Genomic DNA, 67,385 nt, shown 5'->3' with positions numbered 1-67,385 from the left:
ATATCCAAAATGACAATAAAATATTTTTAAAGTGTACATAGTGAATGATATGATCATAAAGAACCTAGCACTTTCAAAAGCAGGAAGACTTTGTACTCTTAAATAATCAAGGACATGATAAAGTCAACATAAAGCACAGGAAATAATTCTGATAAGACAGAATCCTTGTTATGTAGGCAAATTATTCAGAAGGTAAAGAAAAATCTCTTACAACTCTTACTAAGTAAAGTAGACAAGTAATCCAAGAATAGAGAGAAAACTAAAGCCTAGGTTTTCATCAATATATTTGTTACTAAAAGACTTTTTGACAATCTCGTAAATAAATCCATTACATGTTAGCCAACTTGGACCACCAAAATTAAAATTTACTTTCTAAGAAACTGCTACAACTTTATATCCACTCTAATTTTTTCTTACACCTTCCTCCTTCTCATTCTAGAACAGTTGTGTACTTTAGCAGAAAACTACTCTTTTGCCTAACAAAAACACATTCTGCATACCTTGTATACAAAGTTCCTCCCTCCCACTATTGCTCTGAGTAAAGACTCATTTACAGATATTGATTATAACTTTTAACCACAGTCACTTCTATTTCACAGAGAAAAGTGAGGTTAAACAATTACGACTGTCTGTAATACATTAGAATTTGTAGCAGATCAGCAGAGCTCATGAATATACATCTCATAACTTTTTACAGCCATACACTTTCCAAAGCTGCAAAAATGAACACATTCATTAACAGATCCAAACATATAGCCTCTGTGTATCAATAAAAATGAGAGGAAAAAGTATATAAAAATTATATAAACTATAAATTATACTTTGCAATTAATATTTCAGTATCCTACTTAGAAATGAGCTAGGTATCTATGAATATCCATTAACTCAGTTTAACATTTGTCTAAGAGTTTAAGTCACCTAGAGACCTTGGAAGTTATTTCTAAAAGGACATAATACAAAACACAATTACTATTGAAATAAAATTTGCCAGAATAACAATTCAATTTTGATTAAACACAAATTTACTTTTTTCACCATCTTAAAGTGGCACTAAAATGCCTCTTGATGAAAGTGAAAGAGGAGAGTGAAAAAGTTGGCTTAAAGCTCAACATTCAGAAAATGAAGATCATGGCATCCGGTCCCATCCCTTCATGGGAAATAGATGGGGAAATAGTGGAAACAGTGTCAGACTTTATTTTTGGGGGCTCCAAAATCACTACAGATGGTGACTGCAGCCATGAAATTAAAAGACGCTTACTCCTTGGAAGGAAAGTTATGACCAACCTAGATAGCATATTGAAAAGCAGAGACATTACTTTGCCAACAAAGATCCGTCTAGTCAAGGCTATGGTTTTCCTGTGGTCATGTATGGATGTGAGAGTTGGACTGTGAAGAAGGCTGAGCACCAAAGAATTGATGCTTTTGAACTGTGGTGTTGAAGAAGACTCTTGAGAGTCCCTTGGACTGCAAGGAGATCCAACCAGTCCATTCTGAAGGAGATCAGCCCTGGGATTTCTTTGGAAGGAATGATGCTAAAGCTGAAACTCCAGTACTTTGGCCACCTCATGCGAAGAGTTGACTCATTGGAAAAGACTCTGATGCTGGGAGGGGTTGGGGGCAGGAGGAGAAGGGGACGACAGAGGATGAGATGGCTGGATGGCATCACTGACTCGATGGACGTGAGTCTGGGTGAACTCCGGGAGTTGGTGATGGACAGGGAGGCCTGGCGTGCTGCGATTCATGGGGTCGCAAAGAGTCGGACACGTCTGAGCGACTGAACTGAACTGAAACATTTAGTTGATACATGCTAGCTTATTTGATCAGGAAATGTAAAACTTTAGGTAAAAATATACCCAACTAGAATAAATACAAATCAAGCATATGAGTCTTATGCTTAATGCTAACACTCAGAAAATATAGCTAGTCTCATTTGCCAAGTGAAAGTCACTCAGTCGTATCCGACTCTTTGTGACCCCATGGACTCTATAGTCCATGGAATTCTCTAGGCAAGAATACTGGAGTGGGTAGCTTTTCCCTTCTCCAGGGCATCTTCCCAACCCAGGAATTGAACTGGGGTCTCCTGCATTGCAGGCAGATTCTTTACCAACTGAGCTAAAGGTTTACCTCAATAGTGTGAACTCAAACTCCTAAGTCATTTGCATTAACATATATATATATATATATATAATAATAAAATTATTAGAATACTAATGTCCTTAATTTCTGGGAATTTTAGAATTAGATAAGTCTTATTTATCTCTAAATCACTCCAAATTGCACTCTTTTAAGAGATTTTATAACCCTGTAATACCATGAAGGAAAGAAAATGTTACATACAGATGCATAAACATGTTAATACAGACAGACGCAAACAGAGCTAATAGCCTCAATTTTTAAATCTCAGTCAATTTTTTATTTCTGCCATGTAGGAAATAAGGGGATTGTTCTCATTAGGTACAAACTTTTAACTGACTTTGAGTTTCAAACAAAGAGTAATAAACCAAATTCTCTACTATCCTTCACCTATAGAGGCAAGATTTCTATAAACCATTTAAGACATTTACAGAGGTCATTAAAAGTTCAGCCCATACAAAGAATAAAAATAAAGTCCTTACTGTGCCACTGATGAACAGGAGTCTAGAACACAGCATCAAAAGTTGGATTTGCTGTTAAATCTCTGGATTCCCAGTTGAGGGGAGCACAAAGGGCTTAAGGAGTTCTCCTTGCCTGATTCATGACATCACACTGTCAAAGACAAAGACCAGACAAGTCAGGATACTGATTTTATTCAGGCTGTTAGGAAAAGCAGACTAGAGTATCTCAGCATGTGGTTTTGCCTTACAGTTTCATAGAGAAATGCTATGGTCTGAATGTTTGTGTCCCCGAAAATTTATGCTGAAATTTTAATGTCCAATATGATGGCTTTGAGGTGGGGCCATTGGAGGTGCCTAAGTCATGATTATGGAGCCCTCATGAATGAGGTTAGTGCTCTTGTAGAAGAGACTCCACAGAGCTCCTTAGCCCCTTCTGCCATGTGAGGATAGAGCTAGAAGGTTCTGTCTATGAATCAAAAAGCAGCCTCTCACCAAACACCTAATCTGCCAGCACCTTGATCTTAGACCTCCCAGCCTCCAGAACTGTGAGAAATACATTTCTGTTGTTTATCAGCCACCCAGTCTGATATTTTGTCATAGCAATATGAACTAAAAAGAGAAGGATCAGCAAGTTACAGATGGAGTGGTTTACGATTGGAATTGTTTTGTAAGCAGGGCAAGTCTCAGTTAGCTGAATAGGAAATGTTTTTCCTTGTGAATAGCTAGTTTGGGGTGGACCAAACAGTTCTAAACTCAGCTAATTGATCATGGACATTTTGAGTCTCCCCACATCAGAAGTTTCATGTAAACTGAACTTGTCAGGTAAACTGTGGAGTCAGCTGTGAGTCTTATGGGAACTATGAGAAAGTTGGATAGCAAATCTTACTTAAGTTTTATTGGGAGAAGTGGTACTTTACAGTAAGCTATTTCTCAACACAAGAAAGGGTGGAGTAATTTTGGCAAACAAAGGGTTGACGGGGATTTCTTAAACAGCACCAGGCTTAAGTGAAGCTTAACATGGACACTATATACGACAATCTAATCATGGGTGTGACACCGGGGATGGAGATCATGAGAGCCATTTTAGAATTCTGCTTACCACCAGGCTAGTTCAAGAAACTGAGAAAGTGGTCAAGAAATTTGCCTAATAACATCAGTTTTCTCTTTGAGGTATGTGTGAGGGTTGACATAATGATGAGGCTGTCTGGAGATTTGTGAAGGTTTGAAATGACTATTGTGAAACAGAGTGACTCAGTTGAAAATACTGAAGATCAACATGAGTAGACATGTTTGTTAACATTAAAGTCTAAAATCTGTAATGGTGCTAATCCATTAAGTTATGTGGTTGTGTAGTTTTCTCCCGAATCTCTAGCAGATTTGACAGCCAAGTGTATGAATAGAAAAGGAGGTCTATGGACTGATCCAAGTTCAGCAATTCTGGGGGAATGGAATAGAAGTACAAAAGGACATGGCCAGACTTCCTTGGTGGCCCAGTGGTGAGGACTCCATCCTTCCACTGCAGGGAGTATGGGTTCGATCCCTGGTTGGGGAAGTTTTGTATGCTGCCGTGGTAAGGCCAAAAATAAAAAAAAAAAGAACATGGCAATGGATGGTAACAGGAAGAGGTTATGGACACTGAGAGTCAAAGCTCAGAGAAAGACAGAAAGTGGGAACAGATAGAATAAGGCAAATGAGGGAAGCAAAGTGACTAAAATTCCCAAACAGTTCAAATAAGTAGGTATAGTGGGTGTGAAGAAGTGACACAGCTGAAATGAAAGGAAGTTCTGGATAAGTACTGGACTACTGGGGTTTATTATTTCAGAGATAGAGAGTCATGGTAATAAAGTCCAATATGTAGCCATGGCATAGGTGGCTAAAGTATAGTAAATAAATAGACTATAAATCATGTGGTAATCCTCCTAAGTTTGTGGCTAGCAGATGTCAGGGACAAAGAAGGACACAAGACGGGACAGCAAAAATGACAAGGAGAATCCTTTTCCTTTGTCAGTGAGGGAATAATGTTTTTTTATTAATGAATTTATTTTAATTGGAGGCTAAGTACTTTACAATATTGTAGTGCTTTTGCCATACACTGACATGAATCAGCCATGGGTGTACATGTGTTCCCCATCCTGAACCCCGCTGCCAGCTCCCTCCCCATCCCATCCCTTAGGGTCATCCCAGTGCACCAGCCCTGAGCACCCTGTCTCATGCATTGAACCTGGACTGGTGATCTATTTCACATATGGTGATATACATGTTTCAATGCTAAATGTAGTAGTGAGGAGCTAGAAAAATGACAGTAGAATCTTTTAGATCTGGAGGAGCTGTGTAATTGAGTGAGCAGCCTTCCTAGCATAAGATTTAAAGGGGAAGAATGTTGATACCTTGTTGACTTGCATATTTCCCAACTACCTGCTACTGCTAAGTCACTTCAGTTGTGTCCGACTCTGTGCAACCCTGTAGACGGCAGCCCACCAGGCTCCCTCGTCCCTGGGATTCTCCAGGCAAGAACACTGGAGTGGGTTGCCATTTCCTTCTCCAATGCAGGAAAGGGAAAAGCCAAAGTGAAGTCGTTCAGTCATGTCCGACCCTCAGTGACCCCATGGACTGCAGCCTTCCAGGCTCCTCCATTCTTGGAATTTTCCAGGCAAGAGTACTGGAGTGGGGTGCCTCCCTACCTGGTATCTCCCTAATTAAAAAAAAGGTAGCAGTGTACTTATATTCTGTCGAATGCTGAAAATACCATCAAAACAACCTACTGCCAAGACAAAGTTGAATTTTTAACATACTGCTGTATGTTGGTAAAGATACCTACATATATGTATACATATATATAGAGAGAGAAAGAGATTATAATTTACTTTTTTTAAAAAAAAGTTTCCAGTTCTATTAGATTTAACACATGTATAGATTTATGCAACCACCACTGAAATCAGAACACAGAACAGCTCCATCACCCCCCAAATTTCCTTATGCTGTTTGTCTGTAGTCAAAAATTCTCCCCACCTCAAGTCCCTGATAACTACCAATCCCTCCTCATAGGTCCCTATAATGCCTGGATGTCATGTAATAGAATTGTACACTGTATTGAGTTACCCATTCAAAAACATCTGGGGCATTTGCATGTTTGGGAAACTATCAGTAATGTTGCTATAGACATTCATGTATAGGATTTTGTGTGAATATAGGTTTTTAATTCTCTTGATTAAATAAACACATAGGAGCAGGATTGCTGAGTCATATAAGTTTATATCTAACTTTATAAGTAACTGCAAAACTGTTTTCTAGGATAGTTACATGACATCTTGTTCCCACCAAAAATGTATTATAGTTTCTTGCTTCACATCCTTGTCAGCCTTGTCAACTTTTTGTTTGCTTCCTTAGCCATTCTAATAGGTATACAATAGTATCTTACTGTGATTTTAATTTGCATTTCCAGGATGAGATGGTTAGATAGCACCACCAACTCAATGGACATGAAACTGGCCAAACCCTGATAGTGGAGGACAGAGGAGTCTGGCAGGCTACAGTCTATGGGGTCACAAAGAGTCAGACACAACTTAGGGACTCAACAACAACGATGGCTAATGATGATGACCATCTATTCCTATGCTTACTTGTCATCTATGTATCTTCTCTGAGAAACTGTCCTTTCAGATCTTTTGTCCATTTTTAAAATTGGGCTTTTTCTTATTGTTAAATTTTAAGAATTCTTTATAAATTCTACATACAAGTCCTTTGTCAGGAGATTTTAAATATTGTCTAACAGTCCCTAGAATTTAATTCTCTTAACAGTGTCTTTTGCAAAAAAAAAATTTTTTTGAAGTTTTGATGAAGTCCAATTTATAATTTTTTCTTTTAAAATAGATTGTACTTTCAGTATCATAACTAAAAACAATTTGTCTAACTCAAGATCACAGAAATGTCCTTCTGTGTCTGTGTGTGCTCATTCTTCTCCAACTCTTTGTGGCCTAATGGACTGTAGCCCACCAGGCTCCTCTGTCCGTGGAATTTTCCAGGCAAGAATACTGGAGTGGGTTGCCATTTCCACCTCCTGGGGATCTTCCCCACCCAGGGATCAAACGGAGTCTCTTATATCTCCTGCGTTGGCAGGCAGGTTCTTTACCACTAGCCCCACCTGGAAAGTCCTACATTTTTTTCTACATATTTCATAGTTTTGGGGTTTAGGAGAGTAAATGCAGAGATTTTTTTTTGTTTTTGTTTTTGTTTTTGCATTTGTGTATGCAATTGTTTTTACCTACCATTTGCTAAAAAGAGCATCATTTATCCATTAAATTGACTTTGTACTTTTGTCAAAAAGCAGTTGGCTATATTCGTGTCTATCTCTGGACTCTGGTCTGTTGAATTGATCATACGTGTACATGTTTACCAATATTACACTGTGTCGATTACCATAGCATTAAAATTGGGTAGTAGGCATCCTCTAACTTTGTTCTTCAAGTATTTTTTGCTGCACTAATTTCATTCTTCTTTCCTCTTGCCTGTCAAACGTGTGTTAAAAACTATTTGGTATCATCCTATAGTTTCCTGAGGCTTTGTTCAATTTTTTTTTTTTTCAGTATTTTCTCTTTGTGGTTCAGATTGGATAATTTCTATTGATCTTCAAGTCCACAATTTCCTCTTTTCCCTTCTGCTATTGAGCTATTGAGTCTTGTTCGGGTAATTCTGAGAGCTGAGTCATCTTAAACTGGGATTTGTGTTTTCTCTTGTGCACTGCTACAGTTTTCTTGGTTCTGCTTCTGTTTTATTTTTTAACATTGAGTAATTTGGTATTATATCCTGGATGTTTTAATTTCTATGAGACTTCAAGATCTGTTAAAATCCTCTGTAGAATGTTGGGTTTTTCTTTGTTTTGTTTTAGCAGCTAGTTGTCTCAGTTAGAACTTCACGGGAGGCTCAGATGGTAAGGAGCCTGCCTGCAGTGTGGGAGACCTGGGTTCAATCTCTGGGTTGGGAAGATCCCCTGAAGAAGGAAATGGCAACCCACTCCAGTATTCTTGCCTGGAAAATCCCATGGATGGAGGAGCCTGGCGGGCTACAGTCCATACAGTTCGTGCAAAGAGTTGGACGCAACTGAACAACTAACACTACACTAGTGTCCCAGTTAGGTTCAGGCCAAATGTCTTAGCCTGCTTTATGCTGTTTCTTTGAAGTCAAAAGTTCTACCCGGCTCGAATCCCTGACAACTACCAATCCCTCCTCATCGGTCCCTATAATCCCTGGATGTCATATAATAGAATTGTACATTGTATTGAAGTACCCATTCAAAAACATCTGGGGCATTTGCAGGTTTAGGCAACTATCAATAATGTTGCTATAGACATTTATACACTGTGTGTGTAATTTCAGTTTTCAAACATTTGCAGTATTATATGAATCTATTCTATGTGGGTCTCCCCCAGCAGCAAAGTGGACCTGAGTAGTGACCTATGCTGTAGACCAGTGTTCAAAGCAAAGCCTTTAGTCTTCTGTATCAGATTAGTTTCACACATGAGCTCCTAGGGGTGATCCTAAAACTTTAAAATGTATCTCTATAGGATTCCCTTTTTGAGCTCTCTCCTTTCAAAACTCTTCAAACATTCTCTGGCTCTCAGTTTCTTCCCCTGGTCCTCTGGCCAGAATGCCTGGCTTTCTGTCTCTTGGGCTGTCAGGCAAACACCTCCCACAACTGGATCTACCTTCAAAGCAGATCAGCAAGCTCATCTGCTGATGCACTTGCTGCCTTCAGCCACTGCCCAGGGAGAACTCCAGAGCCAATAGAGGAGAAAAACAAAACCAGGATATTTCCCCATTCTTTCCATTCTTCAGGGGCCCCTTTTCCCATTCCTCTTACCTGAGAGACTGATTTTCTCTTGTCTTGTGCCCATTGCAGTGTTCCAGGATTTGGGTTGCATTGAGACTAAACCAGGAAATAATAGAGGGTAAAAGCTGAGAATTCACAATTTGTTGGTCTTGAGTTTTGATTTCCTCCCTAATTTGTCTGCTATTATTTACTTTTCAGCGTCTTTAGCTTCTTTATGTATTCTGTTCAGGATTTGTGTTATAGTCATTGGGAGAAATAGAATAGAGTATGTTTATACGATTTAACTAGAGCTGGAACCTATACTTCTAATAATAATTCAAGAAACTTTGCTATGTGGGTTTGACCTATTGAAATATACTTTCACAAGTTTTATGTTAGGTAGGCTGTGTTGCTTCCCAGGTGGCTCAGCAGTGAAGAATCTACCTGTAATGCAGGACTCACAGGAGACAATGGTTTGATCCCTGGGTCAGGAAGATTTCCTGGAGGAGGGCATGGCAACCTACTCCAATATTCTTGCCTGGAAAATTCCATGGACAGAAGAGCCTGGCGGGCTATACTCCATGGAGTCCCAAAGATCTGGACGTGACTGAGCAACTGAGCAGGCACGCACACACAACAAAGATAGGCTTGACTTGATCCTTGCCTAATTACCTAGTTCTAATAGCCTTTTTTTTTTTGGTTTTAAAAATCTGCCCAGTTTTATAGTTTACCAATTGAGGACAAAAAGCGTATGCAATTTTGTAAGTTACCAACTGAGGTGAAAAGCATCTGCCACTCCCAACTTGAAAAGCTCTTGGACTTCCCTGTTCTCTTCATTCCTTTCCATTTTTGCTAACAAAAAAGTCAATTATTTTTGGAGTGCTTCTCTTTCATGAAGCATATTGTTAAACGTAGCTAACACTAACCAACATGTACAGTTAACATTTGTTTCCTAGCTTCTTCTGCCAGAGCTACAAGTATATAAGGCTTATTATTTACCTTTTGGTTTATTGTAGATGACTTTTTATCAAATATTCCAGTGCATTACATAATCATTCTTTTAGCTTATAAATCAGGTTACATGAAAAGACCCTGATGCTGGGAAAGATTGAAGGCAGGAGGAGAAGGGGACGACAGAGGATGAGATGGTTGGATGGCATCACCGACTCAACGGACATGAGTTTGAGTAAACTCCAGGAGTTGGTGATGGACAGGGAGGCCTGGCATGCTACAGTCCATGGGGTCACAGAGTCGGACACAACTGAGCAACTGAACTGAACTGAAGCCAATTCTGCAAAAGAAAGATTTTTATTAAAACACACCCTATTTCTGAATCAATATATGCCAAGTGTAGTAAAAATTTTAATGATATATAATAACAAAGATTTATTTCTTTTTCATACGAAATGTCTATTGCTGGTTGCTAAAGACTTCACTTTAGAGCTCCTCACTCTAGGTAGGCTCATGAGTCTACCTAGTCATGATCACGAACATTACCAGACTCAAAACGGAGAGTTCCAGATGATCACAAAACAGCAATTCAACACTATGGCCCTTATGTGATTATGACACACATAATCTGCTTATCTGCTTACAACTGATTTGGCCACGTCAGGGAGGGAGAAATTTTCCTGTACTCTTCCAGTTCTTCTGTCTGGTCTAAGAATTAAAACTGACATGAGACAGATTAAAAGAAGAAAATCAAACAAAATTTAATAACATGTATACATGGGAGAAAACCAGGAAAACTAAATAACTCACCAAAATGGCTGAAATTCTCACATTAAATATCATCTTCATTTAAAAACAAAAGAGGGTCTTAGGAGTAGTGGTCTGGGGCTTCAAACAGGAGGAAAGTTAACTGCCAGGAAGATAGAGAAGCAAATGTTTGGAAAGCAATTGTTGCTGCAACATGCAGAGACGATGGGACACAGACAGGAATTTTAACAAACAAACTTTGCTAGGTTCCTCCTTGTCTGCAAACCTAGTTCATACTCCAGTTATCTTTGGAGACGGCGCCTGTCTTGAAAAAGCCTCTTATCTACATTCCTTTAGGCTGATAGTGGATAGGTCAAAGTTTCTTCCTGAGTCTGTTGGGCTGTGATTGTTGTCAACTCGAAATAATCCACATACCAAAGAAAAATTTGGGGGTGGTTAATTTTGTTTCCCTACAGTTAGAACCTTCCCTACAGTCAGAAGCTACTGCACAACTGCATTTATCTCACATGCTAGCAAAGTAATGCTCAAAATTCTCCAAGACAGGCTCCAACAGTACGTGAACAGTGAACTTCCAGATGTTCAAGCTGGATTTAGAAAAGGCAGAGGAACCAGAGATCAAACTGCCAACATCCGCTGAATCATGGAAAAAGCAAGAGAGTTCCAGAAAAACATCTATTTCTGCTTTATTGACTATGCCAAAGCCTTTGACTGTGTGGATCACAATAAACTGTGGGAAATTCTTAAAGAGATGGGAATACCAGACCACCTGACCTGCCTCCTGAGAAATCTGTATGCAGGTCAGGAAGCAACAGTTAGAACTGGACATAGAACAACAAACTGGTTCCAAATAGGAAAAGGAGTACATCAAGGCTGTATATTGTCACCCTGCTTATTTAACTTGTATGCAGAGTACATCATGAGAAACACTGGGCTGGATGAAGCACAAGCTAGAATCAAGATTGCCGGGAGAAATATCAATAACATCAGGTATGCAGATGACACCACCCTTATGGTAGAAAGTGAAGAACTAAAGAGCCTCTTGATGAAAATGAAAGAGGAGAGTGAAAAAGTTTGCTTAAAGCTCAACATACAGAAAACTAAGATCATGGCATCTGGTCCCAACACTTCCTGGCAAATAGATGGGGAAACAATGAAAACAGTGACAGACTTTGTTTTGGGGGGCTCCAAAATCACTGCAGATGGTGATTGCAGCCATGAAATTAAAAGACACTTACTCCTTGGAAGGAAAGTTATGACCAACCTAGACAGTATATTAAAAAGCAGAGATATTACTTTGCCAACAAAAGTCCATCTAATCAGGGCTATGGTTTTTCCAATAGTCAAGTATGGATGTGCGAGTTGGACTATAAAGAAAGCTGAGTGCCGAAGAATTGATGCTTTTGAACTGTGGTGTTGGATAAGACTCTTGAGAGTCCCTTGGACTGCAAGGAGACCCAATCAGTCCATCCTACAGGAAATCAGTCCTGAATATTCATTGGAAAGACTGATGCTGAAGCTGAAACCCCAATACTTTGGCCACCTGATAAGGAGAGCTGACTCATTTGAAAAGACTCTGATGCTGGGAGGGATTGAGGACAGGAGGAGAAGGGGACGACAGAGGATGAGATGGTTGGATGGCAACACCAACTCAATGGACATGAGTGAGTAAACTCCAGAAGTTGGTGATGGACAGGGAGGCCTGGCATGCTGCAGTCCATGGGGTTGCAAAGAGTCGGACACAACTGAGCGACTGAACTGAACTGAACTGAGCTGAACAGTTAGAACTAGTCATGTGGTCCCATTCAGCTACAAGAGTCAGAAATTACAAGCTACCAGGTGTCCTGAAGGTAGAGAACAAGAAGTATTCTGAATAGCATAATCCAACTACATGTGAACTATATAATCAAGTGAACTCTGGGACTGTATAGATGACCAACTTCACTAAATTGCAACCCCTCATCCATTCTCAGACTTAAGGGGCCCCTGACTGGCTTTAACAGCACAATTTCATCTATGTACCTTTTTCCTAGGTCTCCACAAAAGATTTGTGGTGATTTTGTCAGGAAACTATGCCAGGTAAAAGGGAATCGCTTGACTCTGAGATAAAACCAATTCCTTAATATCCAGACCACCAAGTTCATCTACCAATCCGAGACTTAAAAGAATATCAAGTGATGACTGATTCTCTGACCAGAATCAACAAACTCCATGGGGCAGCAATCATCCAGGGTAATTTCCCCAGTTTCTGAGCACACAGAGCAAATGGCATCACTTCTGTTAAACAACCTCCCGCTGCTGCTGCTGTTGCTGCTAAGTCACTTCGGTCATGTCCCACTCTTTGCGACCAAATGGACTGCAGCCCACCAGGTTCCTCTGTCCATGGGATTCTCCAGGCAAGGATGCTGGAGTGGGGTTGCCATGCCCTCCTTCAGGAGATCTTCCCAACCCAGGGATCGAACCCACATCTCTTATGTCTTCTGCATTGGCAGGCGGGTTCTTTACCACTAGCACCACCTGGGAAGCCCAAAGAACTTCCTGCTGCTGCTGCTGCTAAGTCGCTTCAGTCGTGTCTGACTCTCGGTAACCCCATGGGCTGCAGCCTACCAGGCTCCTCAGTCCATGGGATTTTCCAGGCAAGAGTACTGGAGTGGGGTGCCATTGCCTTCTCTGAACAACCTCCTAATCCCCCCCGAAAGTAAGTCTGTTATAATACGAAAAGCCAGGCAGAACCTGGAAATAAAAAGTTATTTCCTTTCAAACCTGTCAAATAGCTGTTCTATAGAGTGTTAAAGAGATCTACGGATCTATCAGAAAGCAAAAGAGGCACATGACTACTGAGCTACTGATGATATGGAAGTAACCTCATTCAATTTCTCTTAGAGGTCAATGATGGTCAAGTAAATAAACTTTGGCTATTCTTTCTATGCAGATGCTTTGCCCTAAAGCATGCCAGATTCAGTAGCTTGCAAATCAAGGAAAGACTGGTTTTTCCTGTTGATGAGCTTCATCTTCAATTCCATAGTTTTAAGAACTATAATAGTATAAGAACAAAGTATAAGTAACACCTGGAAACCTGAGGTTTAATTGCCCAGGAAATTTTTTGTATTTTAACTGTTTTAGAAAGAAATTAAAAAAAATTAAATATATAAATCTCGATAGTCCCTGCTCACTTTCTTTCTTGTCTTTTTTTCCTATGAAGTCTTAAGCCATTAAAGTTCATAAAGTACCAGCCTTGACTGCCTGAAGATACTGATGGGGGGAAAGTCGCTTGTGTGCCTAAGGCTTGCAGTGGCATCTGCACCAAATATAATTTAATTGGTCTTAATTTCTCTGGGGCACCCTTGGAAACTGCAGTTATTGTGCAATATTATAATATTCATGCTTTCGATAGCATTGCCAAATTTAGAAAATAAAAATATAGGATATCACATTAAATTTGAATTTCTGATAAAACAAATTTTTTTTAAGCACTGTCAAATGAAGAAAAACATACAACCAAAAAGTTGCAAGTTAAGTTTTATTTGGAGATCTTATTGTGGTCTGTAGCCTGGAAAACATACTCTCAGATAGCTCTGGGGAACTGCAACCCACTCGAGTATTCTTGCCTGGGAAATTCCATGGACAGAAGAGCCTGGCGAGCTACAGTCCATGGGGCTATAGTCCATGATGTCCCAAAGAGTAAGTCAGATAGGACTGAGGTGCAACCGTGTGCTGTGTAGGTTGAATGGGTAGAGAGAATAAGGGCTAACATAATGGGGTGCCTAAACTAGTTTCCACTACATTAGTATCTAAGTACAAATTGTAAAGCTAGGAGAGGTCAATGAAAGCATTACTTTCTTTTGGTCATCAGTTTGGCAACCCATATCTTTACATCAGTTGTGGGTGTCATAAATATATTGAACCCTCTATTTTCATTGTTGTTTTTGTCTGTTTAGAGCTTTGGTCCTCTTCCAAGAGGCCAAAGCACCATGTTACTGTTTCCTAATGAATAATTGCCTCCACTTCTCTCCTTTTCATTTTAAAACTTTTTGAACAGACTAAAAAATCTTTTTCTCTTAAAAAAACAAACAAACATAAAATATACCTTATTTATGTCATAAGGTATATTTTTCCTGCCGAAGTATTTCTAAAATAGTTTAAATCTTTTCCCTCTTACAAAAGGAGGAAAAGATTCATTATATATTCTATCTTAATCTTAGAATAGTGCCTGGCTATTATTATTATTATGCATCAGGCACATTTTACTTCCCAAATATTTAGAACAAACATGAAAATCTAAGATATATTCCACCATCCTGGGAATTTCTCAAGATCATGAGTGTTAGTCGCTCAAGTCGTGTCTCTTTGCGAGCCCCATGCACTGGAGGCCCTCCAGGCTCTTCTGTCCGTGGGATTTCCCAGGCAAGAATACTGCCATTTCCTTCTCCATGGGATCTTCCCAACCCAGGGATCCAACCTGGGTCTCCTGCGTTGCAGGCAGATTCGTTTCCATCTGAGCCAAAATTTTAAAGCCAGTCATTCTACTCTAATACAGTTATTTAATTTTGTTTTTCTGCTCTCTTTCTCCGTTTGTCTTTCTCGGATGTAGTTTTAATCATTTGCAATATAAAGAGACACAGGCTTAATTCATAGCGGCGTGGTGTTAAGAGGAAAGGGATAATCCTACCCTACTAATTTGGTGGCGCTGCTCTAGGCTCTGTTCAGCCTCAGGGTCTAAACCAGAGTGGGAGAAGCGGTTATTTCCAACCGAACAAGCCTTCCAGAAAAATGAATGGCAGCCTGAGCCAGAACGAATCTCGTTAGTTTTCACTGTCACTGACATTTCTAGAACCCAGTGTGTTTGCTTCCTGGATCCACCTCCTCACTCCCTCTCAGGGTCCTTTGCCCCCAAAGGACTTTGACTTTACTTTCGCAGTCTCACACTCTGGCGACCTTCGCCACCAGGCAGTCCGGCAGAGGCACGCCGCTGGAGTCACTCCGTTCGCTACGTCCCTTTAGGAAACAACTAGCAGAAGGTACTGCCCCAGGCAAGGACACGACAGTGAAGCCGGCTCCGGGGGTCGCCCGCGGAGCCTCTTAAGTCCTCGTCTTGGGGACGGAGTTGGCAAATGCCAAGATGGGACCAGCAGAGCCGAGCCGGGAACGGCGTTCACCCGGGCCGAGGCGGCAGCCGGAGCGATTGGGAGACGGGACCGCGGGAACCCGGAAACGCCTGAGCCGCACTGGGCCGGCGGCACCGACGGCGGCGGTAGCGAGTGGTGCTGCGCTTCAAGGGAAGCGGAGGACCCGGCGGGCGCCGCAGCCTGGGGCGCCGGGCCGAGCTGAGCCGCCGCCCCCAGTACGCGCAGCCGGACGAGCTGCGCGGAAGGTGAGCCTGGTGCGCTCCTGGGTGGCGGCGGGCACGGGCAGGCCGGTGGCCTCTGCTTTGGCCGGGGCAGCTCCGGGAGGATGCAGCGGGCGCGCGGCTGATACGAAGTCTGTCTGAGTGAAGGGAACGGTATGGAATACCTTAAGTACTAGCTGAGTACGGGGTGGGAGTGGATGAAGTGACACGTTGTAAGTACGAGGGACGACGTGAGGAATGTGCTAGGTGTAGGAAGGAAAAGGGCTCCAGGAAAGGGGTGTGTCAACCAAATGAAAACGGCAGTGTGTGCTTTAGAGTCTCGGGCGTGCGGAACCGAGTGGCCGGAGGGCCAGGCTGGCGGTCACTCCATTTGCGAACTGCCCTGGAGCTTCCCGCTCGGTGTACGGCCCTGTGGCTGATGCCGAGCCAGGAGACCGGGACCCTGCGCTGAAGAAGCCTCAGGGACTTCAAGAAATGGAAAGGTTGTCCTTGGTAAGGCTAGTACGCAGGCAAAGGCTGTCTGAGGCCAGGTGGGATTCCTATCAGAAAAGGTGTGCTTGTTGGGTTCTGAGTGTTTAGGAAGGGAAGATTTTAATTAACTTTTATTTAAAGCAACTAAACTACAGGGGATGCTGGTTCAAATGAATTAAAGGGTAATATTAAATGTAGTATTGGGCCATGCTTGGTAAAACACTTTTCATTACTTTATGGTAGAAGGCTGAATCTTTTATTATGTTCTGTTACATGCAGCATTTGAAAATGGAACCGCAGTTTTTTGTTTTCGATCAGCGTTCAACTCTGGTAGTCAAAAATGAAATTTGGTAGTTTCTCACTTGGTGCCCTTACTCATTTTCGCTGGTAAACTCAGATTGTTTCCTTTAAGGGCATGACTTCTAAATTTACATTCCTGGCCCTAACTTTCCTCCCAAGTATTGATTCTACTTTTTCAGCATCCCAGTTTGCTTGTTCTCTTTTTCATTTCTATGCTAAACGTGACTTCTCTTTCCTCTTCTTACTTGTTCTGTGGCAGTGGCTGGATTTGCTGCCCTCAGCCTATCTCCCTTCCAGTAACTCCCCTTGAAACTGCTTTTCAAAACCAGAGGTCTTATGTATTCCTTGGTTTCTCTTTCCTCAGACATACTCCAGTGACTTTCTATTGAATCCAGATTAAATTTAAAATTATTTAGGTTACCAACCAAAGCTCTTCAAAAATGTGTAGCTCTCCTTGACTTCAATCAAATCAACATGTCCCTTTCATTCTTTTTTAAAAAATTATTTTATCCCACGAGTTCTGTTTTTTAGCTCAATCGTAATAGTTACTTTGAAGTTAATTTCTGAACATGTTCTATGCCTATGTGCCGCCTTCTTTGCTTACATCCTTTCTTCCTACAAGGAAGGCCTTTTTTTCCATCTTTGTAGAAATCATTCTGTCCATCTTTGCAAAAGGTATTCTTTAATGCCACCTCCTTTAATTTTTTAAAAAAATTGAGATGTAATTGACATATAACTCTGTATTAGTTTCCAGTGTACATCATAATGATTTGATATTTGTACGTATTGCAAAATTATCACCACAAATCTAGTTAACATTCATCACCACACATAGATACAAAATTTTTCTTTTTTTTTTTATATTTATTTATTTGGCTGCACCAGGTCTTAGTTGCAGCATGTGAGATCTTGTTCCCTGACCAGGGATTGAACTTGGGTCCCCTGCATTGGGAGCTCAGAGTCTTAGCCACTGGATCACGAGAGAAGTCCCCCAAATTTTTCTTGTAATGACAGCTTTTAAGATTTTAAGTTTACTCTTTTTGCAACTTTCAAATATACAATATGGTATTATTAACTATAGTTACCATGCTGTACAGTATTCCCAGGACTTCTTTTCCAACTGGAAGTTGCTACTTCCTTCTTATAAAGCTCTCTAAAGTCCGTCTTCAGTCCAAAACATTCTTCTCTTGTGTGCTGCACTTTATAAGTATTTTATAATATTTGGTAAATTAGCATTTTGCTATCATTTTTTGAGAAAGTTATCTATACTACCTCAAAGATTTATTACTTTGAGGATCAAATAAAGTACTAAAACATAGAATAGAAAAGCATTTTCAAATATAAGATTAATAAAAAGCTGAAATAAGATTATACTATAACACAAGAGTGATCATTCTAAACAGAAATAGAATCATAAACTCAGAGAACAAGCAGGTGGTTAGGGGAGAAATAGGTGGAAGAGATTAAAAGGTACAACTTCCAATAACAAACGGTCACAAGTAGGAAATGTACAGTGTGGGGAATATAGTCAGTACATGTGTAAATCTTAGGTGGCAGATGGTGACTGTATGTATCATGGTGATTACTTTAGAAATGTATAGAAGTAGCAAATCACTATGGTGCATACCAGGAACTAGCATAGTGTTGTATGTCAATTGTACTTCAAAAACAAACTCAGAAAAAGACATCATTTTTGTGGTTACCAGAGGGTGGCAGGGTGGAAGGTAGGGTAGAATTGGAAGAAGGTAGTCAAAAGGCAAAAACTTTCAGTTATAAGATGAATAAATACTAGGGCTATAATGTACAATGTGATAAATGTAGTATTACTTCTGTACTTTATATATTAAAGTTGTTGAGAGTAAATCGTAAACATTCTCATCATAAGGCAAAAAACATAAATATATATTTTCTATTTAATTTACATGAGAAGATTGATATTCACTAAATTTACTGTGGTAATCATTTCACGATGTATGTAAGTCAAATCATTATGCTGTGCAACATAAAATTATGCGGTGCTGTATGTCAATTATAACTCAATAAAACTGGAAAAATAATAAGTTATCCAAGTTGTCTAGCTTCAGCTTGCAGGGCTTTGGGAAAAGGACAGTGTTTAGTTTTTGTGATTCCAAGTCAGAGTAGAGAAAGTTGAAAATGTTAGTTTAGAGAGTCATAACTAGATATTGGAGGAAACTAGAATAATTCAGAGATCCAATCCAGTGTACAAGTAGATTATAAAACCTCAAAGGCAGTGGACTACAGTAGAATATGATATCCACAGAAGTGTGCTACTGAAACGTAAATGTTCTCTCTCTAGTCCTCTCTACTTCTACCAAAGATAGTTACAGTAAGACTAATTTGTTTGCACAATAAGTCTAGTCTCATTAAACTTGGCCTGATTATTTATGTAAATGCAGTAAGAATAGTAATTGACCATAAAGACTCTTAAAATCTGCTTTGCTGTAACTTTTCAGAAGGAATCTCAGACGTTTGAAAGTATCTCAAGCCCAGAAAGCCAAGCCAAGGACTGACCGTCAGATTTCTCCTGTAATACTTAGATTTGAGTGAATTTCTCTCTCCTTTTTCCTTGAGGTCCCTAAGAAATCCTTAAGTTCTTGGACCCATCAGAAAATGACCTTCCTTACTCAACTGATATGGCTTGGAACTATGAAAGCAAGATACCAGGGGTTTTGTGTGTGTGTGTGTGTGTGTTTCTGGAAGGGGCTTCATTGACCTTGTAAAGTGAAAGCTGGAATCGTGTCCGACTCTTTGCGACCCAGTGGACTATACAGTCCATGGAATTCTCCAGGCCAGAATACTGGAGTGGGAACCCTTTCCCTTCTCCAGGTGGTCTTCCCAACCCAGGTATTGAACCCAGGTCTCCCACATTGCAGGTGGATTCTTTACCAAAAGAATGGTGGACTTTACACAAAGTCCACCTTAATTCCTTAAAGTTGATATTATCCTCAAATATGACATCTCAGTCAAAACTTTGGCCGTATAGCCAGTGTTTCCCACTGTATCCTATTACAAGGAAAATAGATTCTTATTGAACATATGCAAGTAACTATATTGTCATGAAATTAAGAATACTCACTATTAGTTTCTGATTTTTTGAAGAATCACGTAGGGGGAAACAGATAAATAAATGTTTCCGTTCTGTTTGCAAAGATATAATTTACCAAATTGCTTTAAATTATAGAAAGTTTAAGAAAAAAGACTTCCTTCAATCTGTTAAAGTGTTAAAGAGCTAGCAATGTTTTTAACAAAAAGTCATAAAATTAAAAATCATTCTCATCATTTTCTCAGTCCCATGTAATTATTCCTGTTTTGCTTGATCTAAAGTTAGTAGTTTCATGAATCCATTAATTTTTTCCATTAGAGTTCTGGAATTTATTACCTAGTTCATTGGTATGATCTTAAAGTTATTACAAATCTGTAATGTAGAGTACTTATCAGTGTCATTTTCTTGAATCTTTTTGAAGACAAATGTTCTGGACAAACTTCAGGAAGGAAATGGCAACCCACTCCAGTGTTCTTGCCTGGAGAATCCCAGGGACGGGGGAGCCTGGTGGGCTGTCGTCTCTGGGATCACACAAAGTCGGACATGACTGAAGTGACTTAGGAGCAGCAGGAAAGCATAAGAGTAAAACAGTAACTATTTGTAAATGACAGAAGACTTAAAAATGGTCATAGTTAAGGATCAGTGAGAGTTCATTCTAATGCAGTGGACAAGGAAATTTGATTATTTCTGTGATACACAAAATTTTAAGATGGTAACATCCCACCCCCCACCCCAAGCTGGCAGTGGTCTGTAGGACAGTAGCTGCAGATGAGATGTAACCCACATTTCTGTCTCCTCATATTTTTTTGCCCCCAACCTTACAGTTGAGTTGCTTGAATACACAAGAATCATAACCTGCATGCCTGAGCAGGCAGAAAACCAACCCCAGTTTTTCAGGACACAAAATGAGACAAACTGGAAAGCAATAGCTGTCCCTGGGAAGGCAAGAATCAAACCAATGAGTGGGCTTCCATGGTGACTCAGTGGTAAAGAATCTGCCTGTCAGCAAATTTGGAAAACTCAGCAGTGTCCACAGGACTGGAAAAGGTCAGTTTTCATTCCAGTTCCTAAGAAGGGCAATGCCAGTGAATGTTCAGACTACCACACAGTTGCACTCATTTCACATGCTAGCAAGGTAATGCTCAAAATCCTTCAAGCTAGGCTTCAGCAGTTCATGAACTAGGCTTCAGCAGTACATGAATTGAGACTTTCCAGATGACAAGCTGGATTTAGAAAAGACAGAGGAACCAGAAATCAACTTGCTAACATCCTTTGGATTATGGAAGATGCAAGCAAATTCCAGAAAAACATCTTTATTGACTGTGCTAAAGCTTTTGGCTGTGTGGAACACAACAAACTATGGACAATTCTTAAAGAGATGGGAATACCAGACCACCTTACCTGTCTCCTGAGAAGCCTGTATGCAGGTCAGGAACCAACAGTTAGAACCAGATATGGAACAATGGACTGGTTCAAAACTGGGAAAGGAGTATATCAAGTCTGTATATTGTCACCCTGCTTATGTAACTTATATGCAGAGTACATCATGCAAAATGCCAGGCTGGATGAATCACAACCTAGAATCAAGATTGCAGGGAGAAAGAAGTATCAACAACCTCAGATATGCAGATGATACCACCCTAATGGCAGAAAGTGAAGAGGAACTAAAGAGCCTCTTGATGAAAGTAAGAGGAGAGTGAAAAAGCTGGCCTAAAACTCAACATTCAAAAACCTAAGGTCATGGCACCCAGTCCCATCACTTCATAGCAAACAGAAAGGGAAAAAGTAGAAACAGTGACAGATTTTATTTGCTTGGGCTCCAAAATCACTGTGGACAGTGACTGCAGTCATGAAATTAAAAGATGCTTGCTCCTTGGAAGAAAAGCTATGACCAACCTAGACAGCATGTTACAAAGCAGAGGCATCACTTTGCCATCAGAGGTCCATATAGTCAAAGCTGTGGTTTTTCCAGTAGTCGTGTGCAGATGTGAGAGTTGGGCCATAAAGAAGTCTGAGTGCCAAAAAGTTGATGCTTTTGAGTTGTGGTGCTGAAGAAAACTCTTGAGAGTCCCTTGGACAGCAAGGAGATCAAACCTGTCAATCCTGAATATTCATTGGAAGGACTGATGCTGAAGCTGAAGCTCCAATACTATGGCTACCATAGTACCGTAGAGCTGACTCATTGGAAAAGACCCTGATAAAGGGAAAGTCTGAGATAAGGAGAAGAGGGCATCACTGACTTCGTGGATACGAATTCGAGCAAACTCTGGGAGATGGTGAAGAACAGGGAAGCCTGGCATGCTGCAGTCTGTGGGATCATAAAGAGTCAGATGACTTAGCAACTGAACAGCAACAACAATGCAGGAGATTGGTTGGTCCCTGGACCTGGAGGATCACACACGCCGCAGAGCTAAACCCGTGGGCCACAGCTACTGAGCCTATGCTCTACAGCCCAGAAACTGCAACTCCTGAGCCCGTGTGCCCTAGAACCTGTGCTCCGCAGTAAGGAAGCTATGGCAATGAGAAACCCTTGCACCACAGCTAGAGAGTAGCCTCTGCTCACTGCAACCAGAGAAAAGCCCATGAAGCAACAAAGACCCAGCACAGCCAAAAATAAATAAAATAAAATAAAAAACGATGAATATACCAAAACCATTTTATATACAAAGTTGCAATTCAGAGAATGAATTTTTACAAATGTTCTCTCCTGCTAATCTGAATTTGTAAAGGACAACATCAGAATTTACCTTCCTCTCTTAGTCTCCTCTCCTGTGATTAATAGTCAGTCTCGGTTGATGAAGCTCCTTTGGGGAGTGGATTTATGACAGTTGACTTCCTTTTAGAGGATTTATGTTTAAGCAGATAAGGGAAATTCAGAGAAGGTTTCCCTGCGTTTTAATACCTACAACTCAAAATAATATGTCAAAGTAGCATATTTTGGGAATGACATATTTTGTTTCCCATCACCACCTTTTAAATGAGAATATTCAGGGTGAGACAGATCAAACCCTGTGTCCTACATACACGGTCTGGGCTGCCTCAGTTATATTTGAAATGGATATTAGTAGAAAGTATGTTGGATGAATGACTGGACAGATAATTGGAATCAACTGAAATATTCTCTCCCTTAAAGGCTAATCATCCTTCAGTAGCTATGAAGTATAACTTTTGAGTTTATTTCCCTTTATTAGAGAAGGAAGTTTCTATTTGATAACAGTCTGCTGTGGATTTGTGTGTGTGTGTGAAATTATAAAAAACTGAAGAGTAAATTGTAGACCTGTCTGGGTTACTGAGGTAGCTTGAACATCATCAAACTAGTAGTTAATAATAATGCGTGTATGAATTTATTAAAGTTCAGATCAATATGAATTGGTAGCTTAACATTAGATTTCACCTGTCTGAAAAACAGGTGTATCCTAAGTACATTAAACTTAATTGTTTCCTTTAATGAAGGAGTATAGTGCTGTGGTTATATATGGGTTTTGTTTTGTTTTGTTACTTTTTTTTTTTAATATGATTTTTTTATATGTATTTTAATGATTGGTTTTTGGATGTCTTCTGCTATATAAATTTGAGAGTGTTTGGTATATAAATATGAGTGTTTATTTTATAAGCTAAAGTGTAACTCAGCTGCTCAATCCAGATTGCCTACTCAAAACTCTTACTAGTTTATCATCCATGTCGGAGATACCATCCCAAATGGAACCAAAGAATCAGTTGCTGCCTGGAGATAAGCACTTTAATTGAAAAGCTTTGGTAAGTCAGGTAATATAGTAGAAAACAGAGTTAAAATGAAGCTGGAATTTTAGATCATGTCAGATAAGTGCTAAGAAAGAAAATTATTCCAGTAAGGAAATGTCCACACATGACTTTATACCTACTCTGCCTAGTTTTTCTGTTAAAGGTAGATAAGGTTTTTCTAAATTCATATGTGCTATAAAAAGCCAATTTTAAATGTTATTAGTGGCATTTTGTAACATGAGTAAGTCTTAGTTCAGTTCAGTTCAGTTGCTCAGGCATGTCCAACTCTTTGTGACCCCATGAACTGCACCACGCCAGGCCTCCCTGTCCATCACCAATTCCTGGAGTCCACCCAAACCCATGTCCATTGTGTCAGTGATGCCATCCAACCATCTCATCCTCTGTCATCCCCTTCTCCTCCTGCCCTCAATCTTTCCCAGCATCAGGGTCTTTACAAATGAGTCAGCTCTTCACATCAGGTGGCCAAAGTATTGGAGTTTCAGCTTTAACATCAGTCCCTCCAATGAACACCCAGGACTGATCTCCTTTAGGATGGACTGGTTAGATCTCCTTGCAGTCTAAGGGACTCTCAAGAGTCTTCTCTAACACCACAGTTCAAAAGCATCAATTCTTCAGCGCTCAGCTTTCTTTATAGTCCAACTCTCACATCTATACATGATTATTGGAAAAACCATAGCCTTGCCTTAACAGACCTTTGTTGGCAAAGTACTGTCTCTGCTTTTTAATATGCTGTCCAGGTTGGTCATAACTTTTCTTCCAAGGAACAAGCATCTTTTAATTTCATGGCTGCAGTCACCATCTGCAGTGATTTTGGAGCCCAGAAAAATAAAGTCAGCCAGTTTGCACTGTTTCCCCATCTGTTTGCCATGAAGTGATGGGACTGGATGCCATGAGCTTAGTTTTCTGAAAGTTGAGCTTTAAGCCAAATTTTTCACTCTCCACTTTCACTTTCATCAAGAGGCTTTTTAGTTCCTCTTCACTTTCTGTCATAAGGGTGGTGTCATCTGCATATCTGAGGTTATTGATATTTCTCCCAGCAATCTTGATTCCTGCTTGTGCTTCCTCCAGCCCAGTGTTTCTCATGATGCACTCTGCATATAAGTTAAATAAGCAGGGTGACAATATACAACCTTGACGTACTCCTTTTCCTATTTGGAACCAATCTGTTGTTTCCTGTCCAGTTCTAACTGTTGCTTCCTGACCTGTATACAGTTTTCTTAAGAGGCGGATTAGGTGGTCTGGTATTCCCATCTCTTTCAGAATTTTCCACAGTTTATTGTGATCCACACAGTCAAAGGCTTTGGCACAGTCAATAAAGCAGAAATAGATGTTTTTCTGGAACTCTCTTGCTTTTTCAATGATCCAGCAGATGTTGGCAATTTGATATCTGGTTCCTCTGCCTTTTCTAAAACCAGCTTGAACATCTGGAAGTTCATGGTTCACGTACTGCTGAAGCCTGGCTTGCAGAATTTTGAGCATTACTTTACTAGCATGTGAATGAGTGCAATTGTGCGGTAGTTTGAGCATTCTTTGGTATTACCTTTCTTTGGGATTGGAATGAAAACTGACCTTTTCCAGTCCTGTGACCACTGCTGAGTTTTCCAAATTTGCTGGCATATTGAGTGCAGCACTTTTACAGCATCATCTTTCAGGATTTGAAATAGCTCAACTGGAATTCCATCACCTCCACTAGCTTTGTTCGTAGTGATGCTTCCTAAGGCCTACCTGACTTCACATTCCAGGATGTCCGGCTCTAGGTGAGTGGGAGTGATCACACCTTCATGATTATCTGGGTCATGAAGATCTTTTTTGTACAGTTCTTCTGTGTATTCTTGCCACCTCTTCTTAATATCTTCTGCTTCTGTGAGATGCATACCATTTCTGTCCTTTATCGAGCCCATCTTTGCATGAAATGTTCCCTTGGTATCTCTAATTTTCTTGAAGAGATCTCTAGTCTTTCCCATTCTGTTGTTTTCCTCTATTTCTTTGCATTGATCTCTGAGGAAGGCTTTCTTATCTCTCCTTGCTATTCTTTGGAACTCTGCATTCAGATGGTTATATCTTTCCTTTTCTCCTTTGCTTTTGGCTTCTCTTCTTTTCACAGCTATTTGTAAAGCCTCCTCAGGCAGCCATTTTGCTTTTTTGCATTTCTTTTTCTTGGGGATGGTCTTGATCCCTGTCTCCTGTACAGTGTCACAGACCTCCGTCCATAGTTCATCAGGCATTCTGTCTATCAGATCTAGTGCCTTAAATCTGTTTCTCAACTTCCACTGTATAATTGTAAGGGATTTGATTTAGGTCATACCTGAATGGTCTAGTGGTTTTCTCCACTTTGTTCAATTTAAGTCTGAATTTGGCAATAAGGAGTTCATGATCTGAGCCACAGTCTGCTCCCGGTATTGTTTTTGCTGACTCTTTTATCCAGTGAATACTCAGATGAGGCAATGTAGAATTATAACCCCTGTTTTGTAATTTATATCCTTTAAACCGTCTTATGAAGTACATACTATTGTTTATTCCCATTTTATAGGTAAGAGAAAGGAGGGACAGAGGTTAAGTACTTTGCCCTGGTTATGGTTATGTGGAGACAGAATGTGAACTTATACAATCTGGTGGAGGCATACTCTAATATGTTATGGTGACTGACCCTCTAAAACTTAGACATGTTTCAACACTTAGGCATTATTGCAAAGACCATGCAATAGACTCCTTGCAAAAATTCATGGGCCATGAATTGTAGCTTTGACTGAGAGAAATCATGCTTCGTATCTGAATTCTGTCATATTATGCAAAGGAAGTTATAGACTTAATATCTCAGAACTTCAGTTTTTAATCTGTAAAATGAGTGGTATCTCCTTTACAGATTAAATGAGTTTTAAGTGAGATGATGCCTATAAAGCACCTAGCACAATGTCTGATTGGTTGCAGGTGCTCAGTAAATAATTATTTCATTAACTTCTCTTGTGAAGTTGCAACTATTAGAAAATATTTAATGAAAACCAGTTGCATTTGTTTAAAAGTGAAAGTGAAGTCGCTCAGTCGTGTCCAAGTCTTTGCAACCCCATGGACTGTAGCCTACCAGGCTCCTCTCTCCATGGGATTCTCCAGGCAAGAATACTGGAGTGGGTTGCCATTTCCTTCTCCATATGTATGTACAGAGAGACTTAATTCACAGGGTCATTTTTCCCTTCTGAGAATTTACATATTACAGAGTTTATTTGTTCTTTTATAAATCTAACAGAGTAAATGACTATTATGTGACAGGCCCTGTATTTCAGTTAAACTTTACAAATAGGAAAGGCGTGTGATTAGATCCACATTTTATTAAGACATTTGCTATATGGACGGTAGATTTAGAGCTGTGAAACCCTGAAGGCTGTCCCCATCAGAAATGAAGCAGGACATGAGATAGATTCATATTGTATTCAGAAATAGAAACAGAAACTCACAGACATAGAAAACAAACGTATGATTACCAAAGGGGAAAGGCAGGAGGAGGGGTAAATTAGGAGTTTGAGATTAGCAGATAAAAACTACTATGTATAAAATAGATAAGCAAGATCCTACCGTTTGGCACAGGCACCTATATTCAGTATCTTATAATGACCTATAATGAAAAATAATTATGCATGTATAACTGAATCACTTTGCTATATACCAGAAACTAATACAACATTGTAAATCAACTATACAGTACTTCAATAAAAATTTTTTACGTTTTGGAAACAAAAAAGCATAAAACAAAATATTTTTATATCCTATATGGTTAATACAACCATAGTGAATAGAAACTTCTAAGACTATTAAAGGTTTACTTGGGAGTGGTTGTGTTGTCAGATTTAGAATGGATTTGAATTTTAATATTGGAATTTTGTCCTTATGGTAGTGTGGTAATCTTTCATTAGTTACCCAAGCACAAATTAACAGGTTAAGATTTTTAAAAATTTTTAAATCTTTGATAGTTTGTCAGGCCATAAACTATAACAATTCATGTGAAGTTTCTGTTAAATTATTTTCACTGATAAACATATTTTTCTAAAACTTTTACCATTTGTGAAGGCTGCAAAGAAAAATATTTTAATGCCCCTTATCTTAAAGATTTATCCTCAGGCTGAATTAAATAAAGAACTAGACATTATTCTTGATTACCCTAGTACAGTTTAATACTTAAACATTTTTAAAATGTTAGGAAATACTAGAACCCTATTATTAATGTTAGTGCTTGAAAATCAAAGCTATTTTATAGGACTATGTTTGACTTTCTGCATATATATAGATATATTTCAGATGATATGTTTTGACAAATGTAGTATACCTGAAATTGGTCAATTTGAGGGTAATTGAATATCGACAGAAAACTTAAAATTGAAAAATTGTTTTCTAGCTTGTACATTTACCTCTGATTATCTACTATTAATATTTCAGGTTATAAAAACAGACTAATAAACATGTAATCTTCTTTGCCTTTTATTTTCTTAAAAAAATTTTTTTTGCCTTTATATTCTTTAAAATAGCAAAGAAATTGATGTTTTATAAAATTAGCTGTAGTAGAATTACTTTGTAATGTTTGTCAAGTCTTTACCTTCCCTGTAGAAGTGTTATTATTAGTCATTTAGTTTTATCAACCAAGTGGATAGGCTTCAGATTTTCCATGATGGATGATCTCTAGACTGATATCTCATTTTTTTGTATCCTTGATTTGTTACAGATTTTGGCATTTATTTTTAAAATATATTTATTGAGCACATACTGTGTGCCAGGAACTGTTCTATGCACTTTTCAGTATAACCCAGTTTTCTTGTTAACTTATTAATATGTCTTTTGAGTAGTGAAAGCTTAATTTTAACCAGTCTTTTTCCAGCACATAGTAAATGCATTCTTCCCGACTACACATGGACTGGAGAACAATTACATTTTTTCATTATAGACTCAGATGCTTGGTTTGGTTTGCTGGGGCTGCTGTAACAAATTACCACATGTTTGATTGCTTAAAATAAGAGTAATGTATTTTCCCACAGTTTTGCTGGCAAGAAATCCAAAATCAGTGTCATTGGGTTAATATCAAAGTGTCAGAGGCACTCTGTACCCTCCGGAGGCTTTAGGGGATAATCCACTCCAGTTTTTCTTCCAGCGTCTGGTGGGCGCCAGCATCACTTGGTTTGTGGCTACATCACTCCAGTCTGGAACATCACTCCAGATGCTCCAGGCCAGCATCTTCACATTCCTTTTTCCTCCATCTTTACAGTGCTGTTTTCTCTTTCGTGCATCCATGTTCAGTCATGTCCGACTCTCTGCAACCCTTTGGACTGTAGCCCTCCAGGGTGTTTTTAGGCAAGAATACCAGAGTGAGTTGCCATTTCCTCTTCCAGGATATCTTCCTAGCTTAGGGATCAAACCTGTGCCTTATTTTTCCTGACTGCAGGTGGATTCTTTACCCACTGAGCCATAGGAAAAGCCTTCTTGTAAGTACTTGTATTTTCCTCTTTTGTCTTTTATGAGGACCCTTGTGTTGGCATTTAGGATTTACTTAGCTAATTCAGAATAATTTTCCCATCTCAAGATCCTTAACTTCAGTTCATCTGCAAAATTCCCTTTTCCAAATAAGGTAACGTTTTCAGGTTCTAGGGATTAGGAACTGTTGCTCAGTAGGGTCAGCAGTTGGGAGGAGTTGAGTTAGAGCAGGGAAAAGAGGATGAATGGGACCTGCTAGCACCGTTGTTTCTGTTTCATCACATTTAACTCTTGAAAATCTTCTGGAGTAATGGCTCTTGCTTCGTTCACTCTGCCTTCCAAATCTTGTGCAGGTTTTGTGTTTCGTTGATTCTGACCCAGCACCATATAGAGAAGGGGATTTGGGGAAATGTGTTTCAGTTTAACCATTACTGTATACAGTAATAATACAAGGACTGTAATTTGCCTGTGATACTTGCCTATCATACACTGTGTCATAGCAGTTTACACCTTTATATTGTTGTTGTTTAGTCTCTTAATTCGTATCTGACTCTTTTGCGACCCAATGGCCTGTAGCCTGCCAGGCTTCTCTGTCCATGGGTTTTCCCAGGCAAGAATACTGGAGTGGGTTGCCATTTCCTTCTCTTGACCCAGGGATCAAACCTCTATCTCCTGCATTGGCAGGCAGATTCTTTACTACTGAGCCACCTTGGAAGCCCTTGCATCCTTATAGTATTTCTTAAATTATTTGAATAATTTGTGTCTTCCAAGCTAGAGGATAAGCCCTCCAAAGAAAAAGATTATATTTGTTTTGTTCATCATTGTATATCCAGTGCTCATTGTAGTGCCTGACCATGGTATGTATGTATTTAAACATGGATGGTGAATTGTGTAATACCTTTATTTTCTACTTCTGACCCCAATCTCCTGAGTCTTGAAACTATCCTAATGGTTAGTGCCTGTGACCCTGTCATGGAGGAGGAATTTTTCCTTTAATTTTTTTGGGTTCTTCTGACTGGTCTCAGAATTGAATTGACATAAGATAGATTGAGAAAAGAAAAAGCACACAAAAGTTTAATAACATATGTACATACAGAGACCGAGGAAAACTGAGTAACTTGTCAAAATGGCTGAAACCCTCATCTTAAATACCCTCTGCAGCTAAAGACAAAAGAGGATGTTGTAGGTAGTGGTTTGTTTCTTCAAAGAGAAGGAAAGCAATTGACGTGAAGATGGAAAAGTAAAAGTTTGCTAAGTAAATATTTGCTGGGCCATGCAGTGACAGTGGGACCCAGAGTGGACTGTGATCTCTAGGCTCTGCCTAGAGTTTCCACCACACACAGCCCATATTTCTTGCAGATATCTCTGGTGACATTCTGGGAACAGACCCTCTGTCTAAATTCCCTTTTTTCTTTTTTTTTTTTTTGGTCAGTTAAGGGAAAGGTCAAAGTTTCTTGCTGAGTCTTTAGGGCTTTCACTGTTTTCAGCTTGAAATAATCTGCATGTTGAAGACATACTTTGGGGTGGCAACTTCTGGCACCCTACAGACCCTACCTGGATTGTACACTAGCCTCTGTTCTTTGTAGAATGCCTTTTAACTTCAGCCTTTAGCTATCAATGGCAGGATGTGACCACAGCAGAAAGTGATAGAACAGAATAGCAAAGGGGTAGGGAAATGGATGAGTGAGAAAGGAGTACCTTTTACGTGGCACCTACCTCACAGTAGAAGGGAATCTTAGAGCTATATCTTTTAGGTCATTATGTTTCCCCAGTCATTAACGTGTGTAAAGAGTACGATAATACTGGACAATTTTTAATCTAAAAACTAGAATGCAAAGAGGTTTTATATTTGTGAAGTTGAAGAAATATTTGAATACTATTGATTTTATCTGAATGCAGAAGTGAAAAATCTGCCGTCTGTAAAGAAAAAAACAAGTTAAAAATTGACAGTACTCTAACTTACATACAGGTCATACTGTCTTATGTACACAGAAAACCTGGCACCTTGAAGAAGAAAAGGGAGGAGAAACAATGAAAGGTTGTTTAACTTAGAATGTAATAGGAACCACAGACTGTAGAGTCAGTTGGTAAGTGTTACTGAACAGGATTTTGCTTTTCTTAAGCACTCTAGAGTGAACTTAAGCTCACTAGTTTAGTGGAGGTTATTATTTCTACTGTAGAAACAAAATGGACTATATTGATAATATAAAGTACCTTTAACTCATGTTTCTTTTCACTTTTATAAAAAAATAAGACTTTTGGATTTTCCACAGGAGTTTTATGAACTTCAGGTACAACTTGAAAGTTGCTACTTTCAGGGGAATATTATGTCTACTGAGATAGTTTGGAAAGAAGACGTATAAATGCCAGTTGTGATGAATTTTATTCATCATCATTTAGCATACAGTTATAGGTCAGTTTGAAAGTTTTGGCATCATGGAAGATAATGGACAAAAAATTGCAGCTGAAGTCAGCATTTCTGTATGTATTTGCTTTTTCTGTTCATTTACTTAGAAAAAACTTGGAAGGTTTGTTTTTATACTAATAGCTGTTTCTGACTACTCTGAATTTATATTTGCATACCACTTTATAATGTGTTTTTATATGTTCTCTATTATGCATCAATAATGTGTGATATATAATACTTAGGAAGTGTATATCAGAACTAATGTTTAGAAAATGTACAAGTAGCTCACTGTAAGAAATCTTTAAGTTAGAAATTTAGCCTTTTGTTTTTATAATGGAAGGAAAATTAATTTTCAGAATTCCTTAGGTACTTAATAGTCTTTCAAAATCCACATAAATTGTACTACAATTTAAAAACATTAATTAAACATTTAGTTTTGCAGGACTTTTAGTGGCTGGAGACATAACAGCAAAATACAGATATTGTCTCCGTGGAATAATGGGCTTCATACAGAGACCTAAAGATTATACATATAAGTTATTGGAAATAACTTTGTAGCCAGGCTGATTTTCAGATTTATCTACAAGTAAAAAATAAATAGAAATTTTTAGTATATAGTGTTTTTCTTTTCTTTTTTTTCCAGTCTTGTTTATCTTACAAGGCCTCAAACAATTGAAGTAACACTCATGCTTCTCCCCCCCAACAAGGATCTTTAGTAAAAAGCAAAAGATTCAATTTGAAGAGAAACATGAGTATAGAGTTGAATGTTTCAGAATTTGGTTAGTGCCTATCTAGTGCAATGGACAAGGAAATGGCAACCTACTCCAGTGTTCTTGCCTGGAGAATCCCAGGGATGGGGGAGCCTGGTGGGCTGCCGTCTATGGGGTCGCGCAGAGTTGGACAATACTGAAGTGACTTAGTAGTAGTAGTAGTAGTAGTAGTGCAATAATAATGGTATAAACAAACAAATAATTTCTCACTAACCCTGATTAACATAAGGGTGAAAGTAGTAGTAGTGTGCATTAATGATAAATATACTTTATGTAATATATATATTTTTTTAAATGTTTAAAGGCTTTAAGTAACTCAGAATTGGTTGACAAAGCCTTATAAAGGCAAGGATCTTAGGGAGCTACTTTAATGAAAATAAGGGATATGTAATTAGCATATCAAATATGCTTAAATTATACCTTCTAGTATTTTTGAAAAACCTTTTTTCCCCCCGAAGATTGTTAATTACTGAGAATTTTTTGAACTCTTAATAAGTTCACTAATATTTTTTACACACAGTTCTAACCAAGTCATCATACAAACGCATCAAATCCGAATTAATGGAGGTTATTAGGTGAATGAAGTTTTTGTTGTACATTTTTCTTTCAAGAAGTGAGAGGGATTTAAAAATAATAAAACTCAACTTTGTAAATATCAAACTTCTCTGGCAATTCAAAAGAAAAATAGTGATCAGAAAGCAAATACAAGATCTTTTCTAGTGACTAAGCAAATCCTGAAATATTCCTGTGCAAAGGACTTTTAGAAGGACTTGCAGTGTGACTGTATCAAATTAGTATGATTATAGTATACACACACCAAGATTACAGCTATACATTATTATTATACACTAATAACTTTATAATAGTTAATGATAATATGTTATGTATCGCTATATGTATACTCACGGTATACAATGTAATTTTTTTTTCTGCACTGGGTCTTTGTTGCTTTTGTGCAGTCTGTCTTTAATTGCAGAGAGCGGAGTCTATTCTTCCTTGAAGTACTTTGGGCTTCTCGTTGCAGTGGCTTTTCTTGTTGCAGAGCACGGGGCTGTGTGGGCTTCAGTAGTTCAGCATGTGGGCTCAGAAGTTGTTGAACTACTACTTAGTTGCTCCACAGCATGTGGAATCTTCCCAGACCAGGGATTAAACCTGTGTCCCTGCGTTGGCAGGCAGATTCTTATCTACTGTGCCAACAGGGAAGTCCTCAAAGTTTACAATTTAAATATTGAGATAGTACTTCTGGATGAAAAAATTGAAATTATTGTGTATTGTTAGAACTAGAAGCGATGGCACCCCACTCCAGAACTCTTGCCTGGAAAATCCCATAGACAGAGGAGCCTGGTGTGCTGCAGTTCATGGGGTCGAGAAGAGTTGGACACGACTGAGCGACTTCACTTTCACTTTTCACTTTCATGCATTGGAGAAGGAAATGGCAACCCACTCCAGTGTTCTTGCCTGGAGAATCCCAGGGACGGGGGAGCCTCATGGGCTGCCATCAGTGGGGTCGCACAGAGTCGGACACGACTGAAGTGACTTAGCAGAACTAGAAGAGACCTGAGAAGTCATATAAAATATTAAATTTTAGAAAAATAGCTGGAAACAAATTAGCTTATATAATATTTAGGAGCTACTTGTTGAAAAATGTTAAGAAAATTTTTAAATTTAAATCTTTAAAAGGAGAAAAAAGGACCTTAAATGTTGATCAGTAGGAGAATGGGTAAATAGAAGGCCCGCTTATTTGATGGAGCATTATAGAGTTATTAAAAGCAATGAACTAGGTCTGTATGTCAACATAGAAAGCAAAACAATGCTGAATACAGTAAGGAAGATGCTAAATAATGTATACCATGTTTGTATAGGTATGTATATTAAATATAAAACATTAAATATATTTAATATAATTATATTAATATACTGTATATTATGTTATTACATGTTCTATACAGATATAGTTCTGTTAATGTTAAATAATATAAAATATTGGAATATTTTATGTTAAAAGTTTGATGCCATGTATTAAAATATTTAGGATTACACATATTTCTGTGTAGGTATATAAAATTTTAAAAGTGCACTGAAATACATACTCCAAATGCATGATAATAGGGGCACAGTGAGGAATAAGACTTAGAGTTGTGGCTTAGAGAGAATTTTGACTTTAACTATAATGTTTTATTCCTTTAAAAAAGGAAAGATAAGCAAATGTGACAAGATTGATAATTGTTAGTTCTAGGTGGTGGAATTGTGGACATTTGTTACCTTCTTGGTATTTTATTATATTTTTAAAATCCATTCTTTTCCCTCAAGAAAGATCTACTGTTTTTTAGGAGAATTTAGAACTTTTGATTACAAGACTTTATTTCCTATGTAACTAAGAATCTCCAAAAGTTGTTGAAGTCCTTTCAGTGGGAATATGAAATGGCCTAGGTACTTTTATCTTTGCTGCTAATGTCCTCAAGGTTTAGAGATTTCCCAAAAACTTAAGAAAAATTGACAGAATCTATATCAAAATATCTTCATATGTCTTTGAGTAGTGGGATTGGGTTCAATATAATTTTTGTTTCTACATTTTTCTCACTAACAGTAACTACTTTTTAAAGTAAATAAAATAAAATGCTTTTTTAGAAAAACCATAACAAACCAAACCAAAGAAAGTCATCAAAATGAAATAGTGCTGTTTATTGATCAGGAACAATACATTTTTCATGTCTTAGCTTTAAGGTGAAAGTGGAGCATCTAAGCATCCTGACCCTTCTAATACTGCTCTAAATCTGAGAGCCTCACTGAACTCCAGGTGGGTTCAGGGAGCTTAGTAATCGGGGTCTTTAAAGGAATATGGGTGTTAATTTGTTGACTGGTACATGAGGGTTTTGACTGTAAACTGAATATGGCTACATTTGGGAAAGAACAGTTTCTTGTTGATTATTGATATATAAGTTTCTTGGATAGGAAGTTTTTGTGAAACAAAGAATAATCTGGAAACTAGACGATTGGTATCACCTGAAAGGATAAAAGAAGGGGGATTAGACAATAAGAGAAAAAAATGTAGGAGAGACTGAAATTAAATATTAAACATGAAAATGTTAGAAGTTTGTTTTCAGTTATAATGGGAAAATACTATAGATATAATCAGATCAGATCAGATCAGATCAGTTCAGTCACTCAGTCGTGTCCGACTCTTTGTGACCCCATGAATCGCAGCACGCCAGGCCTCCCTGTCCATCACCAACTCCCGGAGTTCACTCAGACTCACGTCCATCGAGTCAGTGATGCCATCCAGCCATCTCATCCTCTGTCGTCCCCTTCTCCTCTTGCTCCCAATCCCTCCCAACATCAGAGTCTTTTCCAATGAGTCAACTCTTCGCATGAGATGGCCAAAGTACTAATACTCTATTATATATATATAAAATATATATAAGACTGTCTTATAGAGGTGGAACATAATCTTTGTTTTCATCTATTTTGTTTTTATATATTTGTTTTGCATATAGGGGTTTATTAAATGAAAGTACTTACTTCTACCTTATATTGTACTCTAAAATCAAACTAAGTGTATGTCTTAGAAATACACTTCTTGACAGAGGATGAGATGATTGGATGGCATCACCGACTCGGTGGACATGAGTTTGAGCAAACTCTGGGAAATAATGAAGAACAGGGGAGCCTGGTGTGCTGCAGTCCATGGGGTTGCAAAGAGTGATTGATGTTAATTTATTTGATAATCATTTAATAATACGTGAAAGTCATCTTGTACTGCTTAAACTGACACAGTACTAGATATCATATCTCAGTAAAACTGGAAGAAAAAGAAATAGGAAAAAAAAAAAAGGAAATACTTCATTTTTTTCATTTTGAGTTTTTTTTCTTCCTTTAGGCAGAATTGTAAATTCAACTGTAATTCTTTACAGGTGCTGTAGTGCAAATAATCATGTGTTTGCATATATTTTACTTCTTGACTACATATTAGAAAAACAACACCCTTCTTTGCTCCTGCATGTTTCCTCTACTCCTCATACAGAATATTTCACTTCTGACACTTCTGGTCATCAAATCTGTGTGGGGTTTTTCCCCACACCAAGGCAAATTCTCTGCAACACCAGCTGGATGTCCTTCTGCAGTTCTGATACTACCTATCTGGAGATGGTGTCGGATCCCATATGTTAAGGGCTCAGTCTCACAAGACTGCTCCCACCCTACTTCATATGCTGATCACAACCTGGGTCCCCAGTTACCAACTGACTTGGATTTAGCTACAAATCAGAGGTCCTCAGGCTTGATTAAATTGCTAGAGTGGCTCGTAGAACTCAGGGAAACATTTATGTTCACCAGTTTATTAAAGGATATGATGAAGAATACAGATGAACAATCAGATGAAGATTAGGGCAGAGTCTGGGAGGGTTCCCAGCACAGGAACTTCTGTACCCATGGACTTGGGGTGCTTCACCTTCCCTGTACACATGTGTTCACCAACCTGGAGGCCCTCCGCACCCTATACTGTTGGGATTTTATGGAGGCTTCATCATGTAGGCATGATATATCATTAACTCCATATTCAGCCCTTCTGCCTTCTTCAGACAATGGGGGAGTAGGGGAGCTCAGAGATAGGGCTGAAAATTCCAAGCTTCTAATCATGGCTTGTTTTTTCTGCTGAGCAGCTCTCCTTCAGGACTCATCCAGAAGCCCACCCAAATTTGCCTTATTAGAACAAAAGACACGTCTATCACCCAGAAAATTACAAGGATTTCAGGAGTAATGTGTCAGGAACTGGGGTCAAAGACCAAATATTAGAATAAAAGATGCTCCTAGCGCCCTTATCAGTTAGAGAACTACCAGGGTTTCAGGAGCCAGGGGCAGAAACCAGTGTATATTTTTTTCTATTCTCTCACAGACTTAGAAAAACAAAAAATAACATTGTGAGAGACTAAGAATATTAAGAACTGTTTTATCACAGTGAATGTTTATATTGATGTTGTATATACTTGGAAGTGGAAAAGCCACATTGTAGAAGTAATGTATCCTGGCTTAGAATCTGACCTTTATATTTTCATTTGAAAAGAAATCAAAGTATTGCCGTTATAATATGTACATTATGGTCTTCAGTTCAGTTCACTTGCTCAGTCGTGTCCAACTGTTTGCGACCCCATGGACCACAGCACGCCAGGCCTCCCTATCTGTCACCAACTCCTGGAGTTTACCCAAACTCATATCCATAGAGTCAGTGATGCCATCCAACCATCTCATCTTCTGTTGTCCCCTTCTCCTCCTGCCCTTAATCTTTCCCAGTATCAGGATCTTATCAAATGACTCAGCTCTCCTCATCAGGTGGCCAAAGTATTGGAGTTTCAGCTTCAACATCAGTCCTTCAAATGAACACTCAGGACTGATCTCCTTTAGGATGGACTGGTTGGACCACCTTGCAGTCCAAGGGACTCTCAAGAGTCTTCTCCAACACCACAGTTCAAAAGCATCAATTCTTCGGTGCTAAGCTTTCTTTATAGTCCAACTCTCACATCCATACATGACTACTGGAAAAACCATAGCCTTGACCAGACGGACCTTTGTTGGCAAAGTAATGTCTCTCCTTTTTAATATGCTGTCTAGGTTGGTCATAACTTTCCTTTTAAGGAGTGTGCATCTTTTAATTTCATGCCTGCAGTCACCATCTGCAGTGATTTTTGAGCCCCCCAAAACAAAGTCTGTCACTGTTTCCACTGTTTCCCCATCTATTTCCCATGAAGTGATGGGACCAGATGCCATGATCTTCGTTTTCTGAATGTTGAGCTTTACGCCAACTCTTTCACTCTCTTTGACTTTCATCAAGAGGCTTTTTAGTTCTTCACTTTCTGCCATAAGGGTGGTGTCATCTGCATATCTGAGGTTACTGATATTTCTCCCAGAAGTCTTGATTCCAGCTTGTGCTTCCTCTAGCCCAGCGTTTCTCATGATGTACTCTGCATATAAGTTAAATAAGCAGGGTGACAATATACAGCCTTGACGTACTCCTTTCCCTATTTGGAACCAGTCTGTTGTTCCATGTCCAGTTCTAACTGTTGCTTCCTCACCTGCATATAGGTTTCTCAAGAGGCAGGTCAGGTGGTCTCTTATTCCCATCTCTTTGAGAATTTTCCACAGTTTATTGTGATCCACACAGTCAAAGGCTTTGGCATAGTCAATAAGGCAGAAGTAGATGTTTTCTTGGAACTCGGTTTTTCGATAATCCAGCGGATGTTGGCAATTTGATCTCTGGTTCCTCTGCCTTTTCTAAAACTAGCTTGAACATCTGGAAGTTCACTGTTCACGTTCTGCTGAAGCCTGGCATGGAGAATTTTGAGCATTACATTACTAGCCTGTGCTGCTGCTGCTGCTAAGTCGCTTCAGTCGTGTCCAACTCTGTGCAACCCCATAGATGGCAGCCCACCAGGCTCCCCCGTCCCTGGGATTCTCCAGGCAAGAACACTGGAGTGGGTTGCCATTTCCTTCTCCAATGCATGAAAGTAAAAAGTGAAAGTGAAGTCACTCAGTCATGTCCGACTCTTAGCGACCCCATGGACTGCAGCCTACCAGGCTCCTCCATCCATGGGATTTTCCAGGCAAGAGTACTGGAGTGGGGTGCCATTGCCTTCTGCGTACTGGCGTGTGAGATGAGTGCAATTGTGCGTAATTTGAGCATTCTTTGGCATTGCTTTTCTTTAGGATTGGAATGAAAACTGACCCTTTCCAGTCCTGTGGCCCCTGCAGAGTTTTAGTTGTACAGAATAAACAAAAGAGTTTCTTAACCAGATTTGAAATAATTTTGTAACATTTTCCAGGAAAATCAAATGCCTTTGCCAAATGTAGATTGCTGGCAACTTATTCTCCTTTTATACAGAGATAAAAGGCCACCAGGAAGTCTTTTGAAATTTTACAGTAGCATGTAATGGGATCTAGAGAACTTGATATTTGACTTCATAACTGCTATTTCCAATTAGTAGTTATAAGGCCTTGAAGAAGTCATCTAACTTCTCTGTTCACTGTTTTCTTTATTGTAAGAGGAATATATTGTACTGGATGATTTCTAAAACATTTTCCACCTCTAAAATGCTACAGTTTTATTTCACATTAGGCTTCTTTTGCTCACACAGATCTATAAGAATGAGATAGATGGGTGATAAAGTGGTTGTACCACTTTACATTCCCACTAGCAAAATTGAGAGTTCTTTTCACTTTAAACCCTCTTCAACACTTGGTAGCATCAGTTTTTAAGATTTCATCTGTTCTCGTAGGTATATAATGTTATCTCATTGTGGATTTGATTTGTATTTCTCTAATGACTGTGATATTGAACATTTTTTCGTGGACATATTAGCCATTTTTTCTTTTGTTGGTGAAATGTTTATCAAATCTTTTGTCCATTTTCATTTGGGTAATTTTTTTCTACTCATTGTGTTATAAGAGTTCTATATACATTCTAGATACAAGGCCATGGTCAGATTTTTGTATTGAGAATATTTTCCCCCATGATGTGGTTTGCCTTTCATTATTTTTACAGTATCTTCAGAAGAGCAGATTTAAACTTTGACAATGTCCACTTTTTCCATATTTCTCTTTTGTGGTTTGTGCGTTTTGTAAGAGATGTGGATATGATTTTCTCCTATGTTTTTACCCTGAATATTTAAATTTTTAGCTTTTATAACAGCTCTATTTCTAGTTAATATTTGGCACGAGGCAGATAAATAGTGGTTCGTTTAAAAAATTACAGATAGCTCATTGTTTCAGAATTATTTGTTAAAAAGACTATGCTTTCTTTTTGGTACCTTTGTCAAAATTATTTGACCAAATATGTATGGGTCTTGTTCTGGAATTCATTCTGTTCCATTGATCTATTCTTCTGTCCTTATGTTAATAACAGTCTATTTCTAGAGCTTTATAGTGAGTCTGGAATTTCAGTAGTTTAACCCCTTCCAGTTTATTTTTCCTTTTCAAAATCCTTTTGGTTGTCCAGGTCCTTTGTATTTTCCTATAAATTTTCAAATCAGTTTGTTAGTTTCTACCAAAAAAAAAAACCCTTCAGGGATTCTTTTTTTTTTTTTTTTTTGAGATTGAATCTTTAGATGAATTTGAAGCAAAGATGTGGCTTGGGGCAGAGAGGCAGTTGACTGACCATGCATACTACATTAAGTCCTTTTTTGAAGGAGGATCTTAGTGGGTCATCTCCAAGTCTACAGGGTTTTAGTGACTGATGGTGTTATTCAGATCTTCTGTATTCTTACTGGGTTGTGTGTGTGTGTGTGTGTGTGTATTCTATCAATTACTGAGAAAGGTGGGTTAAAATCCCACATTCTGACTGTAGATTTACCTGTTCTTCCTTTTAGTTCTGTCAGCTTTATGTATTTAAAGCTATGTTAGCACATGTACATTTATAATATCTTCCTGATGTGTTGACTCTTTTATCATTATGAAGTATCCTTTAATTCTAAAAATAATTCTTATGTAATCTGTTTTGCCTGATACTAATCTAACTCCTCCAACTTTCTCATAGCTATTTTTATCATGGCTTATCTTTTTCCATTCCTTTTACTTTTTAACATGTTTGTATGTTCATATTTAAAGTGAGTCTCTTAGAGTTAATATTAAATTACTTTAGGAAAAATATTGGAGCTTTGCTTCTTTTATTTTTGGGGGACACTGGATGAAGTGTACATGAGAACTTCTGTACTATTTTTTTCAATGATGTAGATATAAAATTATTTCAAGAATGTTTAAAATTGCTTGTTGGTGGTACGTTTTTGTAGTGACGGCTTTAAAATTCTTGACTGATAATTCCAACATCTGTACTATGTGTTGTTGCCTGTTGATTGTCCTTATTTATCCTAGTTGAGATTTTTTTGTCTTTGAGTATGATGAGTACACTCATTTTGGATTGTATCCTGGGCATTTAGAGCGTTATGAGACTTTGGTTCCTACTTAAATAGACACTGGAGAGGGAGGGATGGGTCTGCACCTTCAATGCCATTCACCTTGTATAGGGCAGGAGTGGTTGGCAGAGCTCTGCCCCCATGATCTGTTTGGCTACAGTGTCTGGTGGGGGTGGGAGGGCCATCAACTCTGTTGTCATTTGTGCACGTTAGGGATGGTCATCAAAGCTCTGCTCACAGATTACACAGCACTCAGTTGGGGAGGTCGCATCCTGTAGGACCGCTGTCTTCCCAGTCCTCGGTTGGAGACGGTGGGCTTTTTCTTACGGCATTTTTCTTATTGACCTACATCTGTTGGTGGTTCCAGGTTGTGAACTGCTATAGCACCCAGGGTGAGATACATGAGTGGCAAAAATCTCCAGGGAATTCACTGCTACATTTCTCAAGATCTGCAGTCTCTAGCCAGTTTGTCTTATTTTTTCACCTTTTCAGAGTCTCCTTATAGTTGCTTTGTCTTTGGTCCAAGATTTATAGTTGTAACTAGCAGGAAAAATAGGGTGGAATGCACTTTTATCTTCTTTGGAATGAGACATCTCTTACTGGTTTTTAATGTTTCTAATTTCTATGTTTTCTAACTTTATTTGCCCTGTGTATTTTGTTTTTCAGGCAAATGAAGATAAAACAATGTCAGCCAACCTAAAATACCTTTCTTTAGGAATTTTGGTCTTTCAGACTACCAGTTTGGTTCTGACGATGCGTTATTCTAGGACATTAAAAGAAGAGGGGCCTCGTTATCTGTCATCTACAGCTGTGGTTGTTGCTGAACTTTTGAAGATAATGGCCTGCATTTTATTAGTCTACAAAGATAGCAGTAGGTATCTAGGGTTTTTTGGGGTTTTTTTTAAGTCACTGAAGTTTATTTAATTGTTTTGGAGTTATTCATATATATATATATGTGTATGTATACACACACACACACACACATACATACATACATACATACATAGACACACACACACACACATATATATAAGACTTCCCTATTGGCTCAGCAGTAAAGAATCCGCCTGCAACACAGGACCCACAAAACACTCGGGTTCGATCCTTGGGTCAGGAAGATCCCCTGGAGTAGGAAGTGGCAACCCACTCCAGTATTCTTGTCTGGAGAATCCCATGGACAGAAGAGCCTGGCGGGCTACGGTACACGGGGTCACAAAAAGTTGGACACGACTGAAGCGACTTAGCACACACAGTCCACACATACATACATACACATATATATATAGGTACGCATATGTATATGATATATATATATATATATAGGTGACTACACATTGGAACACTATTGCATTAAGAACATTTCAATTTTCATTTTATTAAGATAGTTTTAGTCTAGTAATAAAAGTATCTTATTCTAATCTATATTGTGATTTTATGTCCTGATTAATGCTATAAATATGAAGCATAGTTTCTTACATTTACAATAATTTTGAGAATAAGAATAATTTAAAGGAGTCATAATTTTTTACTAAAGTCTAAGCTTTTTTATTTTATTTGCTGCATGATTAGTCCAGCCATGACTAATTTTATATATATATATATACACACACACACACACACACATATTGTAACATGTCTTAGAATTTATTTCTTTTTATGGCTAAATAGTATTCCATTGTATGTATATGTGTGTATATATATATACATTGGAGGTCCCCAACTTAATGATGGTTCGACTTAATGATTTTTTTGACTTTGTGCTGTGCTCAGTCACTCACTGATGTCTGACTCTTGGCGACCCCATGAACTCTAGCCCACCAGGCTCCTCTGTCCATGGGATTTTCCAGGCATGAATACTGGAGTGGGTTGCCATTTCCTATGATGGCATTAAAGTGATATGCATTAAGCAGAAACCATACTTTGAATTTTGATCTTGTTGTGGGCCAGTGATACGATACTCTCAGGGTGCTGGGCAGCCACAGCAACCTGCAGCTCCCAGTCAGACACGCAATCTCAAGGATAAACAACCAGTTCACTTACAACCATTCTTACCCATACAACCAGTCTGTGTTTCCTTTCAGTACAGTATTCAATAAGTTACATGAGATATTCAACACTTACTATGAAATAGGCTTTGTGTTAGATGATTTTGCCCAATATTAGGATAACGTTTAAGTGTTCTGAGCACATTTAAGGTAGTCTAGGCTAAGCTATGATGTTTGGTAGGTTAAGTGTATTAAATGCATTTTTTACTTAAGATATTTTCAGCTTATAGTGGGTTTATTGGAATATAACCCATTGTAACTGAAAAAAGATCTGTGTAACATTTTATCCATTCTTGTATTGATGGACACTTGAGTTGTTCCACTCGTTGGCTATTGTAAATAATGCTGTGATAAACAATGAATAATCCTGCATTAGACACACAAGTCTCTGCTTTCATTTCTTTTGAATATATACTTCAGGATAGAATGGCTGAGTCATATGGTAATTCTGTTTAACATTTTGAGGAACAGTGAGACTTTTCCACAACAACTGCACCATTTTAGATCCCTACCAGCAATGTATAAGAATTCCAATTTCTCCATATCCTCACTAGCACTTATTATTTTCCATTTTTTAAAAATTACAGCCATTCTAGTAGGTGTGAAGTAGTATCCCATTGTTGTTTTGATTTGCATTTCCCTGATGACTCATAATGTTGAGCACCTTTTCATTTGCTTATTGGCCATTTGTGTATCTTTAGAGAAATGTCTGCTTAAGTCTGTTGCCCATTTTTGAATTGGGTTATTTGTAAATTTTGTATACTTTTGAAACTGTCATGTTGGCCATTGCACTGGAGTGTATCGATCTGGGAGAGACAAAAAGAGATTTCATTTGTATTCAGAAAATAATAAATGTTTAAAAAGATGCTCTACTTCTTTAGCAATGAGAAAAATCAAATTAAAGCCACAACACTCAATTTCACTACCCTCAGACTGCTAATAAGAAAAATGTGATAACATTAATTATTTAAAAATTTAATTTTAAGAATGAGCTAATATTTTAGATTTTTTTCTGCCAAAACTAAGAAAAAATCTTGGTAATTTTTAACTACTTACATACTTTTTTGACTATCTTAGAGTCAAGAAAGGATGAATATCTAGCAGCATTTTTAAAAGTTATTTTCATTTTAAAACAGTTTTCATAATCAAAGTTTTCAGATTTTATGTTGAGAGAGAGAGTCATCTATAAAGTGTCATTATCGGTAGAGTGGTAGGGTTCCTTAGACTTTCTCCTTTCTTTGGGAGATTATGTATCTCTTAAAGTTCTTTGGACTTTTTTTGTGATTGATACTGTGGATTGGCTAGCTCAGAGTCCACTGTTAACTCCTTCCCCCCTTTCTTATCTCTAAAGTGGAGAATATAAAAGAGAAGGGTTGATTTTCCAGCTCCCTTGCAGCATGGGGTAGGCATGCAACACACAGCCCTGATCAGTGAGAGGGAAGAAGATGCCTGCTAGGCCACTGTTCCTCCTCTTTTTCTTTGGTTGCCAAAAGGAAGAACCAGAGGTGCTCAGTCATTTGGTAACCTGTTGTAAAAATCACGTAGACAATAGATGAAAAGCATGAAATTAAAAACCTTATATATATATATATAGAGAGAGAGAGAGAGAGAGGAAACTTAGGTCCCTGATGTCATTACTGAGCTGCTGTAGCAGCTTTGGACCTGGACTCATGGTAATGTGAGACAAATCCCTGTGGATTTGAGCCAGTGTTGGTTGAGTTTTCTGCTGTTTGAGCTAAACCCACTTCCTAACCGATACCATTTTATGATTAAAGTCTTCATAATTATTAATTGGCATGAATGACTGATAGAATGTATTATAAAATACTAGGTATTATAATGTTGCTATGATAAAGTAAGAATACTTGGTTGACAAATTAATACTATGAGATTTTTATTATCATAAATATATGTGTGTGCATATCAATTTGATTTATTTCCCAGTGAAAGATATATATTATTATAAAGACAAGGCACTTCTTAATACACTATCTTCTAAGATTTAACATTTGAAATATTAATATCATTAAAGGTATAGATTTACCTTATTTTGGAGAAGGCAATGGCACCGCACTCCAGTACTCTTGCCTGGAAAATCCCATGGATGGAGGAGCCTGGTGGGCTGTAGTCCATGGGATCGCTGGTGTTGGACACGACTGAGCGACTTCACTTTCACTTTTCACTTTCATGCATTGGAGAAGGAAGTGGCAACCCACTCCAGTGTTCTTACCAGGAGAATCCCAGGGATGGGGAAGCCTGGTGGGCTGCCGTCTATGGGGTCGCACAGAGTTGGACACAACTGAAGCAACTTAGCAGCAGCAGCAGCATACCTTATTTTATTGCAGATATTGTGTTTTTTTACAAATTGAAGATTTGTGGCAACCCAGCATTGTCAAATGATAATGAGCATTTTTTAGCAATAAAGTATTTTTTAATTAAGATATGTAGATTTTCTTAGACATAATCCTATTGCACAGTTAACAGATTATCATACAGTGTGCACGTAACTTTTATTTGCACTGAGAAACCAAAAAAGTTCTGTACTTTATTGTGATACTCACTTTATGGCTGTGGTCTAGAACTGAACCTGCAACCTCTCTGAGGTATGTCTGTAGACCTCGAAGTATCTTAATAGGTAGCTGAATTTCCATTTTTTTTACAGGTGAAGAAAACAAGGATTTGAGAGAGAACATGGAACGGATTCAGAGTTACTTAATTACTGATTTTGTCCATTTCGTGTTTTTTCCTAGAATGTAGTCTAAGAGCACTGAATCGAATACTACATGATGAAATTCTTAATAAACCTATGGAAACGCTTAAACTTGCTATTCCATCAGGGATATATACTCTTCAGAATAATTTACTCTATGTGGCACTGTCAAATCTCGATGCAGCTACTTATCAGGTATCTAAAATACATTTCTAGTAATCCTTCTAAGAAACAGACAAACAATAATATTAGCTGTTTTCTTTTTCAGGTCACATATCAGTTGAAAATTCTTACAACTGCACTATTTTCTGTGTCAATGCTTAGTAAAAAATTAGGTGTGTACCAGTGGCTCTCCCTAGTAATTTTGATGACAGGAGTTGCTTTTGTACAGGTAACTATTCAAGATAAGTATAACTTTCATTTTTATCACAGTTTCAGAATCTCATTTTGGAGAGTATGGTTGTTCTTTGTTGATGCAAATTAATGCTTATTCTCACAACTGTTTTTGAGGGCTTCCCCATGAGGAAGATACCACATTGGGACTATAAATGATACAAAGAAATCAAATCAAATCAAATAATCTGAGGCAAAGAAGTGAATAGTCTATTTAGGGAAGTAAGACACTTTGTAAAACAAAGCTGATTTTTACTTAGTATCGGATCATTTGAGATCAGTCACTCCCTTCCTATTGTCTGTCAGCTTCCCTGATACACTCCTTCTTGGTTCTTTTCACATCTTTCTAATGGTTCCTTAGTGGTTTCCTTCTGGGGGTCCTCTTCCCTCATATACACATTAGAGATTGGGGTTGTTGATAGGCTTATTGTTTCTCTTAAATTATGTCCTTATTTTTGGAGATTTCATTCTTTCTGGATGTTTTTATTAATTCATATGCTGATGGGTTCTTGATCTGTGTCATCAACTCTGGTTATCACCTCTAGTTTCAGATTTGTATATCTAAAAGCCCATTGGACGTCTTTGGTTGGTTGTGGGCTTCCCTGGTGGCTCAGACAGTAAAGAATCCACCTGAAATGCAGGAAACCTGGGTTGGATCCCTGGGTCAGGAAGATTCCCTGGAGAAGGGACTGGCTACCCACTCCAGTACTCTTGCCTGGAGAATTCCATGGACAGAGGAGCTTGGCAGGCTACAGTCCATGGAGTCGCAAAGAGTTGGACATGACTGAGCCACTAACAGGTTCACTTTTCACTTCAGTAGGCCTTATAAACCAAGTGTATCCAAAACTAAACTTTACCTTTCCCCCACCAAACCTGTTCTTTATTTCTATTTTTTTCCAGGCATTCTTTACCTAGCCTGAGAGTTGTCCTAGAGTCTTCCTTCAGCCTATACATCCAATCACTAAGACTTTGTGACTATTTTCTAATACTTCTTGATTCTGTCCTTGTCTGTCTCTACTAACATTTCCCCATTTCATGACTTCTTTGTTTCTCAAGTAATCTTTTGCAGCAAATCCTAATTGATGGTTTTGTTTTGTTTTTTACCATCACCGAAAATTCAGCCTCCACTTATTCACCACTGTGGGCTATCTAAAAATAAATCTAATCATGTCAAATTCCTGCTATCCAAAGTCCTCCTTCCCTCTCCCCACAGTCAGTTTCCTTAGAGTGTGGTATGTATTGTATATTTTCAATAAATATTCCTGATATTAACTGAGTATTACTGAAATATAATTGGCATATCAAACCCATATTTTCATAGTCCTACTTAAGGTAAAGTAGTTGGTATTCAATTTTTAAAAGTGAGGTATTTTAAAAAATCAAGTAACTAATAGTTCAGGTAGGCAAAAACCATGAGAAGGATAGAGAAATAAGTGAAGTTTTAGGAATGCTGATCTACAGAATAAAGCTCAGAATGATTAGCTTGATATGGACCTTCCATAATATAGCAACCACTCTGGACTTATTTTTGCTGCTCCAATACTTCACACTCTGAATTTCTATAACTGATCTGCTTGTAGAGGCTATTTTGTGCATCTGTGCATTTATTCATTCTCTCTTTTTTATGGAGAAGAAAATGGCAACTCATTCAGTATTCTTGCCTGGAAAATCCCATGGACAGAGCAGCCTGGCGGGCTGCAGTCCATGGGGTTGCAAAGAGTCGAACACAACTTAGTGACTAAACTGCAGCAACAGCAGCTCTTTTTTTTAGGGTATTTTTAAAATTATAGATTGTAAAGGCAATATCACTATGGGAAAAAAAAATGATTCTAAGGTTTTTTCAAAAGCTCTCCTCTGTAATCCCCAGGAATGGAAATGGTTGCATTTTTACCTTAAGGTCTAAGAGTGGGCTCTAAATATGTATTTGGTAAAATATTATAGGAATTAAACTTGTGTTGTTTCTTTTTGTTCAGTGGCCCTCAGATTCTCAAGAGCTTAATTCTAAGGAACTTTCAGCTGGCTCACAATTTGTAGGCCTCATGGCAGTTCTCACAGCATGTTTTTCCAGTGGCTTTGCTGGGGTTTACTTTGAGAAAATCTTAAAAGAAACCAAACAATCAGTGTGGATAAGAAACATTCAACTTGGTAAGTTTTAAATGTTTTCTAACATTACTTTTAAAGTGATTATATTGTTATATTTAAAGATTTCTATGTATCTTTAATTAAATAAACCTTATAAAAACTGCTTGTTGTTGCAAATAAAATTTTAGAAAGAACATTTCACATCCCTTTTGGTTCCTTTTTCATCGTGGAATACTTTGATTAGTTGTGACTTTATTTAGAAATTTGCTTTACCATGCACTCTTTGCGTATGTTACCAGAGAATTTCCCCTAAAGAGGTGACTCCTGTAGTATAACCATTTCTTTATTCATAGTTTAGGATTGCTCCAGGAAATCTTAGTTCCAGTAGTCATAAGGGATAAGTCTACCATAAGCTCTGTGGTAGAAGTAAGGGATTCAGCAGTGAACAAGACACATTTCCTTCTCTCACTGAGCTGACTTTTCCCTAATGGTGAGACTTCAGTAACAACCTTCTGATGTTGCCTGTGGCTGACTGTTTCTTTTCTAACTTTTTGGATATTACTTATCATACATCCAAAATTTCTAATTAAAAAAAAATGCCATACCACATACCTGAGTTATTATATCTGCATATATGAATGTGAATATATGAAAATGTAGATCTAGCAATAGGAAGATACAATGAAATATACAAAAGTGCACATTTTACAAATATTTGAATGGGGTATCCATACAGTCCTGTAATGTATACACTCTATTTTTTCAGTGCCCCAAAGCTGGTAATCTGTTCTGTTTTACATTCCCATGTCTTTTTCTTAGTCATAATATAGTACTAAGTATATTTTTTCTAAGTTTATATAATTATACCACTAAAAAAACTTTTAATCAAATTTTATCAAAATGGAAAAGTTTAAAATTATTGGTAATGTTAATGGAAAAATCTCTCTCCTGACAAACCAAAGGACATATAACATAGACTTTACTTTTTTTTTTTTAAGGTTTCTTTGGGAGTATATTTGGATTAATGGGTGTATATGTTTATGATGGAGAACTGGTATCAAAGAATGGGTTTTTTCAGGGATATAACCAACTGACCTGGATAGTTGTTGTTCTTCAGGTAAAGCATTTAAATTCTTGTATTTATGCTAGTAAGTTTTATTTTAACATAGAAAATCAAAATAGCTATGATGTACTGATAGGAGGAAAAAGGGCTTCTCCTGTTAGTACTCTCATTATATCTAGTTTATTCAGGGAAGTTAAAATAGGACTGATCTAAATGCCGTAATGTAAACTTTATGGTATTTAAATTTAACATAATGAAAATGCAAGATTAAGAATAATAAAAGAGTTAAAGCTGAGGACAAATATAACTTTTAATTTTTCTACAGTTCTAATCATTTCACAGGAAGTCTAAAGTCAGTTCATTCAAGCTCAAGAAGCAGATCTAGATATTTAAATCTGTAACAGTTTAAAAGTTTAATATTCATTACATATTGGAGTATCCCTATCAAATAACCTCAGTTTATAACTTGAAATTATTCAAGGGTTGAGTAATTTCATCTTCAAAAAATACTTAAGTACTCTGGAGGAAACAAAAATGAAGATACAAGTCTCTGCCTTCACAGCCTTTCTCTAGAGATATTTGAAGCTGAAAGTCCCTTAGGGAAGATGGGTGAGAAGGTAGCAAAGGGTAACTGTGTTTTGAAAGCAGGAAGGATACTTCTATTTTTAAGATAAGAGAAAAGGAGATAGGGATAAGTGAAAATTCGGAGAAAATTTGAGAAAGATTTTATGATGGCTTTTATCCTGTTGAGGAGGAAAGCCCTCTTTCCTTAAGAAGGGACTACAGACTTGAGAAGAATTTAAAAGGTTTGGTACAGCTGGTATGAGGGAGAAAATAGAAGAATGAGAGCACTGCCAAGAAATAACAGGACTCAAACATCTATTTATAGTGAGCTCATTGGCATAATTTGTGACTTTCTCTCTTAAAGCTTTTACCATTTGAAGAGGTGCAATGAAAGTGGGTAACTCAGATTTGGGAGTTGATACGTAGAGTTTGGTGAAATGAAATGAGTCATGTCTGACTCTTTGCGACTCCATAGACTGTAGCCCACCAGGCTCCTCTGTCCATGGAATTCTCCAGGCAAGAGTACTAGAGTGGGTTGCCATTCCCTTCTCCAGGGTTTAGTAGAAAACAAAACTATGAGATATGGTAAAACCATTATTTAAGTAGCTACAATTTGGAATTTGAGAGGGATTTGGCAGAAAGTTCTTTCTATACTCTTAAAGAGAATGATTAAAGTGCTTCAGGAAGAGTACTCTGACAGCAATTTGAAAGGTAGATTAGAATGGGAAGAAACTTGAGGAAGAAAGCCAAGTTAGGCAATTAAAAGGCTAGTAAAATATCAAGTTACATTTTATTTTTAATCAAAAATAATATTTCACTAATCAGAGTATTCAATCTTCCCACATTTGTCTGAAGAATTGATGTTTAATTACTAAATTGGATAAGGATAGATATTTTATTCATAATATGGTCAAACTCCATTATAACAAACTGCAGATTCTTCTGGTAGTTATTTTATCCGATACCTTTTGAAATAGAGAGTCTATTGAACAAAACCTAGATGCTCATATGTTACAAAATGTTTAATAAAAATCACTTATTTAATGGAATCAGATTATAGGACAAAAAAGTATTTTGAAAAGCAGTTTTATATGTGTCTATTTTTAAAAATAATCTTTTAAAACTTCTGCAGGCACTGGGAGGCCTTGTAATAGCTGCTGTTATTAAGTATGCGGATAACATTTTGAAAGGATTTGCAACCTCTTTGTCCATAATATTATCAACACTAATATCTTATTTTTGGCTACAAGATTTTGTACCAACCAGGTAGTGTATTCTTTTCTATTTCTTTAGATCTTATTTAGAAAAATGAGTCTTTCATATGATCTGATCTGAAAAATTTTGTTCTATTACAGCTTTTAAAGAAATATAGTAAGATTCATTTAACTACCTTTTTAAAAGGGTTTCAAATTAAATGCATGAAAGTCTAACACTAGACAGTTTTTTATACAGTTTGGCTGGCCAGAATTTCCCCAGTAGATCTGAATGGTGGTCTTTCCCCCAAGGTTAAAAGTCATATTTTTAAAAATTATTAAGTCATATAAAGTCATTTTAAGAATTTATATAGCTTAAGCCAGGAAAGGAGGTGACATTCTTGAAGAAGATAATTTGTTTATAAGATAATTTGAGTCACCTTTGAAAAGGTGGCTCATGAGAAAGTTCTTTAGGGAGAAAAATAGTCTAGAGAATTGCAAAAAGAATGATGGGTGAAGCAGGAGACCCAGGACTGTGCAGTGTCATGGATACCAAGAGAGAAGACAGAGTGAGGATTAATAAAGTATAACATATAACATAAAGTTATATTTGGTCTACAATTATTAACTTGTAATCCCAGGGTACTGAGATTATATTTTAATGGCTTCTAGGATACCATCCTTAGTTTCCTGTAATTTCACTCCCTCTTCATCTTCTCATTTTCTAAACTTTGGAATACTGTCTTCATTTGTCTTTGGGCTTATATCTGCTCTCACTTCCTTGGTGATCTTTATTCTCATGAATTTAAATACTGTTTATAGGCTAATAACTTCAAATTTAAATTTGAACTCCAGGCCTTTATATATAATTGTCCATTTGTCTATTTTCTCTTCGGTGTCTACTAGATAACTCATTCCCCATCTCTGTCAGGGTTCTCAATTTGTTGTACATACCTTCATTCTTTCAATTGCTTAGGCCTTTTAACTTAGGAACACAATTTATCCTTCTTTGAAGGCAGAGTCTATAGATATGGACATAGATAGTTTTATAAGAGAATGAAATGTATGAAAATTTTTGTTTTCTCAGTGAAGTCATCCTTCTCTTTACTCTCCTCTCACATGTCATTCTAAAACAGAGACAAATCCTATTAACGCTTCCTTTTTTATATTGCCAGAGTCTGACTGTTTCTTACAACCTCTAATGCTATCACCATGATCCAAGTCACCCTCATTTATCATCTAGATTAAGGAAATAGGCTCCTGACTTGCCTCCTTGCTTCTTCACCTATGTCTCTGAATTTTCCCCATTCAGTAACCAGAATGATTATTTTCAAAATCAGTGTACTCAGGAACCTTCTGATTGCTTCCCATGTCACTCAAAAGTTGTCACCATCAGTGGCCTCTTTGGTTTGGCTTTTATCTATCTTTCTATCCTCATCTGACATTACTTACCTCTTGTTTGCCTTTTTTTTTTTCTTTTTCTTTTAACCTTTTTGCTATGGGCTCTGATTTGCCCTTTATTCTTCTTGGAATACTCATCCCCTACATATTCACATGGCATACTCCCTCATGTCTTCAGATCTTAGCTCCAACATCCCTTTATCAAGAGATGTCTCTAAAAAAAGAGCAACCCCTCTTTCAACATTCTTTCCTTCTGTCTTCCAAAGTCTTATCACCATCTGATAAGTAAGCAAGGCCAGAACTTGGCATATAATAGATACTCTGATTGTTGAATGAATGTTTAAGATCTTAAAATTTTAAGAGTTAGTAAAATTCGTTTGTGTTAGTAAGAGTAACATAGGATTATGGGTGGAATATGGTAGTAGAAAAATGTAATATGCTTGTTATATTTTTATGTTGAACATTTATCGTTTGGTTCTTCTCTAGAAACTTGAACAGTAGGACTGGGACATGTGTGTTGAAATCTGTAATTTTTCTGAGGCATGAATTTAAAAGTGTTGCTGTTTTTAGCTTGGTTTGGAAATGAATTACTTACTAGTGAGACTAATAATTAGCACCTCTATCTTAACGATGTTTTATTCCCTACCTAAACTACCTAAGGGCTTCCCAGGTGGCTCAGCGATAAAGAATCTGCCTGCAATGTAGGAGACATGGATTCAGTCCCTGGGTCGGAAGATCCCATGGAGAAGGAAATGGCAGCTCTCTCCAGTATTCTTGCCTGGGAAATCCCTTAGATAGAGGACCCTAAGGGCTACAGTCCATGCATGGGGTCTAAAAAGAGACAGACATGACTTAGTGACTAAATACAACATTAAATTCCCTACCTATTAAATGGGGGAAATTACATGCTTTAATATTATTTGAGAATGTTTAGTACTTGTAGATTTTAAGGGTAACTTAAAAAGGCATACCTTAAAAAAAATTAAAACCTCATATAAGGCCAAGGTGATAACTTTAAATCTTTGAATCATGCAGGGAATAAAATAAGTAAATGAACAAGTAAACAAGCAGAGGAACAAAAGAGTTTTTTTAGTAAGGTGCTTACTTGTATGTGTAAATCCGTGTTTCTGAGGGAGCATGTAGAGTATGTTGGGATGAAGATAAAAGGAGAAAAGACAATGATACTGTTATTATTGAATGAATGAATGTTTTGAGAATATGCATAGGACACCAAGTTAGATGGAGGAGACAGGTTATTTTTCCTAAAATAGATAGCTAAGCCTTCCATCTTTATGTATTTTTACTTTTGTGGAAAACTTCCATTATCTAATAAATGCAAAGATCTATATTCTGAATGTAATAATATATTTTCCTTTGTTATCCCCATTTCACCTACTGAAACAGTTTTTTGGTTTCTCAGTACTACCCTTGAGCCCTGTACCTGCCTTTCTGATTCTTCTTTTGGTAACCTGTCAGTTCTCACTCACTTTCTTATCCATCTTATCTACTGTCATGTCTTAACCTGTCCTCTCTATGAAGAAGTCCCAACTTCACCTTAACTGTAAATTCCTATTTTCAGCTGGCTGCTGGACATCTCTACTGATATCATATCACCAGTATTCCCTTTCCTGTTTTTAGGTGCTCATTTTTTGCTTATTGGTGTTACCATCCTTATATTTAGACTTGCTTATTCTTTTATTTGGAGAAGGCAATGGCACCCCACTCCAGTACTTTTGCCTAGAAAATACCATGGACGGAGGAGCCTGGTAGGCTGCAGTCCATGGGGTCGCTAGAGTTGAACACAATTGAACGACTTCACTTTCACTTTTCACTTTCATGCATTGGAGAAGGAAATGGCAACCCACTCCAGTGTTCTTGCCTGGAGAATCCCAGGGACAGGGAAGCCTGGTGGGCTGCGGTCTATGAGGTAGCACAGAGTCAGACACGACTGAAGCAACTTAGCAGCAGCAGCATTCTTTTATCAAAAATTTATTGTTTCCACTATGTGTCTGTCAGTGTACTAGAAGATCCTAGAGAAATAGGAATGCATGAATAAGATATGATTTTCTATCTTCAAGGAGGTCTCAGTGATCGGAGAAACAGAATAAATTATAACTATGATCAATGCAGCAATGGAAGTACATATACAATCCATTAGAAAGAGGGGGTGCAAATCCTTTAAGTGTTAAATTCTGGCAGCTTCTTCCTTAAAATTTTTTTCTCTCAAAACCATCTAAAAATAGCTGGATTGGGAAAGCAGGGGTTTCCTGATAGTAATAGATATTCTAGTAGATCCTGTTAGAGATATCATAGAATGGATTCCTAGAAAGTGGATCAGACAACTTTCCAACTGAGCATGTGATTTTATACAATTCCAGGTTTCTGGAAAGCTAGGAAAAGCTCATTATGATTGACCAAGAAAGTGCTCAGTCAGAGTCTAAGTAGTTAACCAAATATTCCTGTGGTAGTAATTTTCTTTAGGATACATTGTAGGAAGTATTATGTTCTCTTAATTGTCTACATATACCTGTATTCAAGGCTTTTGAAAAGTTGCCCATCTGCAGCAAGTCAACACTAGACGTATCATAACAGGTAGTGACTAAGCTCCCTATATATGCTAGGTTCTTAGAATATAATGATGAGTGAGGAACACATGGTTGAACAGAGGAGCAGAATGTAAATATCATATTATTTACTATAGTGTGATAAAGTGTCACCATAGAGTAACTTTGCTTGGGGAAGTTAGTCTTAGAGACTTTAGACCTGAGTTGTTATCAATAAGCAGTTTTCTTGGGAGGGACATTGCAGGCAGAGGAATAACATCTACAAAGACAGTGTCCCGAAAGGCATGTTGTGTTCCCTGGAGGGGGTTGGGTGGAGTGTGGGAGATAAGACTGCAAGGACTGTATTATGAAGGGCCTTTAAATCATAACTGTTAATAAAACTATAAAAACAAGACTAATTCATATCCCTGTAACAGCACTTCAAAGAATATACACGTTAAAAGTTAAGATTGATATTCTAGTTTATATTCAGTTTAAGTTCCAGTACCAGTTTCTATTCATTTCTAGTTTATAATAAGGTATATTATATATATGTGGATAGATGAAGAAAAAAACAAGTCTTCTTGCACTTAATCTAATTTCCTTTTTTAAAGCATCCTATAAAAACTGATCTTCCTTGTAGCTCAGATAGTAAAGAATCTGCTTGCAATGCAGGAGACCCGGGTTCAGTCCCTGAGTTGGCAAGATCCTCCAGAGAAGGGAATGGCAGTCCACTCCAGTATTCTTGCCTGGAGAATACCATGGACAGAGGAGCCTGGTGGGCTTCAGTCTGTGGGGTTGCAAATGGTCAGACATGAATGAGCAACTAACACTACTACTGTAAAAATTAGTCCTGAGTTTTATTTATTAATACCTTTGACTTTAAACTGAACTTTGGTTTGAAAAGAGTGCAGTTTTCCCTGCATATTTTCAAATTTTGTTAAAAAATCGAAATCTGTTAGTCTTCAATGTATTATAGGCAAAAAGCATACTAAATTGAAATACTTTATATACACATACATGTCTAACGGAATAACTGCTGTATACCCCAAACTAACAAAACATTATAAATTAACTACAGTTTTTAAAAAAGGTTTTAAAAAAAGATGAAACACAACATTTTATACATACTTATTTTGGGAGACTACAGTATATATAGCACAGTGGATGGAAGTGCAGGTTTGGCTCTAGAGTCAGACATATCCAAGTTTGAATCCCATTTTCTGCTTCAAGCTGTGGGACTTTAAGACAATTTTTTAAATTCTCTAAACCTGTTTCTTCTTATATTAACAAATGAGGGCAATGCTAGTCCTTCTTCATAAAGTTGTTTGAGAACTAAATGAGATAATGCATGTAAAACACCCAGCTGAATATCTGGAACCTAGTAGCCACTTAGTATTTGTTAGCCATGTTACTGGAGCATTTTTTCCCAAATTATATTTGTGTTTTATAGTAAAGAAATATAATTTGTGTTGTTTTTAATCTGATTTTCTCTTCTTCATTTTTTCTTCATCTATTTAGTGTCTTTTTCCTTGGAGCCATCCTTGTAATAACAGCTACTTTCCTATATGGTTATGATCCCAAACCTGCAGGAAATCCCACTAAAGCATAGTGGTAACTTACCTGGTTTTTCACAGTGGTGCACTGGGAATCTCAACATTAATGCTGCACAGAGGACTTCTACAGATTCTAAGAGAAAATCATCATGCTGAATCTGATCATAATGTTCAAATGGTTTGAAAATATAAAAGTTTAAGGATAAAATATACATATATGTAACAAAATGCCTATTGCATCTAAAAATCAAAACTTGAACATTTCCAGGGATTAGAATAATTACTAGAGGAAATTTAAAATTTGAGTTTTTTAAAAGATATTATGTTTTTGATTGCTGCAGAAATATCCTATGCACTCTTTGAAACAGCACACAGCAAGTGTCAGACAACAATTTTGCAAATCATATATATTTAATTTTATTAAATGTTTTTTATCTTATTCTTTCTGTACAGATATATCAAATAACATGGATATTCAAAGTTTGAACATTATAATTATCTATAAAGCTGTGAAGAAATAGTATGATTTGAAAACCATTTTCACATATCTCAGATTTTTATATTTATACAGAAGATTACTAAACAAAGGATTGCTATATGTTGCAAATGTTCAAATGCATAAAAGTTGATAAAGTAACTTTCTGGGTCTGATCTGTCAGAGAAAAAAATTCATACTTAAATTTAATATAAAGAAATATACACATCTGTTTTGTCCATCTAAACTTTAAGATCTTTTTAGTGCTTTGAAACTGCTGAATGCAATCCATTTGTTCCTGTGCTAGATAGTAGCCAGTGACTTTTACATTAATGGAGTTTTGTTCTTTATCTCTTAATTGTATTTCTTTTCTGTAAATTGGATAAATCCTTACTATTACTTTAAAATAAATTTCTCTCTGTGTTAATTTCCATTAAAGTTTTAAAATGTAATTTAAAGGGGTTAAATACTCATTTAATAATTTAAAATAATAATTATTGTCTAATGTCTCCATTTGGAGAATTTTAAACTATCAAAGCATATACTCTACACAACTAGAGCATTTTTAGATGACCATTTTATTCACTGATCTATAACTGATGACAAAACAACCAAATATATAATAGTATAGACATGAATAAATTGAGACCAGAATGACTTAGACATTCCAGATTGCCATGATATACTTTAAATGGCACTATAACTATAAATTCAGAGTGTTCAGAAGAACTTTCTAGGCCTCTCATAAACCCACCATTCCTAGGAATGTTCTGATCAAATGTCTGAGAGAGGCAACCAAATTCTGAACTCCCTTTTTGTGACCTTACAAAAGCTGCCAAGAAAGAGCCACAACTTTGCTTTATAGTAGTGGTTTATTTTCCATTTCTTTTCCATTTGATTAGCACTGGAGTTGAGATTGCAAATTACATGAGTTATGGTTCAGGGAGAGAAAATATAGCAGAAATGATCAAATGAATTGGTGGGCACAATTACTTTCTAAAATTGAAATAGGGGTTTAATTTATTGTTGACTAGAGACAGAATTACCTATTGTGTATAGAAGTATTATACTTTATTTTTTCCTTCATGCATTATGTATTTTTAAAAAGTCTCTTGTTCTAATTGTATAAAAACTGTAAAAAATAAATATTTTTATATAATTCTAATGAATTTTGTTTAAATTTGGCTGAAAATACTATGTTACAATCTGTTGGCTAGTCTCGGCTAATTAGGACTGGCTGTGTTACTTTGCTGAGACAAACCTAGTCTCAACAAGACACAGGCCTAATATATTCCATATAGAGTTTTTTAAAATGCTTAAAATTACAAAGTATTTTTACATTAATTTGCTGGTAATTCCAAATTGGTACCAAGCAAACTTTCTGGAACTCTGACTTACATTTTTCAGTGACTACTTTTTAGAGTATTTATTAAATAACTTTACTACAATTTGAGAATGGTGTTTTTAGACTCTGACAACATTCACATTTACATTTACTACTTAATGCTAAGAGAAATCTAAAACCTGTAATGCAGAGAATTCAAGACTAAATATAAAGATTTATGTTCAGCTTACACTGAAGTGTTGGGTACTTATGTATTAATCTGGTATGCATTCATCATTAATTGTGAATTCAAGTTTAGTCTCTCCCAATTTTAACACTTCAAAAAATGATACAAGCAAATTATTGGACATCAGACATGTTAGTTATAGTGGAAATATATTTTCAGGTACCCCGAAATAACACAATTTTCAAGATTCCCTCCAAAGTTTATAAAATGTAGTCAAGAGTTTGGAGAATGGGCAAAATAGTCTAAAGTATATTCTCAAAGCAAACTTTTATTAGACAAGCATAATTTATATTTTGCTTTTCTAGTAGGTTGGAATAGAGAATTGGTTGTATAGTCTATAGTTTTTGATTCATAAAGAAATAACCATATTTGAAACAGTGGACCTGTTTCCTAGATCACATCATATGTACACATAATGCCATTTTCTTCTGTGTGTGGTGTGTGTTTTGATGACTTCCAAAAGCCTTATCATGTCAACCTTCTATAATGATGATTCCTTGATTATTTAAATTCTTATACTTTTTAAAGTTTACATTTATCTGTCAACAACTTTGTTCATTTTAAAGAAACGTGCTAATGCATGGGAGAAGAGTGCCAGTTGATAGTTCTATAAAACTTTAAAACTATGGTATTTTGGAAGAAAAGCTTGAAATGCAACATATAGATGTAATCAACACAGTAATATTACCAATTCTTTAATAAGTGATTTTTAGAGAGGTCGTAGACTACTTTTACAGTGGAAAATGTAGTTTAGACATGCAAAACTTGAATGTTTACATCTATTTATATTGAATGTCACAGTTTCATAGAAGGAAAGGTGATTTGAGATTTAATCTATATTCCAAGGAGACAGAATCTGAGTGGAAACTAATAGACTTTGTGCTTAGTAGACCTAGTATAATAAGACTATTTGTAAGAACTGATAAACTTTTCCTACATATCAGATTATTAAACTTTAACATTGTCATTGTATAGTCACTCATCTGAGTTTTGTATTTAAAAACAGGGTTTAGCATCACTCATTGTATTTACGCATTCATTGTTATAATATTTAATTACATGTGAATGTATGCTCTACATGATAAAAAGTTTATAAAAGTTATTTATGCTATATTGAAAGTCATCTTAAGAATCTCCCAGATATGTAGCATATTTAAAGTACTTATAGGACCAAAGGAAAAGCACCTTTATCAAAATCTGGTCCTGTGTGCCTTGCTTTACCAAATACCTGGCTTTTCTTGAGGATATTACTGTAATTCACAATTTTGGACACATAGGCAAAATTGGGATGCTTGAAGAATAACTATAATTCAATGTTTTCATTGTTTCAACATTTGCTATTTAAATTCATTATCAGAATATTGAAATAGGTATATTGTATAAATATTAGTAAATAGAATTTATTTAAAGAAATTATGGTACCATTGCTCCATCATTGAACTTTTGAAACTTTAACAATTGTATATAACTCTCATTTTGATTTTTTTCTTATTATAAGATATAATTTACTGTGATTTTTAAAATATTTTTTAAATGACTTGGATTCCGAATTTGTCATTATATGTATTTCATTTGTTTAAAAAGATTCTTTTGGGTTTGGGGTTGTGATTTGTATATTTAAATCTTTTATGGACATAATTCAAAAGAATGTATAAATTGGTCTTTTGTTTAAATGGCTTTTTAATTGATAAATTTCTCTTTGTCATTTTTTGGTATCCAGTTATTTTCTATTCTCTAGATTTCTGAAAATAGATTATTTTCATAACTATGTAAATTTTTTGCTATATTTCCTTGTTTTCCTATTCACCTGTGTCTGACTTAACCATGAATTAGTCTTTCCATATATCAAAAATGACTCCCTGAGGCCTTTCCTACCTCTCTGGTTACCTTCCTTTTTACTGTGCTCTTCCTTTTTACTTTGCTCTAGCGTGAAAGACTGGATCTTATTTAAACTAGTTAGAATTTCTCTACCTGTATGATTATAACAGTCTAAAACTTTTTGCTTTAAACAAATTATCTCTTTTGATAGCGTCAAAATTAAGAGATTACAGTAATTGGTATATGTTTTCTTCATAATTTATTTTTTTGGCTGTGTTGCATGGCTTGCAGGATCTTAGTTCCCCAACCAGGGATCAAACCTATGCCTCCTGCAATGGAAGTGTGGAGTTCTAACTACATGAGAAGCACCAACTGAAAATCTTTATATTTGTATTGGAATACTTCTATTGAAAGTATATCAAAATTCTTGAATCCTATGCTATGCAAATATGTTTCATAATCTAAATCTTATAGATACCACTGCTATTCGGCAGATTCAGATAGTGACCAGTATTAGTAATCATAATTGTCTTTATTGTTCTTAAAGAGAATTTTTTCCAAAGCAGGATTGATTACCTACACATTCTAGAAGAGAAAATATCAGAGCAAATAAACTGACCTCAAATCCCGAAGATTTGAAATTCTACTATTGTAGAGCATCTTGGTGACTATAAATTCAGAGGTTTCCCAAATTCACCTAGGTCCAATAATTCACTGGAAAGACAGAACTCACTGAAAGCTATTATATTCACAATCATAGTTATTCCAGAGAAAGGATACAAATTAGAACCAGACAAAGGAAGAGAACACTGGACAGAGATAAGGAGGGGTCTAAATTCTAGTCATCCTTTCTAGTTGTCCATTCCTGGTGAAGCCTTGGACAATGTTGTATATATACTCCAAGCTAAAATCTGTGATACTCCATGCAGAGTACTGCCAACTGGGAAAATTCACCCATGCTTTGGTTTTCATATTTTTACCAAAGTTTTATTATTTGGCATGCTTGATTGATTCTTTGATCACATAGTTGAACTCACTCTCCAGCCCTGATCCTCCCTGGAGAACTAGCAGACCTCAGATACCAGAGTCTCATGTTAGCATAAATTAGCTTATGTAATTTGAGGAGCCCAACATGAATAATAAAGACACTTCTCCTACTGGGACCTCCTGAGGATGTAGGCCAGAACTTTTTTGGGGTAAGACCAGATTCCTTACCATTCATCACTAATATACATTTTTCTGAATTGATGAGAATGACACAAGCAATGACAATTGTTTATAGAGATTGTGCATGCTGCATGCTAAGTCTCTTCAGTCATGTCCGACTCTTGCAACCCTGTGGACTGTAGCTTACCAGGCTCCTCTGTTCGTGAGATTCTCCAGGCAAGAATACTGGAGTGGGTTGCCATGCCCTCCTCCAAGCATTCCTCCCAACCTAGCGATCGAACCTGTGTCTCTTACATCTGCAGTGGTAGGTGGGTTCTTTACCATGAGCTCCACCAGCGAAGCCCATAAAGACTTACACACATTGTCATTTTTAATTTCAGAAATTTTGTCAGATGCTTCTGAACATATGACTAAAGGGTAGAAAAACAATCAGATACAGTACTAAGTAGCACTTGTATTTTTTATTTAGTTTTCAGTTCTGATGTTTAATGACAATTTTATTAAATGTTGGGATAATTAAAAGACAAATTTAAAAATTTGTAAATTTTAACCTATGCTGTATATTTATGTACAGTTTTGAGCTAATTTTATTTATATATTTATTTTTAAGATCTAATTGGCTTTTTTGGCAATTGAATTGAACAGCATCCCATCTAGCAACTAGAAGGGTGTTTCCTGAGCTAATTTTAAATTACCATTAGGCATCACTACTCTGAGGAGGAGTTCATAGAATAAAATTGGTATCAATTGCTAGGATGGCTCATAATAGACCTTCACTGTTAACTGATAGCTCCACATTTCCAGTCATCCTTTACTGGTGTTAAGTATCAAACCTCATTAGATCTAACCAGGTTTTTTCATTTTTGCATTTATTTCTGTTTACTTATTTAGGGTCTCTGATATGTTAAAATAACTTCTTTAAAATGAACAGTAATGATATTCCTTTGAAAATAGTTTACCTGAGATATACACTTTCATCTTTTTTTTAAAATTAAACTCACTAAGGATTTAAAAGAATAATGAATGCTGTTACAGTGTTTTGGGGTAATCTGAAAATGCATTCTTGTTAAGATGTATTTTAAACATAGAGTATTAAAAGGTTTAATTAAATGTGTTAAATCAGACTTTACTTATATATTTTAAACAAAATCTGTGGGTGTGGGTTTATGTGTTTGCTGTTTCTTAAAAGACATTGTATATAAAAGAACACAATTTCTAATAATTGGGGATTTAAGTTTTCTCCTTAGGCTGAAGTTTTATTATGTTTCATTTTACTTTATTCTGCTTGGATAGTAAATACAGCCATTAAAAATTACACTAAGCGCTTTTTTCTAATATATGCAAGGTGCTTCAATACATTTTAAATATTATAACAACAGTAATGTTTCTTGGGTGATGATAGGATTACAGAAAATCAAGTGAGTTTATGCTTCATTTTATGACTTTTAAAATACTGCTATGAATTCTAAAATTTTAAGTCTCAAGCTTGCTTTGGATGTTTTATAGTCTTCCCTAAGAATCTGCCTGTCAATGCAGGAGAAGCAGGTCCGATCCCTGGGTTGGGAAAATCTCCTGGAGAGAGAAATGGCAACCCACTCCAGTATACTTGCCTGAAGAATCCCATGGACAGAAGAGCCTAGTAGGCTGCAGTCCATGGGGTCGCAAAAGAGTTGGACACAACTTACTGACTAAACAACAACACTCTCTCTCTCTCTCTCTCTCTCTCTCTCTCTCTCTCTCTATATATATATATATATATATATATACACACACACACAATGCCCCAAATTTCCATTACTTTGTATCCATTACCTTTTTGTTGTTCATCAGTCACTACTAAGTCATGTCCAACTCTGCAGCCTGGTGGACTACAGTGCACCAGGCTTCCCTGTCCTTCACCATCTCCTGGAGTTTGCTCAAATTCATGTCCATTGAGTCAGTGATGCTGATGCTATCTAACCATCTCATCCTCTGCCACTCTCTTCTTTTGCCTTCAGTCTTTCCCAGTATTGGGTCACAAAGAGTCAGACATGACTGAGCGACTTCATTTTTCCCAGCATCAGGGTCTTTTCCAATGAGTTGGCTCTTGGCATCAGGTGGCCAAAGTATAGAAGTTTCAACATCAGTCCTTCCAGTGAATATTCATGGTTGATTTCCTTTAGAATTGACTAGTTTGATCTCCTTTCTGTCCAAGGGACTCTCAAGAGTCTTCTCTAGCACCACAGTTCAAAAGCATCAATTCTTTGGCACTCAGCCTTCTTTATGGTCCAACTCTCACATCCATACATGACTACTGGAAAAACCATAGCTTTGACTATACAGGCTTTTGTCAGAAAAGTGATGTCTCTGCTTTTTAATATGCTGTCTAGGTTTGTCATAGCTTTTCTTCAAAAGAGCAAGCAAATTTTAATTTCATGGCTGCATCACCAGCCACAGTGATTTTGGAGCCCAAGAAAGTAAAATCTGTCACTGCTTCCACTTTTCACCTTTTATTTGCCATGAAGTGATGGGACCAGATGCCATGATCTTAGTTTTTTGAATGTTGAGTTTTAATACAGCTTTTTCACTCTCCTCTTTCACTTTCATCAAGAGGCTCTTTAGTTTCTCTTTGCTTTCTGTCGTTAAAGTGAAGTGAAGTTGCTCAGTCGTGACCGACTCTTTGCGACCCCATGGACTGTAGCCTACCAGGCTCCTCCGTCCATGGGATTCTCCAGGCAAGAGTACTGGAGTGGGTTGCCATTTCCTTCCCCGGGGGAATCTTCCCGACCCAAGGATCAAACCCGGGTCTCCCGCGTTCCAGGCAGACTCTAACCAGGGAAGCCCCTCTGTCATTAGAGTGGCATCAACTGCATATTTGAGGTTGTTGATATTTCTCTGGGCAATCTTGATTCCAGTTTGTGATTCACCCAGCACAGCATTTCGCACGATGTACTCTGCATATAAGTTAAATAAGTAGGGTGACAATATACAGCCTTGTCTTACTCCTTTCCCAATTTTGAACCAGTCTGTTGTTCCATATAAGGTTCTAACTGTTGCTTCTTAACTAGCATACAGGCTTCTCAGGAGGCAGATAAGGTGGTCTGGTATTCCCATCTCTTTAGGAATTTTCCACAGTTTCTTGTGATCCACAGTCAAAGGCTTTCAGGCTGTCACTAGTCAGTGAAGCAGAAGTTTTTGTGGAATTTCCTTGCTTTCTCTGATCCAGTGGATGTTGGCAATTTGATATCTCGTTTCTCTGCCTTTTCTAAAGCTAACTTGTACATCTGAAAGTTCTTTCTTCACATACTGCTGAATCCTAACTTGAAGGATTTTGAGTATAACCTTTTAGCATGTGAAATGAGTGCAAATGTACGGTAGTTGAGCATTCTTTGACATTGTGTTTCTTTGGGATTGGCATGAAAACTGACCTTTTCCAGTCCTGTGGTCACTGCTATTTTCTAAATTTGCTGACATACTGAGTGCAGCACTTTCACAGCATCATGTTTTAGGATTTTAAATAGCTCAACTGGAATTCCATCACCTCCACTAGGTTTTGAACCCCGGTATCCTGCATTGCAGGCAAATTCTTTACCATCTGAGCCACCAGTGAAGCCCTGGGTTATCTTTAGGCACTCACAAAGTAAGCATTGTTAAAGACCTTTTTTTTTTCCTATTTAAATTTTCATTCTGCTGCTGCTGCTAAGTCGATTCAGTAGTGGCCGACTCTATGCGACCCCATAGACGGAAGCCCATTAGGCTCCCCTGTCCCTGGGTTTCTCCAGGCAAGAACACTGGAGTGGGTTGCCATTTCCTTCTCCAACGCGTGAAAGTGAAAGTGAAGTCGCTCAGTCGTGTCCGACTCCTAGTGAGCCCACTCCTAGCGAGCCCGTGGACTGCAGCCTACCAGGCTCTTCCGTCCATGGAATTTGCCAGGCAAGAGTACTGGAATGGGGTGCCATTGCCTTCTCTGAAATTTTCCTCCAATTCTCATTAAAAAATAATGTTTGAGTATATAAAAGTTGAAATCATGTATGCCCATTTGCCTTCCACCTGAACTCAACAATTATTAACATTTTGCATACTAGCATTATCAGGACACTTTACTCCTAAAATAAGGACATTTTTTCTAATTAAATTCAATCCCATTGTCACACTTAAGAAATATTAAATTGATTGTACCATCTATATTCATACTCAGATATTTCCAATTGTCTCAAAAATGAACTTTTATAGGGTTTTTCTTGTGATCTATTCAATTAAGGTTCATACTTTCTATTTGATTGTCTCTTTTAGCCTGGAAGAGACTTCCTCATACCCTGATGGCTTTTTTTCCCCTGTCGTGACTTTTTGAATAATCTATTACTTGACATTATCCTTCATCTGTCTATATACTTGATTTGTTTTCTTTATTTGCATTTCCTTTGAACTGGAAGTCTATAGGTTTGATTAAATTCAGGTTAAATGTTTTTTGAAAGAGCATTTCATGGATTATCTTATAGGTTTTATATTGTATCATATCAGAAGACACGCAATTCTGGATTGTCTCATTATTGATAATTGTTCAGTTAAGATTATGATTAACAGATCTTTCCATTGTAAAGGTCATTTTTCTCCCTTTAGTAATAGTATTCTTTATGGTAATATTTTGGCACCATGAGAATGTTCTTTTTTCTAACAGCCTTTTATTTAATGTCTCTAGCATCAACTGATGATCTTAATTGAATCGTTTATCACATTGAGGTGCAAAATGGTTTAAAATTTTTAGTTCTCTAATTTTCTTTTACATTTATTAGTTTGTTCTCTATTTTAAAAAGACTATTTTCCCTCCTTCCTTTTTCCCAAAGTCCTCTCTCTCTTTTTTTCAAGATCAATGTTTTTGTTCTTCAATGTATTATAGTCAGTTACATCATAGTTCTTTTTGATGTTCCTATTGTGAGCCAGTAGCCAGTGTAAGTCACTGTAAACTAGCTTCTGTATCTTTTAGACTTGACCGCATTAGTCTTTGAATTCTTCCTTTCTTCAGGTATAACATGTCCCAGACGTGCCTCATACTCGTCATGTTCCCAACCTGGGGAATATCTATTCCTTTTCGGGGGAAATGAAATTTTAACTCCCATTTGCTTCTGGGCCATATTTCAGTGGGCATAGCTAGGAAATAACACTTTTAAGAATTCATAAATTCAAATTGATGTTTACAATTAAAATTAAGCATTACAGGCTTTTTAATTATTTTATATTTTCCTCTCTTTTCTCTTGCAGTGCAAATAATGGTTTTGAGTAAAAATGTATTTCCTTGTGCTGTATGCTGTGCTTAGTTACTCAGTTGTGTCCGACTCTTTGTGACCCCATGGACTATAGACGTCCGGGTTCCTCTGTTCATGGGATTCTCCAGGCAGGAATACTGGAATGGGTAGCCATTCCCTTCACCAGGGGAGTTTTCAACCCAGGAATTGAACCGGGGTCCCCTGCATTGCAGACAGATTCTTTACCGGCTGAGCTACCAGGGAAGCCTATAATTGCTTATATGCTTTACTTATAGCTTATGTTTCAGCACTACAATATCAGTATTACTAATGGTAAACATACAAAATAAAATTTAAGATCTCTGCAGTTCTCTGTCCTTAGAATAATAGCCCACTAAGAAAGTGTAGTCAGAGTACAGTGTTCAAAAGTTAATGGAAAGTACTCTTTTCTCTACATAGTTATGTTATCAATGTGATATAACTAATTTCATTTATGTTTGTATTCAATTTTGTATTTGTTTCAAATTTTTATGGTTTTTGAATGTGAAGCATTTACATGGCTCAAAGTTAAATTATGTAAAAAGTACACTCAGAGTAACCTAGCTGTCATGCCTGTGCTTCTACTCCATTCCTAGCCACCTCTTATAGGTAATAATTTTCATTAGTTGCTAGTTTATCTTTCCTATGTTTCTTTTAAAAAATAAATGAATGTATATATTTCTGTATTTACTGTGTTTCTTTCACTATGTGGAGTGTTCCTTGCTTTTAAAATTTTTTATCTTTAGAACATAAAAGGTTTTTATGTTCTAATGGTTTACATTTATACTGATAACATTTTATGTAATGCTGTAAAAGACCCCTTTTTGCTTTTCCAAGCTTCTACTATTGTTTGTCATCCTATGTATTTATTTTTTTGGCCACACCACAGAACATGTGAGATCTTAGTTCCCCAGCCAGGGATGGAACTCAAGCCCCCTGCAATGGAAGGTGGAGACTT

General features: G+C 37.2%; 1 protein-coding gene and 1 non-coding gene across 6 annotated transcripts; one reads left to right on the top strand and one right to left on the bottom strand.

Annotated features, from left to right (window-relative positions):
* The first annotated feature begins 15,003 nt into the window (after positions 1-15,003).
* On the top strand, positions 15,004-67,113 carry SLC35A3 (solute carrier family 35 member A3). 5 transcript variants are annotated; one of them, XM_061411080.1, is made up of 8 exons: positions 15,004-15,487; positions 41,252-41,456; positions 45,381-45,535; positions 45,609-45,731; positions 47,707-47,878; positions 48,814-48,932; positions 50,575-50,708; positions 56,101-67,113. In XM_061411080.1, the coding sequence occupies exons 1-8, from the start codon at positions 15,236-15,238 to the stop codon at positions 56,189-56,191; spliced, it is 1,251 nt and encodes a 416-aa protein (XP_061267064.1). In that variant the 5' UTR covers positions 15,004-15,235; the 3' UTR covers positions 56,192-67,113. The 5 variants fall into 5 exon arrangements, with proteins under 5 accessions (XP_061267064.1, XP_061267067.1, XP_061267066.1 ...); XM_061411083.1 differs by lacking the exon at positions 15,004-15,487 and adding an exon at positions 15,512-15,616; XM_061411082.1 differs by lacking the exon at positions 15,004-15,487 and adding an exon at positions 15,665-15,955.
* On the bottom strand, positions 31,560-31,674 carry LOC133245500 (U5 spliceosomal RNA). The gene has a single exon (XR_009735747.1). It is a non-coding gene; the product is annotated as a U5 spliceosomal RNA (small nuclear RNA).
* Positions 67,114-67,385: the final 272 nt, after the last annotated feature.

The sequence above is a fragment of the Bos javanicus genome, chromosome 3 (assembly GCF_032452875.1).
Source record: "Bos javanicus breed banteng chromosome 3, ARS-OSU_banteng_1.0, whole genome shotgun sequence".
Lineage (NCBI taxonomy): Eukaryota > Metazoa > Chordata > Mammalia > Artiodactyla > Bovidae > Bos > Bos javanicus.
Note: the sequence above shows the minus strand (reverse complement) of the source record. Positions and strands in the feature narration are given on the sequence as shown.

Excerpts from the sequence above, each read along its gene's own strand:
- SLC35A3 (XM_061411080.1), top strand. The coding sequence starts at position 15,236 with ATGGGACCAGCAGAGCCGAGCCGGGAACGGCGTTCACCCGGGCCGAGG. Across the intron at positions 45,732-47,706 it reads CAGGAGTTGCTTTTGTACAG|TGGCCCTCAGATTCTCAAGA; the intron begins GTAACTATTCAA and ends CTTTTTGTTCAG. Across the intron at positions 50,709-56,100 it reads CAAGATTTTGTACCAACCAG|TGTCTTTTTCCTTGGAGCCA; the intron begins GTAGTGTATTCT and ends TCATCTATTTAG.